Source organism: Engystomops pustulosus, chromosome 11, assembly GCF_040894005.1.
Source record: "Engystomops pustulosus chromosome 11, aEngPut4.maternal, whole genome shotgun sequence".
NCBI classification, from domain to species: domain Eukaryota; kingdom Metazoa; phylum Chordata; class Amphibia; order Anura; family Leptodactylidae; genus Engystomops; species Engystomops pustulosus.
Window position 1 is genome coordinate 6,837,961 of NC_092421.1, and position 72,089 is coordinate 6,910,049.

At 43.9% G+C, this 72,089-nt stretch overlaps 2 protein-coding genes across 6 annotated transcripts in view; both read left to right on the forward strand.

Moving 5' to 3' along the window:
• The first annotated feature begins 15,720 nt into the window (after positions 1–15,720).
• Positions 15,721–33,074, forward strand: PLAU (plasminogen activator, urokinase). 2 transcript variants are annotated; one of them, XM_072129756.1, is made up of 12 exons: positions 15,721–15,788; positions 18,514–18,582; positions 19,110–19,149; positions 20,327–20,431; positions 21,950–22,124; positions 22,210–22,313; positions 23,145–23,340; positions 24,221–24,372; positions 24,459–24,599; positions 27,082–27,230; positions 28,006–28,170; positions 32,875–33,074. In XM_072129756.1, exons 2-12 carry the CDS (start codon positions 18,529–18,531, stop codon positions 32,899–32,901), a joined length of 1,308 nt encoding a protein of 435 aa, XP_071985857.1. In that variant the 5' UTR covers positions 15,721–15,788; positions 18,514–18,528; the 3' UTR covers positions 32,902–33,074. The 2 variants fall into 2 exon arrangements, with proteins under 2 accessions (XP_071985857.1, XP_071985856.1); XM_072129755.1 differs by lacking the exon at positions 32,875–33,074 and having other exon boundaries at positions 28,006–30,917.
• A 15,346-nt stretch (positions 33,075–48,420) lies between these two features.
• ERLIN1 (ER lipid raft associated 1) overlaps positions 48,421–72,089 on the forward strand; it is a 23,971-nt gene continuing 302 nt past the window's right edge. Inside the window, exons 1-12 of one of the 4 annotated variants that reach the window (XM_072131222.1) lie at positions 48,421–48,562; positions 55,648–55,761; positions 55,842–55,923; positions 61,207–61,253; positions 62,534–62,595; positions 64,274–64,399; positions 65,178–65,255; positions 65,331–65,385; positions 66,946–67,037; positions 68,570–68,659; positions 69,766–69,845; positions 71,237–72,089. The exon at positions 71,237–72,089 is cut by the window's right edge and continues 302 nt beyond it. In XM_072131222.1, the coding sequence (XP_071987323.1) occupies positions 55,649–55,761; positions 55,842–55,923; positions 61,207–61,253; positions 62,534–62,595; positions 64,274–64,399; positions 65,178–65,255; positions 65,331–65,385; positions 66,946–67,037; positions 68,570–68,659; positions 69,766–69,845; positions 71,237–71,431 (1,020 nt within the window). In that variant the 5' untranslated portion in view covers positions 48,421–48,562; position 55,648 and the 3' untranslated portion in view covers positions 71,432–72,089. Of the gene's footprint in view, positions 48,648–55,628; positions 55,762–55,841; positions 55,924–61,206; positions 61,254–62,533; positions 62,596–64,273; positions 64,400–65,177; positions 65,256–65,330; positions 65,386–66,945; positions 67,038–68,569; positions 68,660–69,765; positions 69,846–71,236 lie in introns of those variants that run through there. The other 3 variants (XM_072131224.1, XM_072131223.1, XM_072131225.1) reach the window with 3 other exon arrangements.

The window sequence follows — 72,089 nt, forward strand, 5'->3', positions numbered from 1 at the left end:
TTATAAACTGATTGTGGGGTACACCTGATCGTTTAAGGAAGGTACCCCTAGACTGGGGGCTGACATTATTAGATGCAAAGGGGTAAACGTTTGGGTACTATTGCACTTTAATAGAGTAGGTGATCTGTGCCTTTTAAGATGTGTTCTCACTCCTCCCCTGTTGCTTACCTCATGATGTCCTCTCCTCCTACAGGACCTCAGGTTATATATATGACTGATCACTCAAGGATAACTCCCTCTTTTAGGTGACACATAAAGCTGTCCCTCCCTCCCTATGTTATTAAGATGTTATGTGATTTGTTAATGTTTTAGCTTTGTATTTATTTTATAGTTAATTTCAAGTCACAGCAGGCGGCATGGTGGAAGATTTGAGATGGTGGTTGCTCGGTTGGCCGACTTGTCAGCTGGGAGTCAAGCTGGGCATACAGCTTCCAGAACTCAAAATATGTGTGATTCTATTCCAAAAGCCTGATTTTAGATAGTACAGGTTAATATATAAAATAAATAAAGCTGTGACCTAATTTTCCAGCTGTAAGAAGTGTCTGTCATATTTTGGAAGTTACTTGTATAGTTAAAGTTTACTGTTATTTGTGTTATGGGTAATCAATTAAAGTGCCCTTGCAGGTGGTTTACATAAGGTGTTCTGTTTCATGCCCTCCAGTCTGATAAATCCTGCCCTACGTCTACCCCTTTGTTTGTATGTGGATCTTTGCCATTTATGCAAAGAGAATAATATCATTTTTTTTACAAGAACTTCATTACAACATGTCTGTTGTGAGAGTCACTGGAGACTTTCAAAGACGGCAGCTGTGCACAAAGTGATTCATTCAGCGTTTGCTTGATAGTGGGAGAGTGTAAGTAAAAATAACCTTCCATGGAAGTTATTAAATACTTTATAGTGCAGAAGCTCTACAATACATTGTGCATTACCAGGTAAAAATGTTCATGCAATTAAATTTCATTAAAAAAATTTAAGATTTTCCTCAGTCATTAAATAAACATTTACTTACAAAGTCACTGGAGTGCACTAAAAGTGCATTGTTAGTCTATTATGCTGCGTGCGCCCGATATCCTGCATGTGTCGCTCAGGTCCCCAGAGTTCACCTTCTTCTTCCTGGTGCATGTAAGTGCATTGTCCATGTATAATGCGCTGTGCGGGGAGTCACTAAGATTGTGCACCCGATATCCTGCATGTGTCGCTACCCCGCTCAGGTCCCCAGAGTTCACCTTCTTCTTCCTGGTGCATGTAAGTGCATTGTCCATGTATAATGCGCTGTGCGGGGAGTCACTAAGATTGTGCACCCGATATCCTGCATGTGTCGCTACCCCGCTCAGGTCCCCAGAGTTCACCTTCTTCTTCCTGGTGCATGTAAGTGCATTGTCCGTGTATAATGCGCTGTGTGGGGAGTCACTAAGATCCTGTGCCCGATATCCTGCATGTGTCGCTACCCCGCTCAGGTCCCCAGAGTTCACCTTCTTCTTCCTGGTGTATGTAAGTGCATTGTCCATGTATAAGGTGCTGGGCGGGGAGTCACTAAGATCCTGCGCCCGATATCCTGCATGTGTCACTTCCCCGCTCAGGTCCCCGGAGTTCACCTTCTTCTTCCTGGTGCATGTAAGTGCATTGTCCGTGTATAATGTGCTGTGTGGGGAGTCACTAAGATCCTGCGCCCGATATCCTGCATGTGTCGCTACCCCGCTCAGGTCCCCGGAGTTCACCTTCTTCTTCCTGGTGCATGTAAGTGCATTGTCCGTGTATAATGCGCTGTGCGGGGAGTCACTAAGATTGTGCGCCCGATATCCTGCATGTATCACTTCCCCGCTCATGTCCCCGGAGTTCACCTTCTTCTTCTTCCTGGTGCATGTAAGTGCATTGTCCGTGTATAATGCACTGTGCAGGGAGTCACTAAGATCCTGCGCCCGATATCCTGCATGTGTCGCTTCCCCGCTCAGGTCCCCGGAGTTCACCTTCTTCTCTCTGGTGCATGTAAGTGCATTGTCTGTGTATAATGTGCTGTGCGGGGAGTCACTAAGGTTGTGCGCCCGATATCCTGCATGTGTCGCTTCCCCTTTAGGTCCCCGGAGTTCACCTTCTTCTTCCTGGTGCATGTAAGTGCATTGTCCATGTATAATGCGCTGTGCGGGGAGTCACTAAGATCCTGCGCCCGATATCCTGCATGTGTCGCTTCCCCGCTCAGGTCCCCGGAGTTCACCTTCTTCTTCCTGGTGGATGTAAGTGCATTGTCCGTGTATAATGTGCTGTGTGGGAAGTCACTAAGATCCTGCGCCCGATATCCTGCATGTGTCGCTTCCCCGCTCAGGTCCCCGGAGTTCACCTTCTTCTTCCTGGTGCATGTAAGTGCATTGTCTGTGTATAATGCGCTGTGCGGGGAGTCACTAAGATCCTGCGCCCGATATCCTGCATGTGTCACTTCCCAGCTCAGGTCCCCAGAGTTCACCTTCTCCTTCCTGGTGCATGTAAGTGCATTGTCCGTGTATAATGCGCTGTGCGGGGAGTCACTAAGATCGTGCACCCAATATCCTGCATGTGTCGCTTCCCCGCTCAGGTCCCCGGAGTTCACCTTCTTCTTCCTGGTGCATGTAAGTGCATTGTCCGTGTATAAGGTGCTGGGCGGGGAGTCACTAAGATCGTGCGCCCGATATCCTGCATGTGTCACTTCCCCGCTCAGGTCCCCGGAGTTCACCTTCTTCTTCCTGGTGCATGTAAGTGCATTGTCCGTGTATAATGCGCTGTGTGGGGAGTCACTAAGATCCTGCGCCCGATATCCTGCATGTGTCGTTACCCCGCTCAGGTCCCCAGAGTTCACCTTCTTCTTCCTGGTGCATGTAAGTGCATTGTCCATGTATAAGGTGCTGGGCGGGGAGTCACTAAGATCCTGCGCCCGATATCCTGCATGTGTCACTTCCCCGCTCAGGTCCCCGGAGTTCACCTTCTTCTTCCTGGTGCATGTAAGTGCATTGTCCGTGTATAATGCGCTGTGTGGGGAGTCACTAAGATCCTGCGCCCGATATCCTGCATGTGTCGCTACCCCGCTCAGGTCCCCGGAGTTCACCTTCTTCTTCCTGGTGCATGTAAGTGCATTGTCCGTGTATAATGCGCTGTGCGGGGAGTCACTAAGATCGTGCGCCCGATATCCTGCATGTATCACTTCCCCGCTCATGTCCCCGGAGTTCACCTTCTTCTTCCTGGTGCATGTAAGTGCATTGTCCGTGTATAATGCACTGTGCAGGGAGTCACTAAGATCCTGCACCCGATATCCTGCATGTGTCGCTACCCCGCTCAGGTCCCCGGAGTTCACCTTCTTCTTCCTGGTGCATGTAAGTGCATTGTCCGTGTATAATGCGCTGTGCGGGGAGTCACTAAGGTCGTGCACTCGATATCCTGCATGTGTCGCTTCCCCTTTAGGTCCCCGGAGTTCACCTTCTTCTTCCTGGTGCATGTAAGTGCATTGTCCATGTATAATGCGCTGTGCGGGGAGTCACTAAGATCCTGCGCCCGATATCCTGCATGTGTCGCTTCCCCGCTCAGGTCCCCGGAGTTCACCTTCTTCTTCCTGGTGGAAGTAAGTGCATTGTCCGTGTATAATGTGCTGTGTGGGAAGTCACTAAAATCCTGCGCCCGATATCCTGCATGTGTCGCTTCCCCGCTCAGGTCCCCGGAGTTCACCTTCTTCTTCCTGGTGCATGTAAGTGCATTGTCTGTGTATAATGCGCTGTGCGGGGAGTCACTAAGATCCTGCGCCCGATATCCTGCATGTGTCACTTCCCAGCTCAGGTCCCCAGAGTTCACCTTCTCCTTCCTGGTGCATGTAAGTGCATTGTCCGTGTATAATGCACTGTGCGGGGAGTCACTAAGATCGTGCACCCGATATCCTGCATGTGTCACTTCCCCGCTCAGGTCCCCGGAGTTCACCTTCTTCTCCCTGGTGCATGTAAGTGCATTGTCTGTGTATAATGCGCTGTGCAGGGAGTCACTAAGATCGTGCACCCAATATCCTGCATGTGTCGCTTCCCCGCTCAGTTCCCCGGAGTTCACCTTCTTCCTGGTGCATGTAAGTGCATTGTCCGTGTATAATGCGCTGTGCGTGGAGTCACTAAGATCGTGCGCCCGGTATCCTGCATGTGTCGCTTCCCCGCTCAGGTCCCCGGAGTTCAACTTCTTCTTCCTGGTGCATGTAAGTGCATTGTCCGTGTATAATGCGCTGTGCGGGGAGTCACTAAGATCGTGCGCCCGGTATCCTGCATGTGTCGCTTCCCCGCTCAGGTCCCCGGAGTTCACCTTCTTCTTCCTGGTGCATGTAAGTGCATTGTCCGTGTATAATGCGCTGTGTGGGGAGTCACTAAGATCGTGCACCCGATATCCTGCATGTGTCGCTTCCCTGCTCAGGTCCCCGGAGTTCACCTTCTTCTTCCTGGTGCATGTAAGTGCATTGTCCATGTATAATGCGCTGTGCGGGGAGTCACTAAGATCCTGCGCCCGATATCCTGCATGTGTCGCTTCCCCGCTCAGGTCCCCGGAGTTCACCTTCTTCTTCCTGGTGCATGTAAGTGCATTGTCTGTGTATAATGCACTGTGCGGAGAGTCACTAAGATCCTGCGCCCGATATCCTGCATGTGTCACTTCCCTGCTCAGGTCCCCGGAGTTCACCTTCTTCTTCCTGGTGCATGTAAGTGCATTGTCCGTGTATAATGCGCTGTGCGGGGAGTCACTAAGATCCTGCGCCCGATATCCTGCATGTGTCACTTCCCTGCTCAGGTCCCCGGAGTTCACCTTCTTCTTCCTGGTGCATGTAAGTGCATTGTCTTGCGACACAACTTGAAAGTTAAATCCCGCGCTCAGTCCGAAGCAGTCGGACTGTTCGACAGCCGCCCTCCCGATTTGTGTCACATGGAAGCAGCGCAGCTGCAGCACACAAGGGTCCCGTGCGACACAAACTCAGCACGACACTTCTTCAATACCTGTGCAAGACTTTTAAGCCATGTGCGACAAAAGTGCAGCGCGTGACCCTTAGTAAATGAGCCCCAATACTTTTTAGTGAACCAAAACAAAACCTTTTTCTGGTCACACCATGTACATTAGTTTTCTGCTACAGAAATTCATCCTGTTAAAATGTATAATAGATATAACTGGTGACACTTTTAGTGTATTTCAATGAAGAAGTCAGTAACACCAAGATACGGGCATCTCTCCATACTAGGAAACCCAAATGACCTCATTGTCCCCCCAATTTGCCTTTTCTTTTGCTTAGTTTCTGCTGACATAAGGCATTAAATAAAACATGGTATCAAACTCAGGGGTAGATAAACCAATAATAAAACCCATGCAATAGCTGGGGCACCAGAGATCACATAGCTGGGGCACCAGAGATCACATAGCTGGGGCACCAGAGATCATATAGCTGGGGCACCACAGATCATATAGCTGGGGCACCACAGATCATATAGCTGGGGCACCAGAGATCACATAGCCGGGGCACCACAGATCATATAGCCGGGGCACCAGAGATCATATAGCTGGGGCACCAGAGATCATATAGCTGGGGCACCAGAGATCATATAGCTGGGGCACCACAGATCATATAGCTGGGGCACCACAGATCATATAGCTGGGGCACCACAGATCATATAGCTGGGGCACCAGAGATCACATAGCCGGGGCACCAGAGATCACATAGCCGGGGCACCAGAGATCACATAGCTGGGGCACCAGAGATCACATAGCTGGGGCACCAGAGATCACATAGCTGGGGCACCAGAGATCATATAGCTGGGGCACCAGAGATCATATAGCCGGGGCACCAGAGATCATATAGCTGGGGCACCAGAGATCACATAGCCGGGGCACCAGAGATCACATAGCCGGGGCACCAGAGATCACATAGCCGGGGCACCAGAGATCATATAGCCGGGGCACCAGAGATCATATAGCCGGGGCACCAGAGATCATATAGCCGGGGCACCAGAGATCATATAGCCGGGGCACCAGAGATCATATAGCCGGGGCACCAGAGATCATATAGCCGGGCACCAGAGATCATATAGCCGGGGCACCAGAGATCACATAGCTGGGGCACCAGAGATCACATAGCTGGGGCACCAGAGATCACATAGCTGGGGCACCAGAGATCATATAGCTGGGGCACCAGAGATCATATAGCCGGGGCACCAGAGATCATATAGCTGGGGCACCAGAGATCACATAGCCGGGGCACCAGAGATCACATAGCCGGGGCACCAGAGATCACATAGCCGGGGCACCAGAGATCATATAGCCGGGGCACCAGAGATCATATAGCCGGGGCACCAGAGATCATATAGCCGGGGCACCAGAGATCATATAGCCGGGCACCAGAGATCATATAGCTGGGGCACCAGAGATCATATAGCCGGGGCACCAGAGATCATATAGCCGGGGCACCAGAGATCATATAGCCGGGGCACCAGAGATCATATAGCTGGGGCACCAGAGATCACATAGCCGGGGCACCAGAGATCACATAGCCGGGGCACCAGAGATCATATAGCCGGGGCACCAGAGATCATATAGCCGGGCACCAGAGATCACATAGCTGGGGCACCAGAGATCATATAGCCGGGGCACCAGAGATCATATAGCCGGGGCACCAGAGATCACATAGCCGGGGCACCAGAGATCATATAGCCGGGGCACCAGAGATCATATAGCCGGGGCACCAGAGATCATATAGCCGGGGCACCAGAGATCACATAGCCGGGGCACCAGAGATCATATAGCCGGGGCACCAGAGATCATATAGCCGGGGCACCAGAGATCATATAGCCGGGGCACCAGAGATCATATAGCCGGGGCACCAGAGATCATATAGCTGGGGCACCAGAGATCATATGGCTGGGGCACCGGAGATCATATAGCTGGGGCACCGGAGATCATATAGCTGGGGCACCAGAGATCACATAGCTGGGGCACCAGAGATCACATAGCTGGGGCACCAGAGATCAGGTGGCCATCAGAAAATAGTCAGATGGTGGCCGGAAATTTAAAAAAAAACAAGCCAGTTCAAGGAATTGGGGAGAGGTGGAATTCACCAACCTGCTTCAAACTGTATTTCATTGGACACAACACAAATTTATAACTGAATATATATTATACAGGCAGTCCCCTACTTAAGGAAACTTGAGTTACAGACGGACCCCTCTGCCCCCTGTGACCTCTGGTGACCTCTCTGGATGTTACTATAGTCCCAGGTTGCAATGATCAGCTATAAGGTGTCTGTAGTGAAGCTTTATTCATAATCCTTGGTCCAATTACAGCAAAAAATTTTGAAACTCCAATTGTCACTGGGGCAAAAAATGCTCGAAATATTTCACCATTTTAGAGAATATTTGTGGGAATCCTACAGCCCCAGGATGTTCGTAGATAATTTGAGAAATCACTTCGGCCCAAGGTGCTGGTACAGAAAGTATGGGACAAAGAAGCTCTATTGTAAGGGGTTTTCTATGGATAAGGTATCAATTCTGTTCAAAATAATTAAAAAATGTATCCATAAAAAGAAATATAAATTTAAAAGCGCCGTCCCCTGGTGATAACAGAAGGATGGAAATAGCAGCAACAAAGGAATGGTGAAAAAACCCCAAATACATTGGGGCAGATTTACTTACCCGGTCCAGTCGCGATCCCACGTTGCGTTGTCTTGATTCGGGTCTGCCGGGATTCACTAAGGTCGTGCGCCCGATATCCAGTAGGTGTCGCTGCTGCGCCGTGGTCCGCCGGAGTTCACCTTCCTCGTCCCGGTGCATGTAAGTACTTGATCTTGCAACACAAATTCATTTTTAAATTCCGCGTTTTTTCCGAATCCGTTGGTTGTCCGGCGGCCACGCCCCCTGATTTCTGTTGCGTGAAAGCCGACGTGCCACAATCAGATAGCATGCGCCAAAATCCCGGGGCAATTCGACGTCCGACGGACCCTCAGTAAATGAGCCCCATTGAGTTTTTTATTATTAAAATATATTCTTGGAAGTCTAATAGAGTCTTAGTGATGATTGAAACTTTCGTGGTCAGTTCGTGAATGACAGAACGTGCAGTGTCCTGTTTCAGACTGAACCACAGGGAGGGGCTCTGTGCATCATAATGATTTAAGGAGTGATACAAGGAGTCTCTTCTTCCCCACTGAACAGTAATCATGATTTATAGTTTGGTGTTGCTGTTCCACAGGGACACAGGTTCTGTGGTCACGGTAGTTAACAATACAGGTATGTGATCATAAGACAATGTAAAGGAGGATACCCGACTTACAGACGACCCCTAGTTACAGACGGACCCCTCTGCCCACTGTGACCTCTGGTGACCTCTCTGGATGTTACTATAGTCCCAGGCTGCAATGATCAGCTGTAAGGTGTCTGTAATGAAGCTTTATTGATAATCCTTGGTCCCATTACAGCAAAATATTTTGAAAATCCAATTGTCACTGGGGCCAAAATTTTTTTGTCTGGAGCTACAATGATAAAGTATACAATTCTGACTTACATACAAATTCAACTTAAGAACAAACCCAAGGAACCTATTTTGTACGTAACTCAGGGACTGCCTGTATATGATATAAAGGTGGTACACACAGGAACATAGCCTGTCAAGATGGTGGAGGATAGTAAGAGGTAGTGAGTCATCCGAATGCATATGATCTCTCAAGTCCCATTGCTGGGAGAGCGAGGTGACATTATGCATGAGGCGTGAATTAATGGGAGAGGAGGTTTTGGGGGCATCCATAATTAACAGCTTCAACCTCCGATATCCCCGCGCTCTGTGTTGCTAATTATAAATTTGTTTTCTAGGTGTTCCTGGAGTATCAAAACTGGCGCCAGGATCATGAAGGAGAGCAGAGGTGAGTATTTGTATATTTTTAAAAATGTTTTGTGATTGGTTGATTTCCTTAAACCTTACTGGACATTTCATTTCTATTATCCATACAATAATAGGAACATTCTAAACACAAAGCTATAGAAAGATATCTGCATAATTCTAAATATAGCTACATACCTGTGCCAATACAATTACACTTCCGGTTGTAAGCGAGTGACTTATAATGAGCAATGACCGAAATTGGCAGAGCGATGATAAAGGGTGAGAATGAAGGGAAAAGCGTGACTCACTCTCTCACTGTGAATACGTCGCTTGGGGACCTAAACTTTTCCAAGCAACATGAACACAGCTGGGCTGCACTAGATCCCTGGCTGACCAGATCTAGGAAAATATGGATGTTTCGTGGAAGAATTCTCTCATAGCCAAGCGAGAGGTCAAGAACCAGATATACCAAATATGGACTGTTATTAAATGCAGTTCCTGCGGAAATACACAATGATAAGTCTGATATATTTCCTCCATACACAGATATTTAATATTCCAAAATATAAAGATTTTATACGTAAAGATCTGTTACCACTGCCCCTATATATGATACAGCTGTTGCAGATAGGACAGCACCTATGACTAAATCCAGTACAGGCAGTCCACCGGGTTACCCATAGGTTTGTTCTTAAGTTGAGTTTGTCTGTAAGTCGAAACTGTATATTTTATAATTGTCGTTCTAGACAATCGGAGTTTCAAAATTTTTTGCTGTAATGGGACCAAGGATTATCAGTAAGGCTTCATTACAGACACCTTACAGCTGATCATTGCAGACACCTTACAGCTGATCATTACAGACACCTTACAGCTGATCATTACAGTCTGGGACCAAGGTAAAGCATTCAGAGAGTTTCACTAGAGGTCAAAGGGGTCTGTCTGTAACTAGGGGTCGTCTGTAAGTCGGGTGTCCTTAAAGGGGTTATTCTCATCTGGGCATTCACATTCAGTTTCATTAATCTGACATATATAAACATTTCTTCAATTGGATGTTATTAAAAAAAATGTTCCCATGTGAAGATAATTTCTCATAAATGTAGTCATTCTGTCCCTTAGAAACGAGATGGCTTCCTTGGATACAACCACCCCACACTTTAGCAGTGTGGCCAGACATGCGCTATAGAGTCCTGCCTGACCACCAGGATTCAGCGATCATTACCACAGGACGGCTGCGGGACCTGCAGTAACTGCCGGACATATACAAAAACTTTTTGTTTATTTGTGCAATCCCTCCAGCACAGGTGGTCATATCCAAGGGCACAGTCTGGTTTCTAAGGGACCATATGACTACTTTTATGAGAAATTCTGCACACAGGAACATTTTTTTTAATAACATCTAATTGAAGAAATGTTTATATATGGCAGATTAATGGAACAGAATGTGACTGCCCAGACGAGAGGAGAAGACCCCTTTAAGTAGGGGACCGCCTGTATTAGGAAATACAAAAGCGAGATTGCGCTCCTCTAAAGTAGATAAAACACAATCAAATGGTGGAGACCCCTATTTATTCCTAGTAGGTTGGGGGTTTACCTTATAATAGGCTTGGACTAAGACTTTCATTAAATATCCAGGAGGAGCTGCCCAACAGTCAGATACCGTGTGTAGACTGCACTCGGTGGTTAGTACTTGGGGAGACCAGGGAGGGGTGAGTGGAACGGCGCTAGCTGGATGGCAATCAGTCAGGAAAGGTGTCCACACTTCATAAGTATTGGTTTAAATGTTGCTTCATTGATGACGCGTTTCGGAGACGCACTGTCTCCTTCTTCAGGTCAATGCATGTAGAAATTGTTGCTGAGAGGGTTGGACTAAGCCACTTATCAGTGGCGGTCCGACGGCAGTGGCGGTCCAATGGCAGTGGCGGTCCGACGGAACGCCCCCTAGTCAGTTCAACTTAGTCCACCTCTCTCTCAGCAACACTTGCTACATGCATTGATCTGAAGAAGTCACTCCTTGCCCCTGCCTCTGCTTCCTCTTCTCGAAGACCACAGCAAGTGATTCTTGCGCTTGCACGCTTGCTTGGAAACGTTAGGCCACGCCCACTTGCGCCAAAAAAAGACAGAGGAGTCGGGATAGTCGGAAACATCTGTTCTTTCTGGCGCAAACTCATTATAAATGATCCGCAACAATTCTGCCCAAAAAACACATTAAAATCCCGGCATTTTTTTTGGCGCAGATGCGATAATACATGTGCCCCGATATTTTTAAATATTATTTTATTAAAATTTCCATATCCTTTATAATATCGGTAAAATCAACTCACCTTCCAGCTATATTTCTTACAAATAATAGAAGCTATAGTCACTTCCTTTTCATGACCTGAAGTTTATGTTGCAATCCTCTGCTTTTTCTTGAATGACGAAGAAATCCTTCGTGGCCTCACAATGTAAACACTGAAATGTCTAATGTCGCACACAATCTGATTATCTGTAAACAGGGCACTTCCTATACTCCAAAATGCTGAACCACTGCACAATATTTAGAAAATCCTAATCATGAAAATATTCTATATTTACATAAAGTGTAATCAAGGCATCTGCCTGCATTGTAGTAACGGAAAGTAACGGATTACACGCTATGAAAAATTGCTCCTAAAATAATTGTCAAACCGTACATTTTTTTAAAAATATTTTAGCTTTTTAAAGGTTGGGAAATTGGAAAACAATCAACCTATGAAAGATTTAACTTTCCTATACATTCAGTAGCCACATTCTGAAGTCCAGTACTTACAGACCAAGATTTAACCCCTTAAGGACGCAGGGTTTTTCGGCTCATTTCTCGCTCTCCAACTTCAAAAATCCATAACTTTTTCATTTTTACGTGTACAGACCTGTGTGAGGGCTTATTTTGTGCGTAACAAATTTTACTTTCCCGTAATGTTATTTATTTTAACATGCCGTGTGCTGCGAAGCTGAAAAAAAATTCCAAATGTGGAAAAATTGAAAAAAAAAACGCACGTGCGTCACATTCTTGTGGGCTCAGTTTTTACGACTTTCACTCTTCGCTCCAAATAACACGCCTACTTTAATCTTTGGTTCGGTGCGATCGCGGTGATACCAAATTTATACAGGTTTTATTGTGTTTTAATACATTTTCAAAAATTAAACGAATGTGCACAAAAAAGAAAAAAAAATTTTTGCCAACTTCTGACGCTAATAACTTTTTCATACTTTGGCGCACGGAGATGTGCGGAGACATTTGGGCGCCATTTCCCGCCTCGGAGGTCACCGCCGGCCGTAACTGTTTTTATATTTTGATAGATCGGGCATTTTGGGACGCGGCGATACCTAATATGTCTGTGATTTTTACTGTTTGTTATGTTTTATATCCGTTCTAGGGAAAGGGGGGTGATTTGAACTTTTAATATTTTATAAATTTTTTTTATTTTTTAAACTTTTTTTTTTCACTATTTCTTAGACCATCTAGGGTACATTAACCCTAGATGGTCAGATCGCTGCTACCATATACTGCAATACTTCTGTATAATACTTCTGTATTGCAATATATGGCATTTTTGCAGGTCATACATTACAATGAGCCACTGGCTCATTGTAACGAACCTGCATAAGCCATGTAGCCTCGTGCCAAAAGAAGACCCGAGGCTACCATGGTAACCGATCGCCGCCCCCGATGACGTTCGGGGGCGTGGCGATCGTAAAAAAGATGGCGGCGCCTGCGCGCCGCCGTCTTTTAAACGCCGCTGGCGACTTTGTCGGCGGCGTTGAGAGGGTTAATAGCCGCGATCGGTGCAAGCACCGACCGCGGGTATTAGCGGTGGGGGTTTTCTGCAAAATGCAAAAACCCCCACCTTTGTATGAAGAGGACTCAGCCCGTGAGCCCTCTTCATACATCCCTTATACCTCTGCGCCGTAGAGCTACGGCGCAGAGCGTTAAGGGGTTAAAGGGGTTTTCTTGTCTGGGCATTCACATTCTGTTTCATTAATCTGCCATGTAGAAACATTTCTTCAATTAGATGTTATTAAAAAAATTACCTGTGTGAGGATAATTTCTCATAAATGTAGTGATATGGTCCCTTAGAAACAAGACTGTGTCCTTGGATACGACCACCTCTGCTGGAGGGATTACACAAAGACACAAAACGTTTTTGTATATGAAATGTCCGGGAGTTACTGCAGGTCCCACATCCGTCCTGTGGTAATGATCACTGAATCCAGGGGGTCAGGCAGAGCTCAATAGTGCATGTCTGGCCACCGCTGCCAAAATGTGAAGTGGTCGTATCCAAGGAAGCCATCTCGTTTCTAAGGGACAACATGACTACATTTATGAGAAATTATCTTCACACAGGAACATTATTTAATAACATCCAATTGAAGAAATGTTTACATATGGCAAATGAATTAAATTAAATGTGAATGTCCAGATGGGAAAACCCCTTTAATAATGTAAATCATTAGTTTGCTCACTATTCTAAGAAGATGCCATTTAGTCATGGGGTTTGCCCGACACTTAGCGACAGTCCTCCTTATTTTATGTACCTTTTTCGGCTCTGGGCAAAAAAATAGACTTGCCATATCCAGGCACAGACTTAAAGGGGTTTTTCCTGTTTCAGCAAATTAATACTATTGTTTGTTATACAATTTCCCAATATACTTTCTGCATTGATTCTTTGTGTTTTTCATGTATAGAAAGCTTCAATGTTTACTATCAGTGGACAGAAATCTGACCATGATCACATGGGGGTCAGGTATCGCTATAGCCCATGACCCCTTATACCTAACATGCTGTGGGGCTATAGCATTAGTTCATTTTGAATAGTTAATCGTTGCATGATCCAGTGACTGCAAGGTTTGTGTTTAACCCCTTAGAGTTCAGAGCTGAACCGGCATCGGAATTGCAGGGTGTCAGTGGTAATCTACTGCAGCATTTAAATGGGTGCAAAAAAATTCCCTGCTTGATCGCCCGAACCCCCCCCCACCCCTAGCAGCATTTTTGGGGGGTGCTGCTTTTTGCTATGGCAACCCCGGGGTCTGAGCTAAGACCCCAGTGTTGTCTATAGTAAATGCCTGCAAGGTCACACAGGACCATACAGACAGTGTGTCAGCCTATGCATCAGCATAGTAAATAAATCAAAAAGCCCCCAAAGCCCCATTACCCATTACACTTGAATATACAATTAAAAAAAATCCCCATACAAACCCCACATATGTAGTATTGCCATGGTTATAATGACCCGTACAATAAATCATTATTATACCTGCATGTTGAACGCAGTAAAAAAAAAAAAAAAAAAAACACCAAAAATGATAATTATTTCCTATTTTGTCTTACATAAAATGCAATAAAAAGTGATCAAAAAACCATATCAATACAAACATAAAAATAGTACTGTTGTAAAGCACAACATGTCCCGCAAAAAACAAGCTCTCATCCAGCTTTGTGGATAAAAAATTTAAAGAGTTATGCTACCTGGAAAATCTTGATGCGAACATTGTTTTCCCCACATGAGGTTTTATTGTACAAAATTAGTAAAACGTAGGCAAAAATATAGAAATTTTGTATTGCGGCAATCATACTGACCCATTGAATAAATTTAACATATTATTTAGGGTATACGGTGAACACCAAAAAAAAAAAAAAAAAAGCCATAAATCGATGACAGCATTGATGTTTTTTCAACAACTCCCTACAAAAAATGTAATCCATTTTGAGCAATAGGGCAGAGCCACCCTAAATTAGCACCACTGAAAAATGCATCTCATCCTGCAAATAATAAGCCCTCGCATGGCAACATTAACGGAAAAACAAATATTCTATAGCTCAAAAAAAGTGTTCCATGAGCCAACTAAAACCCACAAAATCCTATGGCAGCTGCAGGTCCCTCCTTCCCTCCTGGAGCTCGCTGTGCGCCCCTACAACAAGTAACGTCCACATGTGGGGTGTCTTTGTACTCGGGAGAAATTGCATAACAAATTTTAATTGGGGTTTTCTTTTTTTATCTTTAACGAGCGTGTAATTTTTAGGGCTAAATGACTGTATTACCGTCAAAATCGGACCATTCTAAATTTCACCTCCATTTTGATTTCTTTACTATGAAGATCTCAAAGGGTTAACAATCTTCTTAAAAGCTGTTTTCTGATAGTTTCGGGGGTGCAGAACTGAAAATGGATTGATATGTAGGGTTTTGTAATATTAAATATGGCAAATTTCATTAAAAACAGTAATGATCCCCAAAAAAGTCAATTTTGAAATCTCCTTGAAAATACGGAAAACCGATTTTCGATTTGTAGCCGCGTGGGAAATGTTATTCGCCAACTAATTTAGGTGGTAAAACTATCTGCCAGAAAACAAGATAATTTAGTATTTTGAAATTGCTAATTTTTTTAATATAGTCACCATTCTGAAATTATAAATAAAACATAAAACTTATCAGCCAAAATTTACCACTGAAATGAAGTACAACATGTGGGAAAAAAACAAACTAGGGGTTGTCTGTAAGTCGGGTGTTCCTAAGTAGGGGACCGCCTGTATTTGTCATTGAAATGTTATAAACTTTTAAAAGTAATAATTTCTATACTTCATGTATTAGAATTTTACCGATGGACTCTTCAAAATGTTAAACAAAACTTGCTTTTTTTTTTTTTTTTGCTAGCAATGGGTTAACTAATTAACTTCCTGTGAAACTGCTGTGAATCCCCTAGACTTGACTCACAGATACATTACATGTTTACAAACAGTTAATGTACAGGATGATGAGCCTGCAGCGCATGCAGCCACAATGCCCCGCCCGGGGCACAGTGCCAGCCAATCAGGATGCAGAGCTGAGTGTTATAAGGAGCGGTCCTCCTGCTGCAGGACAGAGAAGAGCAGAACTAGCTCCAAGGATAGAGGAAATCTGCACAGACAGCAACTACAAGGTGAACGCTTCTGCTGGTGAGTGCAAGTCTAAGGACTGAATGGCAAATATGTTACAGACTGTATCATATGTATCACTTGTACAATGACACAAACTGATTAGCACAGTGTTTTATGGATGCTATAGTTTAATGTTCATTTCTTCATTTTTATCTAAGCAGTTATTCATATGCTCCATACATTTGGTGTAAAATAGAAGATTGTAAAAGGATTTCTGAATTGCTAATATAAAGGAAGTGATTTCTCCCTGTTATAATTGGAGAGAGCACGAGATAAACGTTCTTCTCCACTGCAGTGATACTGCAGGGAAATAAGACAGATGCCCAATGATATCCATAGGGATCAGTCCGGGGAAAGCTGATAATACTGATCATATACTAACGTTATCACTGATAATATACTAATGTTACTACTGATAATATACTAATGTTACTACTGATAATATACTAATGTTACTACTGATAATATACTAATGTTACTACTGATCATATACTAATGTTACTACTGATAATATACTAATGTTACTACTGATCATATACTAATGTTACTACTGATCATATACTAATGTTATTACTGATCATATACTAATGTTACTACTGATAATATACTAATGTTATTACTGATAATATACTAATGTTATTACTGATAATATACTAATGTTATTACTGATAATACACTAATGTTACTACTGATAATATACTAATGTTACTACTGATAATATACTAATGTTACTACTGATAATATGTTATTACTGATAATATACTAATGTTACTACTGATCATATACTAATGTTACTACTGATAATATACTAATGTTACTACTGATCATATACTAATGTTACTACTGATCATATACTAACGTTATCACTGATCATATACTAATGTTATTACTGATAATATACTAATGTTACTACTGATAATATAATGTTACTACTGATAATATACTAATGTTACTACTGATCATATACTAACGTTATCACTGATCATATACTAATGTTATTACTGATAATATACTAATGTTACTACTGATAATATGTTATTACTGATAATATACTAATGTTACTACTGATAATATACTAATGTTATTACTGATAATATACTAATGTTACTACTGATAATATGTTATTACTGATAATATACTAATGTTACTACTGATAATATACTAATGTTACTACTGATAATATACTAATGTTATTACTGATCATATACTAATGTTATCACTGATAATATACTAATGTTATTACTGATAATATACTAATGTTATTACTGATAATATACTAATGTTATTACTGATAATATACTAATGTTATTACTGATAATATACTAATGTTATTACTGATAATATACTAATGTTATTACTGATAATATACTAATGTTACTACTGATAATATACTAATGTTACTACTGATAATACACTAATGTTACTACTAATAATATAATGTTATTAATGATAATATACTAATGTTACTACTGATAATATACTAATCTTATTACTGATAATATACTAATGTTATCACTGATAATATACTAATGTTACTACTGATAATATACTAATGTTATTACTGATAATATACTAATGTTATTACTGATAATATACTAATGTTACTACTGATAATATACTAATGTTATTACTGATAATATACTAATGTTATTACTGATAATATACTAATGTTACTACTGATAATATACTAATGTTATTACTGATAATATACTAATGTTATTACTGATAATACACTAATGTTACTACTGATAATATACTAATGTTACTACTGATCATATACTAATGTTACTACTGATAATACACTAATGTTACTACTGATCATATACTAATGTTACTACTGATCATATACTAATGTTATTACTGATAATATACTAATGTTATTACTGATAATATACTAATGTTACTACTGATAATATAATGTTATTACTGATAATATACTAATGTTATTACTGATCATATACTAATGTTATTACTGATAATATACTAATGTTATTACTGATAATATACTAATGTTACTACTGATAATATAATGTTATTACTGATAATATACTAATGTTATTACTGATAATATACTAATGTTACTACTGATAATATACTAATGTTATTACTGATAATATACTAATGTTATCACTAAAAATATACTAATGTTATCACTGATAATATACTAATGTTATCACTGATAATATACTAATGTTACTACTGATAATATACTAATGTTATTACTGATAATATACTAATGTTATCACTGATAATATACTAATGTTATTACTGATAATATACTAATGTTATTACTGATAATATACTAATGTTACTACTAATAATATACTAATGTTACTACTGATAATATACTAATGTTACTACTGATAATATACTAATGTTATCACTGATAATATACTAATGTTATTACTGATAATATACTAATGTTATTACTGATAATATACTAATGTTATTACTGATAATATACTAATGTTATCACTGATAATATACTAATGTTATTACTGATAATATACTAATGTTAATGCTAATTTATCAGAAGACAATTTGCATTGACTCGAGCTGTTCTCGAGCGGCCGAAATACTCGTCCAAGCAACGAGCTGTTTCGAGTATGCTCGCTCATCTCTACTGATAATATAATGTTATTAATGATAATATACAAACGTTAGCTATTGATAAAGAAATGTGTAAATATAATGCAATTAATGTTGTAACTAGTAATACATAATGCATCTGTGGTTATTTCAGTCCTTACAAGAGAAGATGAAGCTCATCCTCTTCTTAGTATTTGCATTGGCGATCACTGGATTGGAATCGGTAAGGATTTGTCATAGCACTTACCAATAAATTATTAAAGGGGTTGTCCACTTTCAGCAAATATTTGATCTGGTTTGTATAAGGAAAGGTTATACAAGTTTCCCATATACTTTCTGTATCAATTCCTCACATTTTTCTAGATCTCTGCTTGCTGTCCTGCTATAGGACGCTCTTTGTTTACTTCCAGTGGATAGAAATCTGTCCATGTGATGTGTTGGACATGAAGGTGCATGAGCCGTTATTATCATTGAGAGTAATAGGAGCTGTGTGATACTAACGGCTCCTGCACCTGTGTGACATCACATCACATGGTCAGATTTCTGTCCACTGGGAGTAAAAATAGAAGCTTTCTATAGAAGGACAGCAAGCAGAGGTCTAGAAAACAGTGAGGAATTGATACAGAAAGTATATTGGGAAATTGTATAACTTTCCATTACACAAACAATATCAAATATTTGCTGAAAGTAGATGACCCCCTTTAAGTGAAACTGTTCCACAATTGATAATTTTACTTTTTTTCCTCTTAGTTTTTTCATAATCACCGCACAAGACCAAAGAACAATGAAGGTGAGTGTAAAGATAATAATGCAGATATGCTCACACATGTCATGTTTTGCATATCAGTTTACATTTATAATGTGAGTCTTTATATGTAAGATCACCTGCAAACTAGAAGTATATACAGGCAATCCCCGGGTTACATACAGGATAGGTTCTGTAGGTTTGTTCTTAAGTTGAATTTGTATGTAAGTCGGAACTGTATATTTTATAATTGTAACCCCAGCCAAAACATTTTTGGTCTCTGTGACAATTGGATTCTAAAAATGTTGGGTTGTCATAAGAACCAGGAGTAACAATAAATCTTCATTACAGACGCCTGTGATAACTGTTACAGCTGATTATTGTAGCCTAAGGCTAAAGTACAGTAAATTACCAACATCCAGAGGTCCGTTTGTAACTAGGGGTCGTCTGTAATTTGGGTGTTCTTAAGCAGGGGACCACCTGTATTGAGGTCTGTGTAAATATTAAAGGGGTTGTCCATTTTTGGCAAATAATTGATATTGTTTGTGTTAGGAAAAGTTCTACAATTTTCCATGATACTTTCTGTATCAATTCCTAATGGTTTTTCTAGATGATAGCGTCTATGTTTCCTGTCACTGAATAGAAATCTGTCTATGGTCATGTGATGTCACACAGGTGCACAACTTATTATTACAACTACATTTTACTATAGCAGGACAGCAAGCAGAGATATAGAAAACTGGGAGGAATTGATCCAGAAAGTATACTGATAAATTGTATAACTTTTGCTTACACAAAATATCTAAATTATTTGTTGAAAGTGGACGACCCCTTTAAGGCCCCTTCCACACTTGCGAGTGTGATGCGATGAACTCGCATCACACTCGCAACGCATGCTGCCGGGAATGCACGGCCCGAACGCTGCACACCGGGAGTGACCTGACATGCTGAGTTTACTCCCGCGGTGCAACGTTCGGGCCGTGCGTTTCCTGCAGCATGCGTTGCGAGTTCATCGCATCACACTCACAAGTGTGGAACGGGCCTAAGTGCATGTATTTGCTGATGGATGTAGACTGATAGTTCATTGGGTTTCCAGCTTATGGATAGTTTTTCATCTCCTACAGAAATGAAGATAATGCTTGTGCACCCCCATTACTGCAGCTTTAACAATGTAGATAGAATTGTTGTCTGATTTTTCTTGAATTGATTTCTTTCTGCACAGAATGTTCATGTTTACACGGAGGAACTTGTCTAAACTATGGCACATACAGAAAATTGTATAGATGTCTCTGTCCTGTGGGATACAGTGGGAAACACTGTGAACTAGGTATTTACATTTTGTTAAACATTATTTGTACTTGCATTATTTCTATTATTTTTTTGCCTTTGTCTGTTTTTCATACATCCCAAATCTTGTCAAACAATTAAGATAACTGTTAGCTGAATTTTCAATAGGGGGATGGCTAACGACCCCCATATACTGCACATCAGCTCAAACAAGTGTGTATTTGTTCTGAATGAGAGAGCGTATTCAGCTCCTACCGGACAAATTGGACCTGTCATGTTATGGGTAAATTTATGTACCGTATTTTTCGGACTATAAGGTGCACAAAAAATCCTTTGATTTTCTCAGAAATCAAAGGTGCGCCTTATAGTTCGGTGCGTCTCATATATGAACTATACTTACAGACAACAGCTGCCTTGTACTGTGCACAGGTCTGCCACCTGCTGGTCATTCATCCTTATCATCAGGTGCGCCTTATAATCCGGTGCGCCTTATATATGAACCGTACTTACAGACAACAGCTGCCTTGTACTGTGCACAGGTCTGCCACCTGCTGGTCATTCATCCTTATAATCAGGTGCGCCTTATAATCTGGTGCGCCTTATATATGAACCGTACTTACAGACAACAGCTGCCTTGTACTGTGCACAGGTCTGCCACCTGCTGGTCATTCATCCTTATAATCAGGTGCGCCTTATAGTCCAGTGCGCCTTATATATGAACCGTACTTACAGACAACAGCTGCCTTGTACTGTGCACAGGTCTGCCACCTGCTGGTCACTCATCCTTATAATCCGGTGCGCCTTATATATGATCCGTACTTACAGACAACTGCTGCCTTGCACTGTGCCCAGGTCTGCCACCTGCTGGTCATTCATCCTTATAATCAGGTGCGCCTTATAATCCGGTGCACCTTATATATGAACCTAGATGTTTTAGCAGGCATTTATTGATGGTGCGTCTTATAATCCAGTGCTCCTTATAGTCCGAAAAATACGGTATATGGCTTTTGATTTTGGCCAAAGTCAAGAATCAGATCAAGAATCAGACGAAACCAGAAACACCTTTACTGACCTTGCTTATACGTCCTTCTATACTTTATATATACACACGTCATAATCATTCATTCACCCCTGTCCCATTTAAGGCTCACAATCTAATTTCCTTATCTCTCACACAGACTACACAATATTACACACAGCTAATTCCAACAGGGACTATGGGTAGTTCTCTTTGAGCTTCAGAGGAAACCAGGATGTTGGATGATGTTGCCCTTGAATAGATAGAGTGATCCCCAGAAGAACAAGGCACTTGTCGAAAACCAATGAACCGCTGTCCTTCGCAGCACATGTTTTACTGTACCCCATAAAACTATACCTGGCTATAATCCACATTGTTCTTGTTACAATAAAAACACAGCATAGTGGTGACCTTTACAGTTTAACACTAGTAACATATTGAGATAGGAAACATTAATATCTCCAGTGAAATATGTATCAAAATAAACAGGTCTAAGGAATGATATTCATTGGTTTCATGGGTTAATCATTTTTCTTCCAGATTTGATATCTAAGTGTTGTGAAGGAAATGGTTATAATTACAGAGGCGCTGCATCAGAAACCAGCGCTGGCTCCGAGTGTCTGAACTGGGATTCCCCGTTATTAAAATATCACCAGGTGAATGCTCACATGAGGGATGCATTAAAGCTTGGCATCGGGAAACACAATTACTGCAGGTAATTTAGCAATGATACACTTAGCTATTACATCATAAGAAAGCCGGACAACCTAGAATTAACTTCATTCCATTCATTTCCAAAGAAACCCACACAATGGTGTAAAACCTTGGTGCTATTTCAAAGGGCCGAAAGGCGTTGCCAGTATGTTCTGCAAGATTTCCAAATGTGAAGAGAAGGAGAATACAGGTAACTTATAAAATACCAAGACTGCACAATATTTCTCTTCAGAAGCTCCTAAATGTATAGCAAAAATAAAGGGGAAGATTTTCTAAATGTCTGCATTTGCATAATTTTTGTCCCAAATTTGGACAGGCTCCATTTCAGTGAAGCCACCCCCCCCCCCCCTTTAAAGAAGATCCTTCATTTTACAAATTGTAACAGTATCTACAAAATGACTAAAATTTTCAATGAATTAGAACTGCTTGATAATTATGCCCCATGTGTATATCTCTTCATTTTTACATAACAATAACTTTGAGATGAACGCAGTGAATTGAAATAAACTGTAGGTATATTCTTTACATTGTTGTGAACCCTTTGCCCAGTGGTGTAACTAGAAGCTGATGGGCCCCAGTGCAAAGTCTGTGCTGGGCCCCCGACTATAATGTATGGTATATAGTACTAGTCTTCTCATATGGGAAAGTGACACCATAAGGGCCCCCTAAACCTCCTGGGCCCAGGTGCGACCGCAACCTCTGCACCCCCTCAAGTTACGCCCCTGCCTTTGCCTCACCTGGTTTATACATCAACTGTAAAGCGAATATGTGAAAGTAAATATCCAATACTCAGCATTGCTACTACTGAGCAGATTATGTGCTGGTAGAAAGATCAATATAAAGAGACTCCACACTTCTGGTCAGTGGAGGTGCAGAGAGTTAATCCCCTTCAAATTTTATACTGAAACCTATTCCGAAGGTAGACGACTAATGTAGTGATGCTGGGAATCTCCTGCAGTAATCTATGTACAAGGTTGTTTTTTCTTGTGATCTTATTTGTCGTGTTATGATTATTACACAGATCTAACCTGTGGCCGTCGTCAGCACAAACTCTATAAAGTGGTGGGTGGATTGAGCAGCCCTATTGAATCCCAGCCCTGGATAGCCACACTTAACCAGATCAGTAGGAGGAACAGGAAAGAACAATTCTTCCAATGTGGTGCCAGTCTAATTCACCCGTGTTGGGTTCTTACAGCAGCCCACTGTTTCCCGGATAGGTAAGTGCTAACGTGAGCTAGGTGGATATGTGCTTCTAGGAGAAAATGCAACTGCATCCATCTTCCATGTGGTCCTGTGTAAGTAAGGCTTTAACATAGTGCAAGTGCTTTCGAAGATTGCAATGCTGCACATTTACATAGCACATAATGAAAGTGAAATAGCACGGTAAGTTGTGCTGCAACCAGCAAGGTGACCACTGACCTTACAGTCACTTATCCAACCCTATTGTATTGCTGCACAACTGCATTCACTATTATTGGTTTCAACATGCAATTTGCAATTTTAATGTCCCCTGGTCAAATGTTGCTTAGTTCTAGCCTAGATTACCACATGTATATTTATTTCATGATATTTATTGGCTTCTAATTTTTGTTGGAGGCAATAGTTGTCTCTTAAAGAGGACCTGTCACCCATAATTTCGGCAGTAGGAGATGTTACTAAAGTAAGCAGCTCCCAGTGCTTAAACAAAAGCCGCAATGTTAGAAGGATAGCGATACCGGAAACCTCCGATAATGCTGTCTAACACTGCGGCGGAGTACAATGTAAACGTTGGACCACTCGTAAAGGGGTCCAATATATTCATGAGGGGGCGGGGTTGGGGGCGTGGTTAGGGGGCGGTGACTGCCGCATGACGCGCGGCAGTCACCGCCAGCCTATGGAGTGAGCGGGGCGGTCCGGGGAAGAGGCATTGATTACATTGTACTCCGCCGCAGCGTTACATAGCGTTACAAGAGGTTTCCGGTAATGCTATCCTTCTAACACCGCGGCATTTGTTCAAGCACTTAATTTAGTAAGCAGCTCCTAGTGACGAAAATATGGGTGACAGGTCCTCTTTAAATTACAACCTGCTTAACCTATTTTCTCCTTTTTTTTATCTAGTGAGTTTCCTGAGCCAAAGGACTATGCGGTTACTCTAGGAAAATCTCAACTTGATGAAGACAATGAATTCAGGGAGCAGAAATTTCTAGTGGAGAAAATTATCCTTCATCGGGACTACAGTGATGAGACCGGTGCACTGAACAATGATATTGGTAAGAAAATCACAAGTGAAATAATCTTACTGAAGGTTTTGGTAATGCATTCAATTCCAGCACTGACCTTAGAAATCTTCTTTCAGCATTAGTGAAGATCCGATCAGAAACAGGAGAATGCGCTTCCATGACTGACTACGTGCAAACTGTCTGCCTGCCATCATCTGAGCTGCAATTCAAAGATAGAACACAATGTGAGATTGCAGGATTCGGAAAAGAGTCTTATGGTAAGTGAATTTAAGATATTAAAGGTAAAAGATGGCAAAACCAGCCGAAATACACCCCAGATTCTAAAGGTACGAGCTCTAGAGCTATTCCGGGTGTCTACCGGTCAGAAAATGCATGGTTTGTAAAATAGTAGCTTTGGCAATGTATTTTTATAAATTGATACAATACCATTCATAGTTAATAGGCAATATGGTGTCAAAATATAAAAATATAGCCGTGGAGTACAGTAGATATAATGGAAAAATAAAATAATAAAAATTGTCACTGTCCCCATATCTCATACATTGTATCGAGTAACTTAATGTCTATTCTATTGTGGCAGACAAGCAGCTCTGTACATACTTGTCTCTTTTCCTTAGATATAAACTTGCAAGTGTTTGCTGGATAAACATTGCACAGTTCACAACTCCATTCAGCAGTGCTATATGTTGTACTTTACCAGAGGATGTTCTGTGTGGATCAGGGAGATTGTTTCACTTGGTAACAGGCTTTTGTCGGGCGCTCAGCTGAGTGTTCCGGGTCGGGGCGCTCGGCTGAGTGTTCCGGGTCGGGGCGCTCGGCTGAGTGTTCCGGGTCGGGCGCTCGGCTCAGTGTTCCGGGTCGGGCGCTCGGCTCAGTGTTCGGGGTCGGGCCCTCGGCTCAGTGTTCGGGGTCGGGCCCTCGGCTCAGTGTTCGGGGTCGGGCCCTCGGCTCAGTGTTCGGGGTCGGGCCCTCGGCTCAGTGTTCGGGGTCGGGCCCTCGGCTCAGTGTTCGGGGTCGGGCCCTCGGCTCAGTGTTCGGGGTCGGGCCCTCGGCTCAGTGTTCGGGGTCGGGCCCTCGGCTCAGTGTTCGGGGTCGGGCCCTCGGCTCAGTGTTCGGGGTCGGGCCCTCGGCTCAGTGTTCGGGGTCGGGCCCTCGGCTCAGTGTTCGGGGTCGGGCCCTCGGCTCAGTGTTCGGGGTCGGGCCCTCGGCTCAGTGTTCGGGGTCGGGCCCTCGGCTCAGTGTTCGGGGTCGGGCCCTCGGCTCAGTGTTCGGGGTCGGGCCCTCGGCTCAGTGTTCGGGGTCGGGCCCTCGGCTCAGTGTTCGGGGTCGGGCCCTCGGCTCAGTGTTCGGGGTCGGGCCCTCGGCTCAGTGTTCGGGGTCGAGCCCTCGGCTCAGTGTTCGGGGTCGGGCCCTCGGCTCAGTGTTCGGGGTCGGGCCCTCGGCTCAGTGTTCCGGGTCGGGCGCTCGGCTCAGTGTTCCGGGTCGGGCGCTCGGCTCAGTGTTCCGGGTCGGGAGCTCGGCTCAGTGTTCCGGGTCGGGCCGGTCAGCTCAATCATGAAACTGTTGCTTTCCCGCAGTGGCCCGACAGAGTTTACCATCTTTTTTGTGGTGCACCTTTAACATAGGGCGTGTGCAAGTTAAATACGTCACTCGCTCCGAATCAGTTGGACCAACCAACGGAACATCCCCCCTACTTTGTGTTTGGGCAGAGGGATGGGGACACGGCACACAGTAGAGCACGGGTGTACCTGCGATCCACGACATGGATCGTGGGAGCACCCGTGACACACAAGAGTGTTGCCAAGTGAAACAATCTCCCTGATCCGTGCAGTACATTCTCTGGTAAAGTACAACATATACCATTGCGGTCAACAGAATGGAAGTAAGAACTGTGGGTTGTTTATCCAGCAAACATTAGCTGTATGTACCTAAGGAAAAGGGAGACAACTATATACAGAGCTGCTTGTCACCACAATAGACTAGACGTTACCTGGTGGATACAAAGTATGACTAGACACTGAGATAAAATACATATAAGTGACATTTTCAGCTGAATGTAGTCATTTATTGTATAGTGATTATAAATGGTATTTTAACCATTTATAAAAATCAATTCTGAAGATACAGTACCAGAACAAACTGGTTTACAAACAATTTAAGATGTATTCTTCTAGTTAATAGCATCAATATATGATAAAAGCAACAGCGATTGTGAAAAAAGCCGCTATCTCTAGCAGAAACATACAGGATAAGCTTATGATTACAAGGTTGATACATTTCCAGCAAATTTTGGAAACATCAGTGCTAATGAATGCGAACAAGTGAATATAGGAAACTTTGTAATATATGTTATCACAGAAAATGGTTCTGTCTCCCCTTATCTGGCTCTTTTACTCCTCCTTTCTTCCTAAACTGGAATTCTCTTTGAGTTCTCATCTAATCTCCAACCACAACCAACGCTTAAGGAAAACTGAGAGTTAGAAAGAGCTCACAGAGAGGAAAGCTGCTAAAAAAAAGTAAAATACAATAATAATCAATGGTATTCTTCATTATATGAGCCTGTTGATTCAGGCAGTTTGTTGAAACGTTAGATAAGCTCAAAATTATTTGGATTATAAACTGATTTCAATTCAAAGAATATGTGTAGAGTAACCATCTACCTGTAAATACAAACAATTTACAGAGATACATCCGGTGAATATCTGCAACAAGTTTATTGTCAAACTTTTTTTCCTGCAGATAGCCACAAATACTCTCAGACTCTGAAATCTTCATCAGTCCAGCTGATATCACAGGACATTTGCAAGTCACCAGATTACTACGGGAAGCTGATCACTAACAATATGTTCTGTGCTGGAGATCCTGAGTGGAAGGTTGATGCTTGCAAGGTAAGATAAAACACACATATGCCTAATCAATGATGTTTTTCCAAGATTCACAGTTATGTTAGATAGTTAAAGGGAACCTACCACCCTGAATCTACCTATAAAGGTAGATCCGGTGGTAGGTGAATGGATGGGACGTGAGGATAGACCTTTTTTGGGCTAATCTTCACGTCCCGGGTGTCTTTTAGAAAACTTTATTTCAGGTATTTGCTCATTTTTTTATGCGGCTACTGGGGCGTGGAGTAGCCGGACATGAGGCTACTAGTCGCGGCTACTCCACGCCCCAGTAGCCGCGTTACTCCGCCTACCAGGTAATCTTCGGAACCAGGAGCTGCGTGCCGAAGATTACCTGGTAGGCGGAGTAACGTGGCTACTGGGGCGTGGAGTAGCCGCGACTAGTAGCCTCATGTCCGGCTACTCCACGCCCCAGTAACCACATAAAAAAATTAGCATATACATGTAATAAAGTTTTCTAAAAGACACCCGGGACGTGAGGATTAGCCCAAAAAAGGTCTATCCTCACGTCCCATCCATCCACCTACCACCCGTTCTACCTTTATAGGTAGATTCGGGGTGGTAGGTTCCCTTTAACGTCAGTTTAGTGGCATCTCTCAGCCCCCTGTGATGAGCTATTTGCAAACTCTCCATGAGTCTATGCCACAATGCCTTAATATGAAAATTTCAATCTAAATGCTCATCTCCCCCACCATCCCTCCTCCCTTCATCTGATGTGGGGAATTATAATTTACATTTCTCATATTTTCCTTCTTTGTTGTAGGGAGACTCTGGTGGTCCTCTGATCTGTCAGCACAATGAACAAATGGTGCTGTATGGTGTAATAAGCTGGGGGGACAATTGTGCCAAGAAGAACAAGCCCGGCGTGTACACCCGAGTTACAAACTACATGAAGTGGATACAGGACACCATGGCTGGAGATAACAATGTGAGAAGTAATGATGTTACTGTTTCACCAGATCTATTGTCTTGGAAGTTAGAAAAGCAAGCGAAAAAAGGAAGAGTCTGGTAGATGTGCAGATACCAGCTGGAAAGTAGCATTCATGTGTCATGGAGGCTTCAGTGCAACAGAGTGTTAAACATAGTATAACGGCTTGTTCTGGAGTTTTCTGGCATCGGAATTGTTATGCACAGAGTTTAGACCAAAGTTTGGCATTTTTCTTTTATTTTGTACCCAAGGGCATCTGACAAATTATGGAGGAAACTTTACGCACAAACAGTTGCCCGACTGACGAAAGATTAATGATTATTACATCTTTCAGATCAGAATCAGATTATACAAAGATCCAATGTACAGAATGTGGACACTCTAATATAAGCCTAGTTTTTCAGCACATTAAAAAATGTGCTGAAAACCCAAACTCGGCTTATACTCGAGTAAAAAAATATAAGTTTTGCCAGGTTTTTGTGGTAAAATTAGGGGCCTCGGCTTATACTCGAGTATATACGACACATTTTTCCACTAACCCAATGTCCTCGTGGGAAAATAAAAACACATTCCAGGTGGTTCGTTTTTTTGTCTGTGGATGAGATTTATCACCACATTGTAGTTTCCTGTGTTACTTTGAGACTTTTTTTTTGTCTCAGTTGAGAACAAAAGTCTCAAAAAGCAGTAAAGTAAAAGTGGTGATAAATCTCCCCCATGTGCTCTTTGGGATTTCCTTAGACTGATCTCTGAACATACAACGACCTGCTCCCTAAACCTTTCATCCAAATCCCTGTGTTTATATCCTCTATGGTGCCTGTGTATACCAGATCTAAAATACTAACACTGTTTTACATGACAGCCCCGAGGTCCATTGGATAACAAGGTTCGGCAATGGCTGCTTTAGATCGTTTATAACCTATATTAGGTGTACATGTACCTACCTGACCATTATGTTTCTGAAATGAGCATTTATATTGAATCTCTTTGCACTGTGCTCTTATTTATTTGATTTCAATGAAATATTTTTGCATGATTTTTGCAAAATTCACAGCTTGACTACTAAACGACCGTATTTTTTGGACTATAAGGCGCGCAAAAAAATCCTTTGATTTTCTCAGAAATCAAAGGTGCCCCTTATAGTCCAGTGCGCCTTATATATGAACCGTACTTACAGACAACAGCTGCCTTGTACTGTGCACAGGTCTGCCCCCTGCTGGTCATTCATCCTTATAATCCGGTGCGCCTTATATATGAGCCTAGATGTTTTAGCAGGCATTTATTGATGGTGCGCCTTATACTCCGGTGCGCCTTATAGTCCGAAAAATACGGTACTATGAGGTTCCAGATCAAGGATTGAGGTGACCAGATATAGTTGGCCAAAAACATTTCATTAACTGCTTATCGAGAACAGTCTAGATGAGTGAAGGGATTGTATAGAATAAATGTATACAGCACCACAGCTGCCTGGGAGCTCAGCTCCACTGAAGTAAATATAATCGAGCAGTTTTACCGCACAGAGGCTTGAGAACGGAGCCGCAGAAACACAGGGTATTCACAGTATCTAATTCATTGTATCATAGTTTATATGGTTGAAAAAAGACACCTGTCTATCAAGTTCAACCAAGGAAGGGAAGGGATTGGATGAGGAAGGGATTTAGGGGAAACCATTCTGTATAACATAATCATCAAAGTTATTTAGGTGTAAAAAGGCATCTAGACCCTTCTTGAAGCTCTCTGCTGCCCCTGCTGTGACCAGCGCCTGAGCTCTCTGCTGTCCCTGCTGTGACCAGCGCCTGAGCTCTCTGCTGCCCCTGCTGTGACCAGCGCCTGAGCTCTCTGCTGCCCCTGCTGTGACCAGCGCCTGAGCTCTCTGCTGTCCCTGCTGTGACCAGCACCTGAGCTCTCTGCTGTCCCTGCTGTGACCAGCTCCTGAGCTCTCTGCTGTCCCTGCTGTGACCAGCGCCTGAGCTCTCTGCTGTCCCTGCTGTGACCAGCGCCTGAGCTCTCTGCTGTCCTGCTGTGACCAGCGCCTGAGCTCTCTGCTGTCCCTGCTGTAACCAGCGCCTGAGCTCTCTGCTGTCCCTGCTGTAACCAGCGCCTGAGCTCAGCTATTCCACAGATTGACAGTTCTCATAGTAAAGAAACCCCGTTGCCTCTGCCGATTTAACCTTGTTTTCTCCAGACAGAGACAGTGTCCCCTCGTCTTTTGATTTGATAATTGACAGGGTTGTAAAATTAGCGTGCAAGCATAGCGTGCATACATAACCGGTGAATTTTATGTATGTCAGTTAACTTATAATTTATGTAACTTATGCGATTTTCTATTTATTTTTGTTGAAGGAAAACTACTGTTTACATGATTTTTGTGTTTGTAGATTAAATCAGCGACAATGAGCGTGTTTACATCGAAATGTAATAATATCAGTGCACAGCACTTTATGGCTCGGTGCACACTTAGGCTTCACTCATGTCCGCGTTGGAATGTATGTTAGGAGCCTCTGTTGCAAATACGCTCTGTTATTTTGTTTGGTAAAATACTGAATGCCACAAACCAGACCTGATATAGGCAATAGGTGCCATTGGTATTTGTTATGTGAACGATCAGGCACTTCTTCTGTTTTCCTTGTTCTACTTCTACGGAGCTGCATATATAACTGAGCCATAAGCTTTTCCAATAGAAGTGTATTTGAACAAATAGAAAAACAATTGGCTTGAATAAAAAAATACCAAAGTGCACTTAAAAAAAACATTATTTACATAGAATGAATGCGCACTTCAACTTGAAATAATGGAAATCTGTCAAGAAGTTTTCACATTGGCAGCGGAAGTGTCTGCATAGTCTAAAATCTAGTCTTAGGCGACCTCTTGTGGGTAACCACCGTCAGTTCTCCTTATGGAGAGTTTGCCTTATAGGCATGTGGAGACTTAAAGGGCATCTACCACCAGGCATGTAGGACTGTATGCAAATGAGCCTTAGGGGCTCCAGGCTCCATAGGTGTAAATGGAGCCTGGAGCCCCTGTAACTCGTTTGCATATAGTCCTTCATCCTGGTGGTAGATGCCCTTTAAAGCCATAGATGCTCCACAATTCTGGGAAACATGGCTGTATACCGTTGGGAGTCTGTTCCTTCTGGAGTAAATAGACTGGTTTGGCTTAATCCCAGATCATGTTATTAGACTTCTTGTAGGTCATACTTGGTGGTGAGGACGCTGCCTTTCAAGGTACCAAAGGGAGGCATTGTTTCCCATTTCCCACCTTGGGAAACATATTTGCATACTTCCCACATATTTAGTGCACAGCATTTGTATTGTTGCTTTTCAGAATATTTTATTTATTTTGGTGAAGCAACACCATGTTAAGACCCCAAGAAGTTGTTTCAAATGTCAGTACCTTCTTCAGTGACGCCGATGTTTTAATGGGCCGGACCCTCAAGCATTTTAATGTTATTGTTTCTAACTTATTTATTTGTATTATTTTATATTATTGTAATTATTATTTGTATTATTTAATATAACTGTAATAAACTTCTACTGTGTGTGAACAAGTTTCTTGTACTTCGTGGTCATTGATGGTTTTCCATAGACTTTAAGGAAACCTACCATGTGATTTGATGCAGTATAAAGCAAACTTACCTTGAGAATGCTGTAGCTACACTGATGCAGGATCATATCTTTTTTAATCCCTGAGCTGAGTGGTTATGCTGAAAAAACAATTATAAATTTTAGGACCTTGGGACAGCTAGATCCACATTACACACGGAGCTTTCTGAACAGCCAAGAAAGGACTAATTAACCTGAGCTGGATCACTCATACACAGCAGCTCGGGAATGGTGCTGCAATTGATTATTCTGCCTGGCAGGAAGAACACCGTGATCATCCTCTGAGCAGTGCATAACTAATGTAAAAGGAAAAGGCCGAACGTAGCCACATAAGCAAGATAGTTTAGTTATCATAATTTTATAATTGTTTTATCAGCAAAACCACTCAGCTCATGGATTAACCAAGGTATGATCCTGCATCAGTGTAGCTACAGCATTCTCCAGGTATGTTTGCTTCATACTGCATCAAATCAAATGGTAGGTTTCCTTTCAAGGTGTTTTCTCAAGACAGCAACTTATTACTTATATATCTGATAGATCTTAAGTGCCTAATCAGTTGGGTTTTGATAACTGGGACCACCATATGGAAATGAGATTCTGTATACCAAATGTAATGCATTTATTAATGGGCACCATTAGGACTTTCAAAAGTTACTAATGGAGGGAATAGCCAAGAGCTGCACTGTCCTGCCAAGGCTATAGGCTTTGAATAGAGAGGTAACATACAAGTTCAAAATACAGAGTCCTTGATCAGTCTGTATAATCTGGCCAGCGAATGTCCGATAATTCACAGACAGGCCATGGCCATGCGCTCAAGCTACTATATTGGTGATAAGTTGCTCACTTTGGAAGAAACCTCTTTCGTTGCGCCCTTCCAAAACTGACTCTATAAGTCAATGTACACCAAATCCATTGCCAGATATTTTAAGCCAAAATATTAAAAGATAACTGGATAAAAAAAGCTTTAGTCAATTGGTGCTAATGTGATAAAATTGTTATAAAATAGGATGATGAAATACAAATAAGATTGACAAAAATGATCACCTATAAAAGGTGATTTTATTTTGCTCATTCTCATTCAATCGTCCATGTCCCATTTGTATAGATTCACAAAGTAGAACCAATTTCATGAGAAGCCAATTGACCTACAGTACCAGTATGTTTGGACTGGGGAGAGAAAGAAAGACGGCCGTCAGGAACATCCTGCATACGAGGCCAGAACTGACAATCTCCATATAGATGTCGCGGTTGGAAGTAATCCCATACTGCAGTATGTAAGTGTAACATTTTAATAAAGTGCAGAGACATAAACCGGCATTGTGGTCCTTTAGGGTAACTAAAAACTACAAGGGGGCATAAAGGGTTATTCACTAGGATTTGCTAGAGCATATGACTTTTTATACTCTATGACAGGGGTTTGGAACCTACCAGATGTGAATCTTTTTATGGCTGAATCTGGCTCACGAGCCATAGGTTCTTTAATAAATACCGATTGGCACTGTACACTTCTAAGATGTCTTTGTGACACTGTCCCCGGCGTTGCTGCTTAGGCGACAGGTGTCCAGTCCTCTCTATGACTTAGGTGCCGTTCCTAAGCAATGACGGTAATAGCGGCGCCTGGGTCAAAGAGAAAAGTGCAGGATCGCAGAGGAGTCGGCTGCAGGGAGCACAGGTAGGTGAGTGTTATTTTTTTGTTGTTGTTGCTGTGACTACCTATCTGCTGGGGGCATGTGTCAGGTTCGCTAGGGAGAATGCTGGGACTTCTGGTGGTGGCAGCAGCGTTCTCCGAACCCCGGCGCGTGTCCGCGCAAACTCCACCTCTCGTCCTGGGCAGCGGCTGCTAAGATCTCGCGCTGTCTAGGAGTGGCTGGGACTTTGAACCTCTGCTTGGTGCCTGTTGTTCTGCACCGTTAGGGGTTAATTCCCAGATGCTGTCCAGCTCCTATCAGGTTCTGGAGGTGGAGTTCTGGCTGCATAAATTGCAGCTTCACTAGTCACCTGTGCCAGTGTTTGAAATCTCTTTCTCCACTTGCTTGCTGCACTAGGTTGTATTGCTCTGTATCTGTATTGTTGTTACCTCGGCTAGTTTTTGACATTGACTATTTGCTTACTGACTTTGCTATTGACGTACCCTCCCGTTGTGACTCCGGCTAGTTTACGATTCTTTTGCGTTTTATGTTGTCAGTCTGTTTGTATTTCCCTTCCCGCACTTAAACCAGAGTATTCCGAGTCTTCAAGTAGTCGCCCCACGGTTTAGCGTGGGGGGGCTATAGGAAGGGACAGAGGCTGGGGCAAGCTCAGGGCACACTATCCCCTGTCTTTTGTGTACCCAATCCTAACAGAAACACTGGCCACTCACAGGTCTGCATCCTGTATCCGACCTGCTACATTCTCTCCTTCCATGGAGCCTTTGTCAGCTGTGGTCGCTCAGGTCCAGACCCTAACTCAGCTTGTTCAGGATCTAGCTTCCCGTCTCCAAATTCAGGAATCTATGCAGGTTCCACAACAGACATCACCGCAGGATCCACTGCCACCCATGCCTGAACCTAAGGTTCCTCTCCCTGACGTGTTTTTTGGTGACCGTAAGAAATTTTTTTCATTTCGGGAGGGCTGTAAACTTTACTTTTCTTTACGCCCTCGTTCATCGGGCACAGAGATTCAAAGGGTGGGCGTGGTAATTTCCCTGTTGCGTGGGGATCCGCAAAATTGGGCTTTTTCTCTCCCACCTGACTCTCCATCCCGTTCTTCTCTTGACGCTTTTTTTTCTGCTTTAGGCCAGATTTATGACGAACCTGACCGCCGAGCACTTGCAGTTTCCCACCTTAGATCTCTGTGTCAGGGAGAACGGACAGCAGAAGATTATTGTGCCCAGTTCAGACAGTATGTGACTGACTCGCAATGGAATGACTGCGCCCTAAAGGACCAATTTATGTCCGGACTGTCAGACCGAGTACAGGACTTAGTCTTAGCTTATGCCGAGCCTCAGACATTAGATGATGCTATGACTCTGGTCATCCAAGTTGATCGTCGCCTAAGATCCAGGCGATCACCTCGGGTGTCCTCTGACTGTCAGCCAGCGACCAATCTGTCTCCGGGTAGTCCAGAATTGGAATCCATGGAGCTGGATAGCATCTCTCCTGCACAGCGGAAGCAACATCGAATGAGACATCATCTTTGTTTCTACTGTGGAAGTCCTGATCATCAGGTCAACACCTGTTCCAAGAGGCAGCAGCAGGAAAACTTCCGCTCCTAAGCAGTAGTCGGGGGGACTGCTTAGGAGCTCAGGTACTCCCAATTGTGTCTAGAATGTATTTACCTTGTACTATTAAGTTTCAGTCTGTTTCCTGCACTGGTCGCGCCTTTTTGGATTCAGGTGCTGCGTCTAATTTAATTGATTATAGTTTTGTCTCTCAGTTTCGCATGTCATTGATTCCATTGTCCACTCCTATCCAGATGTCGGGTGCGGATTTGACCCCTCTACAGGCAGGGTTGATTAAATTCCGAAGCCCGCAGATAAAACTTATGGTAGGAGCTATGCATGTAGAATGGTGTTCTTTCCTAGTTATGGAAAACCTGTCTGAAAATGTCATTCTTGGTCTACCCTGGCTCCGGATCCATAATCCGGTAATTAATTGGGAAACTCTGGAGCTGGTTCATTGGGGTCCTCACTGTAAGGATCACCTGTCCAGAGTTTCATTATGTACAGTAGTGGCGGAAGATCAGAGTCTTCCAGGTTTTCTCTCTGATTACTCAGATGTGTTTTCAAAACCCTTATCCCAAGTACTTCCTCCTCACAGGGAGTTTGATTGTAAAATTGACCTTCTTCCTGATGCTAGATTGCCAAAGGGTCGTATATATAACCTGTCGGTACCTGAACGGGAGGCACTGAAGAGTTATATTGATGAGAGTTTGGCAATCGGACATATCCGTCCTTCTGAGTCGCCCACTGGGGCTGGGTTCTTTTTTGTTGAGAAAAAAGACGGTGGTTTACGGCCGTGTATTGATTATCGAGAATTAAACAAGATAACGGTAAAAAACTCAGGTCCTCTCCCCTTGATCCCGGATCTCTTAAATCAGGTTTCTGGGGCCCAAGTTTTCTCTAAATTAGATCTCAGAGGGGCTTATAACCTGATTCGGATCCGGGAAGGGGATGAGTGGAAAACCGCATTTAATACACCTTTGGGACACTTTGAATACCTGGTTATGCCCTTTGGTTTGAGTAATGCCCCAGCGGTTTTTCAAGGGTTTATGAACTCCATCTTTCATGATTACATCGGTGTGTTTATGGTGGTTTATCTAGACGATATTTTGATTTTCTCTCCTGATATGGTTTCTCACCAGCAACACCTCCGCCAAGTACTTACCAGGTTGCGCAAAAACCACCTCTTCGCTAAGCTGGAAAAGTGTGTTTTTTGCGTCCAGAAGGTTTCCTTCTTAGGTTATGTTGTGACTCCCTCTGATGTACAGATGGATCCGAGTAAGGTTCAGGCGCTCACGGACTGGGTTCGGCCTACCAATCTTAAGGCCCTACAACGTTTTTTAGGTTTCGCTAACTATTATCGGAACTTTATAAAGAACTTTTCCGTGATCGCCAAACCCCTCACGGATCTAACCCGTAAGGGTGCTGATCCGAACAATTGGTCCCCTGCCGCTTGCTCAGCGTTTGAAACTTTAAAAGCGGCATTCTCGTCAGCCCCAGTCTTGGTTCAACCTGACCTCTCTCTACCGTTTGTTGTGGAGGTTGATGCCTCTGAGGTAGGAGTAGGTGCAGTGTTGTCTCAGGGGTCCTCCACTCTCACCAGACTTAGGCCCTGTGCATATTTCTCTAGAAAGTTTTCCTCTTGTGAGAGGAATTATGATATTGGTAATCGAGAGCTCCTTGCCATTAAGTGGGCATTTGAAGTCTGGCGACACTTTTTGGAGGGAGCTCTTCATCCAATCACTGTGCTCACGGATCATAAGAACTTAGTATATTTGGATACTGCTAAACGTTTGAACTCACGTCAGGCTAGGTGGGCCTTGTTTTTCTCTCGCTTCAATTTTGTGGTCACCTACCGACCTGGGTCAAAAAATGTGAAGGCTGATGCCTTATCCCGTAGCTTCGGGACTCCTGAGCTTCCAGAGGCTACTGACAGTAATATTTTGTCTCCAGGGGTTGTGCTGGCAGCTGTCTCCTCCCACCTCTCCTCTCAAATTTTAGCAGGACAAAGATCTGCACCTAAAGACCTTCCGGAAGGCAAATTATTTGTTCCTCTTTCTTGTCGTTTGAGAGTGTTGGAGGAGACGCATTGCTCGGTGTTGGCAGGTCATCCGGGAATGCGGAGTACCTTGGATCTCTTGAAGAGAAGTTACTGGTGGCCTCACATGACTAAGGATGTGCACGCATTTGTCCAAGCCTGTCAGGTCTGTGCGCGAGGAAAGACTCCCAGGAGACGTCCTGAGGGGCCTCTTCTTCCGCTTCCAGTTCCCACCAGGCCGTGGTCTAAAGTGTCTATGGACTTTGTCACTGATCTGCCAGCGTCTCAAGGCTGTACAGTGGTTTGGGTAGTAGTGGACCGTTTCTCTAAAATGGGACACTTTGTTCCGTTAAAAAAGTTACCTTCAGCTGAAGAATTAGCTGAATTGTTTATACAGAATATTGTACGCCTCCATGGTATACCAGATGATATTGTGTCAGATGGGGGCGTACAATTTGTTTCCAAATTTTGGCGAGCATTTTGTTCTAGACTGGAAGTTAATTTATCGTTCTCGTCGGCGTTTCACCCTGAGTCTAATGGTCAGTCCGAGAGAATGAATCAGGAGATGATTCAATATCTGCGACTCTTTGTCTCGGACAGTCAGGACCAGTGGGTGAAATTCCTTCCGTTGGCAGAATTTGCTATTAATAACCACAGTAGTTCGTCCACACAGGTATCTCCGTTTTTCTGCAATTATGGTTTTCATCCTCGTTTCTCTTTTTCATCTGTGCCTGTCTCTAATATTCCTCGAGCGGAAGCTATTACATCCAAGTTGCGCTCACTCTGATCACAGGTTCGGGGGAATATTCAGAGGGCACAAAATTCTATGGTCCAACAAACTGAAAGAAGGCGCACTAACTCCGATACGTTTGTGGTGGGGGATAAAGTGTGGTTATCCACGAAAAACCTTAAATTGAAGGTCCCCTCTTTGAAGTTTGCGCCCAGGTTTGTGGGTCCGTTTGTTGTTACGCATATTGTTAACCCGGTTTCCTTCAAGATTACACTTCCAGCAGGGTGGCGGGTCCATAACACCTTCCATAAGAGTCTTCTGAAGCGCTATGTTGAGCCTGTTTTGCCTCTTTCTGACCCTCCTTCTCCATCTATTGTGGAGGGGAATCTGGAATTTGAGGTAGAAAAAATTGTGAATTCCAGATGGGTAGGTAACTCCCTGCAGTACCTGGTCCATTGGAAAGGTTTTGGTCCTGAGGATAGGTCTTGGGTTCCGGCTAGAGATGTTCATGCTCCACGGTTACTCAGGTTGTTTCATCAGACCTACCCTCAGAAGCCATCTTTAAGATCTAGGGGTCCGAAGGCCCCCCGTCAGGGGGGGGTACTGTCAGGTTCGCTAGGGAGAATGCTGGGACTTCTGGTGGTGGCAGCAGCGTTCTCCGAACCCCGGCGCGTGTCCGCGCAAACTCCACCTCTCGTCCTGGGCAGCGGCTGCTAAGATCTCGCGCTGTCTAGGAGTGGCTGGGACTTTGAACCTCTGCTTGGTGCCTGTTGTTCTGCACCGTTAGGGGTTAATTCCCAGATGCTGTCCAGCTCCTATCAGGTTCTGGAGGTGGAGTTCTGGCTGCATAAATTGCAGCTTCACTAGTCACCTGTGCCAGTGTTTGAAATCTCTTTCTCCACTTGCTTGCTGCACTAGGTTGTATTGCTCTGTATCTGTATTGTTGTTACCTCGGCTAGTTTTTGACATTGACTATTTGCTTACTGACTTTGCTATTGACGTACCCTCCCGTTGTGACTCCGGCTAGTTTACGATTCTTTTGTGTTTTATGTTCGTCAGTCTGTTTGTATTTCCCTTCCCGCACTTAAACCAGAGTATTCCGAGTCTTCAAGTAGTCGCCCCACGGTTTAGCGTGGGGGGGCTATAGGAAGGGACAGAGGCTGGGGCAAGCTCAGGGCACACTATCCCCTGTCTTTTGTGTACCCAATCCTAACAGCATGTGCCATGGCTATCTATCTACTGGGGGGCATGTGCTGGGACTACCTATCTACTGGGGTCATGTGCTATGGCTATCTATCTAATAGGGGGATATGTCCCGGGGCTACCTATCTAATAGGGGGGGCATGTGTTGGGGCTTCCATCTACTGGTGCTTATTGTACCCCCGCATTACAATTTAAAATATGTGGCATTCATGGCTCAGCCAAAAAGGTTCCCAACCCCTGTTCTACGATCTCAGAAAAAAGGGAATTAGGTTTCTGAAGGATTAAAAATAATAAAGAGCACATTATCCCCATCTTCCATACAGCTTTGGTGCCATCCGCCACTGCCGGGTCTTAGTTTGAATACAGAGGCTGGCAGTTCCATCCCAAGCACAACCACACGCTTTCTACCATCAAAGTTGAACAGGAGCAAGGAGATAGGTAAGTATATGCACATGATTTTTAAAGCCCCAGCTGATAAACGGACACAGGCAGCAATGTTATTGTCGCTTGCACCCTTTGTACAACCCAGGAGCCTGTCAGGCACCAGGGGTAGTGGATCCTCTGAACCACCGCTGACGATGACGTAAGCCAACACCTTGGACCGGAGTCAAAATGGTACCCGTTTTCACCAAAGCCCGAAACAAAGCGGGTTGGACTTGCTGGTACCACCAGGTCGTTTCACAGGTGAGACTTTGTCCGCAGTGACGGCCAAGGCGAAGTACAGAATTGTAAGGCAAACTTGTGGTCGGGGACAGGCAGGAGGTCGAGACAGGCAGCAAACGATCAGAGTCAGTTACATAGCGGTAGGTCAAGACAGGCAGCATGGGATCGGAGTCTGGAACGGAATTGAGGTCACAACAGGAAATCAGGATAATCGCAAAGGCCATGAAACAAAGCTTTCTCTCAGGCATAGAAGCACAAAGATCCAGCAGGGGACACAGGAAGCGGCTGGGAATTTATCAGGGCAGGCGCCCGGCCAGCACCAATCTTAGTGAGCCGGCGTACACGTACCCTAGGGGACAGGGAGCTGCGGAGACTGCTGCTGGAGCCAGTGAAGGTAAGTTACGTTAGCGGCTGGCTCGGGAGGCAATGGGAGGAACACGGAGCACCTGACCCAGGATATGGGTTGCAGAAGCACCCGTGCTCGTGACAGCGCCATTGATGCAGTCACTTAAGCAACGAGAATGGACACAATGGTGCCGGGGTTGCACAAAGGATGCAAGCAGCAATAACATCCCTTGGGTTATAGAGTGGAATGGCACCAGCATCCATACAGCAGGGGGGTATGTGCTGTGGCTACCTGTATACTGGGGGGCATGCACTGCGGCTACCTAACTAATTAGAGGCATGTGCTGTGGCTACCTATCTACTGGGGGCATGCGCTGTGCTACCTATATACTGGGGGGCATAATACGTATATTGTATGGCTCTTATGGAATTACATTTTAAAATATGTGGTGTGCATGGCTCTCTCAGCCAAAAAGATTTCCAACTTTTGCTTTAAGCATTTTAACCTGTACAAAGCACTGGTGATGCATTGTAGAGGTTCAATAAAGTGGAAGATGTCCCTTAACACTTCTACTAAGCTGCCTAAACCATTGGCACAATACTGTAGTTCTCCCATGAAAGTATCCTGTGAGCCAATCAAATACACGTATATAACCCAATTGCTTAGTTCATGCCAGATACCATGTTTAGTGTTATTTGTATGGATGCATTACACACATCAATGGGCTGAACTACTTAAAGATAAAGGGATGTTGAATGAGGCAGAATGTTGGAGGGAGTAGCATGGAGCATGCTACGTGGAGGAAGTGCTGTTGATGCCGTTGCCCGAGTGGAGGGAAAAGTTGATTTCCTCCCTTCTGCTAGCTGGCTGTGGACTCACGGTGGACGAGTTGCAGGAGTCTGTCTGGACGTGGTGGTCAGCTTGGAGGATCGTGGAGGCGCCGAATGACTGTTGCGGAGGTCCAATGCGGACTGAAGATGCTGAAGTGGTGTGCATAGTCCTCCTTGTGTGTGGAAAGGAGTAAGCACCCTAAGTAAATCTCTCACTAAGGAAGCTCGGTAATGACGGCTGCCGATGCTGTCTCCTCGGGGAGTTTATGCCTGCGACACTATACTCCTGTATACCCAGGAGCAGGAAAGTGAACTAATGAAGATGGGACTGTATTATCTAAGTGCTAAAAGAACTATAAATGGTACATTGTAGTGGCTGTAGTAAATTCTATGTTGGAACAGCATTTTGGTAACTATGGCTTAACCCCTTAAGGACCAGGCCCTTTTTCGTTTTTATTTTTCACTTCCCAACTTCAAAAATCTATAACTTTTTTATTTTTCTATGTAAAGAGCTGTGTATGGGCTTAGTTTCTGCGTAACACATTGCACTTCATAGTGGTAGTATTCAATATTCCATGCCTTGTACTGGGAAGCAGGAAAAAAAATCTAAATGCAGTGAAAATGGTGAAAAAACACATTTGCGCCGTTTTCTTGTGGGCTTGGATTTTATGGCTTTCACTGTGCGCCACAATGACAGGTCTACTTTATTCTTTGGGTCGGTGCGATTACATGGATGACAAATTTCTATAGGTTTTATTATGTTTTCATACATTTACAAATATTAAAACCTCCTGTACAAAAAAAATATTCTTAATTTTGCCATCTTCTGGCGCTCATAACTTTTTCATACTTTGGTGCACGGAGCTGTGGGTCATTTTTTGCAACTTTTGATGACGTTTTCAATGCCATTTTCAAAATGGAAAATTTGCGACTTTGGGCGCAATTTTCCATTACAAGGTTAAACGCAGTGAAAAACCGTTATTATATATTGATGGATCGGGCATTTTCGGACGCGTCGATACCTGATGTGTTTATGATTTTTACTGTTTATTTATATAAGTTCTAGGGAAGGGGGGGGGGGGATTTGAATTTTTATGTTTTTTTAATATAATTTATGTTTTTTGTTTACTATTTTTCAGGCCCCCTATAGTACTTTAAAGAGAACCCGTCATGCAAAAAAAAAACCCTAAACTAAATATATTTTCATAAACTGCCATTAGAGAGCATTGCCTCTATCCCTTCATTGTCCCTCTACATGCCTGTACACCTAAGCAATGAGGTCCTAAAGCTGTATGCAAATGACCTGTGAAATGTCCAATGAATCATTAGCATATTCAAGCTGTCCAGCTTATTCATGAGTGGGAGGCACAGCCACACCCCCAGTGCATGACTGACAGCTGCTCCATGTAATGGATGCTCCATGTGCTTGCTGGTGGTCACGCCCCCTGCAGCCTCTGTGTGCATGTGTATGTGAAAGATACAACAGCTCCAGGCTGCAGCCATGTTACAGCAGAACATGTCAGGTACTTGTGTAGCTGATGTCTGTGTCTCTGTGTATTAGGAGGATCAGCATGTCAGCAGATGCAGCACAGACACCAGCAATGCTTTACTATACATCACACACAGACATGAGCAGGGGGAGGAGAGGGGAGGGGTAACAGGGGTGACATCACTGCCTCTGACCATGTGACTAGCCTCATTTACATAATAAAGAATAGATGATTTTACAATGATTAATGTATGAATTGACTAGATAAAGGCTGGGATGGAATCTAGTGAGCTGCTCCAACAGGTAGTGGTGACAGGACTAGTGACACAGACCTGATGACAGGTGTCCTTTAACCCTAGGTAGTCTGATTGATCCTACCATATACTCCCATAGTACAGTATGGCAGTATATGGGGATTTTGCACACCATCTATTACAATGTGCAAATCCCACATTGTAATAGATAGCCTAAAACATGACAGCCTCGGGTCTTTGTGTGACCCGAGTCTGTCTTTGCAACAGATCGCCGCTCCCCGATGAAGTCACGGGGAGCGACGATCGGAGCAAAGATGGCGGAGCCCACGCGCCGCTGGCTCTTTAATGCTGCCGGCAGCTTTGCCAGCGGCAATCAAAGGGTTAACACTCTCGATTCGGAGGAATTATGGGTATTTTTAAAAGAATAATCCCATTATTTATATAGCGCACACAGATTACGCAGCGCTAAACAGAATTTCTATATTTTATTGTATCAGCATTAATGAGAAGAAACAAAGAACTTGCTGTTAATATTTATTGCTGTGTTTCTACTATAGATGAGATCTATTGCATATTGTATTGTATGTTAATTATTGTGTGCTGTCTAATTGGAAAAATAAAAGATTATTAAAAAAAAAAAAAAGGAAAGAAGGTGGCAGAATGTTCTGCGGTGTCTCCAGACTCGCATCTGTGAACTGAACAGGGTGCAAATGTCGAATTTGCCAATCTTGGCCAACTAATAGGAGGTGCAAAGTACAAATCACAGATGAACCATTCAGCATCAGACATAGAGGCGCAGCAGTGAACCGTCTTGTCCTACTCTGCACTGGTCTATAAAGATCCGGTCTCCCCTACCCCTGCACTTACTGCAGCTGCTTGATTACACAGGCATAGGGAGGAGAGAGGGAGCAGGGGGAGGGGGAGACATGTCCTGCTCATTGTAACGGCCTGTGAAAAGACATCACTGAGGGCGCATTTTATGATGCGTTTATGATGCATTCCAAAAGCTTCAACCTTGATAACATGTTGAACTTACATTGCGCTTCCATTGCATTTGCTAAAACATAATGTTGCTTCAACATGTGATCAAGGCAGAAGCCTTTAGAATGGGTCAAAAACGCATCAAAAAACGTGACGCATTGTTTGAAAGCTCCCTGAGGGGCTCTGAAACACCCTCCATTTGTATTATTTTAAAAGTTTATTTTAGAAGGAAGGAGGCCATGGATAACAGATATAAGAAGATTATCAGTCACACGGCCTGGGTCTATGAGTAAGTGCCTCATGCTTGATTTTGATGGTAGATTTCCTTAAAAAATCCGGACGTCACAATTTTTTGAGGCAAATAATCTTCAGTCCAGAACAGGCTAAGGAAAGGAATTTCTTAAACATTTGAGCTTTTTGTGTGACTTATCAGACAAAAGTCTCAATCAAGCAAGGCCATAAAAAAAAAATAGACACAAGTTTCCAGACTTAGGCCGGTGACATTTGTGACGTTTTTGTTGCAATTTCAAACGCAATGAAAACGCATTGCTTGATGTGCGGTAATTGTATGCAGCATACTGAGGGTCTGCGGATCGCATTTCCGGACTGTTTATAGTTTTTCATGATTTACGCAGTTGGGACAGGGAATTAGAAGGGCATTGTGTCGCATGGTGATTTTGGCGCAGTGGCGCCGGCTTTCCTTTCATGCGGCAGAAATGGGGGGCAGGCCGATGGTGCATGTAAGTGCAAATTGTGTTTCAAGGCAATGCACTTACATGCACCACGAAGAAGAAGGTGAACTCCGGAGACCTGAGCGGGGAAGCGACACATGCAGGATATCGGGCGCAGGATCTTAGTGACCCCCGCACAGCGCATTATACACGGACAATGCACTTTGGGTGAGTAAATGTGCCCCAGTGATATTCTTCTCCATGCAAATAATTGCATGCGTGTCAGAACACGAATGCATTTTCAAAAACGCAACCAAAAAAAAACACAGAGAAAACACCAAGTTATGACACTTCAACCTAAAATCCATTGAAAAAGCCATTATGCAAATATGATGCCTAATTCAAGGATGCAAAAACGCAACATGTGTCACCGGCCTTAAGATAAACGTTCCCCTATCACTTTAGACACAATGCACATGATGGGGCTTCCCCGCCCAGGTCCCCGGAGTTCACCTTCTTCTTCCTGGTGCATGTAAGTGCATTGTCCGTGTATAATGCGCTATGCGTGGAGTCACTAAGATCGTGCAACCGATATCCTGCATGTGTCACTTCCCCGCTCAGGTCCCTGGAGTTCACCTTCTTCTTCCTGGTGCATGTAAGTGCATTGTCTGTGTATAATGCGCTGTGCGGGGAGTCACTAAGATCCTGCGCGCGATATCCTGCATGTATCGCTTCCCCGCTCAGGTCCCTGGAGTTCACCTTCTTCTTCCTGGTGCATGTAAGTGCATTGTCCGTGTATAATGCGCTATGCGTGGAGTCACTAAGATCGTGCAACCGATATCCTGCATGTGTCACTTCCCCGCCCAGGTCCCTGGAGTTCACCTTCTTCCTCCTGGTGCATGTAAGTGCATTGTCCGTGTATAATGCGCTGTGCGGGGAGTCACTAAGATCCTGCACCGGATATCCTGCATGTGTCGCTTCCCCACTCAGGTCCCTGGAGTTCACCTTCTTCTTCCTGGTGCATGTGAGTGCATTGTCCGTGTATAATGCGCTGTGCGGGGAGTCACTAAGATCCTGCGCCCGATATCCTGCATGTATCGCTTCCCCGCTCAGGTCCCTGGAGTTCACCTTCTTCTTCCTGGTGCATGTAAGTGCATTGTCCGTGTATAATGCGCTGTGCAGGGAGTCACTAAGATCGTGCGCCCGGTATCCTGAATGTGTCGCTTCCCTGCTCAGGTCCCCGGAGTTCACCTTCTTCTTCCTGGTGCATGTAAGTCCATTGTCTTGCGACACAATTTGAAAGTTAAATCACGCGCTTAGTCCGAATCAGTCGGATCGTCCAACGGTCCTACTTAGAGGTCAAAAATGTCTGGTTTCTGCTGCACTGTATATACATATACAGGTGGTCCCCGGGTTACGTACTAGATAGGTTCCATCGGTTTCCAACATGGGGAGAGAAAAAGAACTGGACCGCACATCCACACATCACACAATGATCTACTGCCGCTGATTTACATTATATTATGAACTTGAGGTTCTTAGTTACATTTTGATCAAATTGTATAAGCCCACTACCCACTTCACGGTGACCTCGTTGTAGTGGGTCCCTTCACTATTGTGTGCGGCATCACATGGCATCCACCGCAGCACAGTAACGGCAGGGAGCAAGACCCGGTTGCCCCCCTGCACCTGTACTGGCAGACATAGCCCCCATGGCTCCGGGCCCCGCGTCCCCACCAACACCGCAACACAGAAGCAGCGGATGCCATGCAATATTGCACCATGTGAACAGGAAAAAAGACTCACCGTCTCAGACACTGCATAGAGGAAGTAGGTGGCCCCTATATGCAGTCTCCTGCTAATTTAAAAACACCTGGGTCGAATGGAGCAGAGCGCTGGTACCAGTAAAAAACTAAATAAATGAAGGAATAGAATGTACTAAACCAACATGGGGAGAGGAAAAGAACTGGACCGCACATCCACACATCACACAATGATCTACTACCACTCGGCTACATTATATAATGAACTTGAGGTTCTTAGTAACATTTTGATCAAATAGTATAAGCCCACTAACCACTTCACGGTGACCTCGTTGTAGTGGGTCCCTGGTTCTGGTGGGGACCCAGGGCCTGAAGCCATGGCGGCTATGCCTGCCAGTATGGGTGCTGGGGGGGCAATCGGGTCTTGACGGTGCTGTGCTGCGGCGGATGCCATGTAATGCCGCAATAGTCTAGGGACCCACTACAACGAGGTCAGCGTGAAGTGGTTAGTGGCTTACACAATTTGATCAAAATGTAACTAAGAACCTCGAGTTCTCCACTCCAGTGCATTGTCTAACGATCACGCACTCTGCCACGATTCAATAAGATCGTGCACCCGATCCCTGCATGTGTCGCTTCTCCGCTCAGGTCCCCGGAGTTCACCTTCTTCTTCCTGGTGTATATAAGTGCTTGATTTTGAAACAAAATTTGAAAGTTAAATCCAGGCTCAGTCCAAATCCATCAGGTTGTCCGATGGCCCCCGATTTCTGTTGCGCAAAACCTGAAAACGTTGGAAAGTCCGACGAAAGTGTATACGTGGACCCTTAGTAAATAAGCCCCAATGTGTCTGTTTAGGGTGAAGACACACGTGGCGGTTTTAGGCCGTTTTTAGTTTTAAAAAAAACGCATGTGTTTTTGTCCGGTTTTCCGAATTTGCACAATTAAAATCTGAAAACGCACTAACTAAAAACGGCACGTGTGTCTTCACCCTTAGAGAGTCCCTGTCCACACTCTGGGGTTTAACACGAACCATCACTGAGATATAGGAGCTAAAACCGGCAATAAAACTGTGTCAAATTGTTAAGTAATTGATTAAAATGATCTTCATTGTGTAAACATCACTAGGGGATTGAAATTTGAGAATTTTCTTTCGTGAGAAAACCCCTTTAAGAAAGCAGGAATGAAAAGTGGTGTAGGTTGGCAAATGTTTAAATTTTTGCTCAAATTGGCAGTTGAGACAATTTTGAGACAGTTTTACGTGAGAGGAAGCTATAATGATAATTTCTTCCTAGCACGCCTGTTCAGTCTACAAAATCCACTAAGCAAATGCAGCCAGTTTCAAGGACTGAAAGCGCTCATGGGCAACAGTATTTCCGTTGTGTCCCCCATGACGGCCCCACATGGAGTACGACCTCTGTACAGGAAACAGAGAGGTTAAATGCCCCTCCAGCAGCCACACTCCAGTGTCTACCAGGCAAGATGCAGAGAGGTGCTCCCTGCTGTTCTCCTCCTGGGGGGAAGTGTTATGTTAGGGGCGGGTCCCTTAGACTGGTGCCACACGTAACGCTTTATCTGCGGCCCGTTTCTATGGAAACGCCTGCAATCGGGAACGAGCCGCCGGTGTTTTGCGTTAATTTAATGCAAAACACCGGCAGCTCCTTCCCAATCGCAGGTGTTTCCATAGAAACGCCTATGTGATCGGCCGCCCCGGTGGGCAAGCGTCACGTGTGGCGCCAGCCTTAGGCCGGCGCCACATAGGGCGCTTTGTCTGCGCTTGCAAACGCAAACAAAGCGCCCTGTGTGGCGCCGGCCTTAGGGGAACGTTTCGCTACTTAGCCTGCGGCTCTACACAGACACCTGCGCTCCTCTATCTCTGCCACTAAGTGCCACAATGCACGCCGCCATATTGGTTCTGGTGCCAGACGTGTGCTTCCAGTTCGCACAAATTCATGGGAGTGACGTCATAGAGGAGCGTATCCCAAAGCAGGATCGTGGAGTGGTAAGCTTAAAAGAAACTGTGCGGGTATGTCATGTTGTCACTGAGGTCTACAAGTAAGGGCGGTTTCCCATGTGGAGTTTTTGTCACGTTTTTAAACGCATCAAAAACGCAAGTGGAGGGGGTTTGGCCACAATGTTTATGTTTCCAATGAGACACATACGTATTGGATGCGTTTAAAAAAGCGACAATGACACCACATGGTAAACCGCCCTAAGGCTTCAGGTACACATATCCCCGCCCGGCATACGGCTGCTCATCCTTCCTATCTGCATAGAAAATATACAATACCATAAAGTCCATATCCCTATATTAATACTGTATTATTACTATATTATTACTAGAATATTAATACTTCAGACTACATGACTACGGAGGCCCATAGGGTGTAATGGTCATAATGCCGGCAGACCCTCACACACATCACGGTAGTTTGTCCCTTGTGCCCCATCACCCGGAAATGATTACATTACCTCACGTCACACTCACAGACATTTATACCCGGAAGTGGCGTTTTGCGGCGGGAACTCGTTGCTATGGCTACGGACGAGGCCCTCTAGGGCTTCCGTAGCTGGAGGTGCGCCGGAACGCGGAGTATGAGAGAGAGAGCGAGACCCGGCGAGTTTGTGAGTGAGTAACGCGGGGAGTAGTGTAGAGCGCCGCGCTCCGGCGGAGCCTGGTAATAACAGCGCTGCTGGCTGCTCTACCGGCCCAGGTAAAAGCCGCTGCGTGTGACCCGGGCGTCGGGTGCTGGTACGGGCGCAGGGCAGGGAGTGCTGGGTGCTGGTCCGGGCGCAGGGCAGGGGGCGCTGGGTGCTGGTCCGGGCGCAGGGCAGGGAGTGCAGGGTGCTGGTCCGGGCGCAGGGCAGGGAGTGCAGGGTGCTGGTCGGGCGCAGGGCAGGGTGCTGGGTGTACTTGCAGTAAGGCCGCCACCTGCTGTGTAGCGTCTGTAGCTCTGTCATAGGTGAGGCAGATGGCACAACACAAAGCCTAAAGGGGCAAAACTATGGGCAACATCCTGGTAATTGTGCTGGATGATGTCTGTGTGACCATAGTATGACCACTGCATGTCCGCTGTGTGACCACTGTTCAGGGGCGTAACTTGAGGGGGTGCAGAGGTTGCGGTCGCACCAGGGCCCAAGAGGTTTAGGGGGCCCTTATGGTGTCACTTTCCCATATGAGAAGACTATTACTATGCACCATACATTATAGTCGGGGCCCGGCACAGACTTTGCACTGGGGCCCATCAGCTTCTAGTTAACCCACTGGCACTGCGGGACCACTGTATGTCTTTGGTGCTGTCACCTGAGGACAGCGGGTTATGAGCCCCAATAGAGAAGCAGCGAGGTCCTTCATAGCTCCAGCACCACGAGTGTTCCTGAGCCGCAGTCCCTCCAGAGATGAGTCATTTTTCAGTTATCTCATATAGTGGTGAGCGGCCACTTTAAGAGCGAAACGGACATTTTTTTTTCTTTTACATATCTGTTTAGTAACTAATTGTATACGATGGGAAATAACGATTCTAGAACATCGGGTGTAATAATTGTTCTGTCCCTTTTACAACTCCTCTGAGAAGTGTCAGAGCATGTAAGAGGGTGACTCGCCCTCCATGAGGCACGGCCTCTTCATTATCTGTCGGACTGACCTCACCAGATGAGCTTTGTACTTGGTTACAGATTGTACTTCCTAGTGTCAGTATTTTATATTCCATGGTCGGTACTGGGAAGCAGGAAAAAAAATGACATATTCACTGCAGGCTTTTACTCTTACATAGCGCTCCACATGACGCATCACAGCGATACCAAAGTTATATATGTTGTTCTATAGATCCGGTCTTTTGATAACTTTTTTTTTTTTCTTCTAAATTTATTTATTTTTTTTAAAAACGCATGTGTCAAAAAACGTATTCGTTTTTTAAAAATACATGCGTTTTTTGAACACCCCTCCGTTTTTGACAGGTATGACAAATTATCTTAATTAAAACTTGTCAAAAACTGATGCATTTTCAAAAAACGGGCCAAAAATGGGATCAAAACGCCATGTGTGGCATCACCCTAAGGAGCAAGGAGGTTATCATTGGAGCTCCTTCAATTCTCTTTAGAGTCACCGATAATAATACACATTTCTCTGCCTTTCTACTGTGGTGGTGTCTGCAGGACAGGGGGAAATAAGTTACTGCTTAAATTGCCATGATGCCACTTTTCAATAAATAGGTGGTTTTTAGTTGTAGCTTAGGCTCTCTGTCTCTCAAAGGTTCGCTATCTGTGCCCAAGGGGGTCTGATCGATCCCAATATATACTGTGATACTACAGTATTGCTATATATGGGGATTTTCATACTGATCTATAATATTGTCACATGACTCCCAGCTGTCACAGCAACGAACCACCACCCAGCACCCCCCCATGATGACATCACAGGTGATAATCTGACTGGCGATATTTCAATGGTTAAACCCATGATTGGCACCAGCACCGATTGGGGGTGTTTTCCCTGCAAACACCCTGTGTGTATGAAGATGACTCGGCCTGTGACCCAACCTTACATGTCACCAGTGCGTACATGTACTATGTTTGGTCCTTAAGAGGTTAATTTACCTTTGTGTTGGATGGGTGCTGTCTACTGGGTGTTTTGCCCACTCTAAGCTTTGAAACCTGCTGATACGTTATTATGCTTCAGGACTACAGCAGCATATTGTACCCCTTCGTGATGGAAGCGCTTCTAGTATCATTAATGACTCCGGGTGTATTTAGTCCAGAAATGGTCTGACAAATGCTCCTGTTGTGTAGGCCATAGTCCATCTCCATGGAGCTCTGTACTGTCATTCACATCTTGGATTTATATTTTACTACAGTATTTCCAGTCTATACTCAGTAGTAATTCTCTTTTGCTTCTAAATGACACAGATTTTGGCAGATTTTCAGGAGGTGTTAGGTTAGGCAGTGCTTTGCATACACGAGGAGGGGCTGCAGCAGCTGCTGGCTGGGACAGCTGAAATACTCATGTTGCAATATGTTCTTTTTCCCGACCTGTAAAACTGGTAGGACACAATGTAGCTGCACAGAAAGTAATATCAATGTACAATGATTAAAGGAAACCTACCACTTGAAGTGGCAGGTTTCAGATGGAAATACCGAGCACCAGGTCAGGGTGAGATCAGGGTGAGCTGGTGCCGGAGCTTATTTTTGTTAGTGTTATAAACCGCTGGGAGGTACGCGCTCGGTGCTTACCGTGCGCGCGGCTCTCCTTCACTTCCTATGTAGCCGCGCGCATGGTAAGCGCCAAGCACGTACCTCCCTGCGCCGGCTATAAAGTTTAAAAAGTGTTTTAAACCGCGATACAGTGGTTTAAAACACTAACGAAAATAAGCTCCGGCACCAGCTCACCCTGATCTCGCCCTGAGCTGGTGCTCGGTATTTCCATTAGAAACCTGCCACTACAAGTGGTAGGTTTCCTTTAAGTTTTACAGCTACAGATTCCCTGCTGACACAATGAACGTTTGCAATGTTAGTGATAATGAAGGATTGTATGGCATGTTTTGTGCTCTGTAGCTTGTAATATGTTATAGAATTTTGTGGCATATTTTACAGTTTGCTTTGCAGAGTGAAAATCTGTGCCTAATATTGTATTCACTATACAGTATTATGGGAGTGCTTTGCATTGGTCTTTGTAAGCCAAAACTTTGTTTTCCATTACGTCCGCCCATGCCGGCCCAACTGGAGATTGTTCCATAGATTTTGTAGGGACAAAAAGTAGCACGAAAGGTATAAAGGCCCCTCCCAGGGAGCCCATCGCCAGTGTCCCTACCTAGGTCAGGATGGCGAGAATCTTCCTCCTGGTGGGGGTTACAACTGGGGGTTCTCTTTAAACAATCTTCCCTCCAGGAGCTGTATATTCTCCCCCTATGTCCCTCCTGACCGGGTCCGCCCCCTCATGAATACACCGGACAGCTTTGAGAGCGGTCTGGCATTTACATTGTTCTCTGCCGCAGTGTTAGATAGCGTTAGCGGAGGTTTCCTATTACGCTATCATACTAACACTGCAGCGTTGTTCATAAAATATATCTGAAAATGTGGAGAAAATTCCTCTCCTGGTACGGGGACTCTCCCCTAGAACAGGATCATCCAAACACTGCTCAGATTGCTGGATTTTCTTCCAGATTGGTTCTATACAGGCTTAAGACTAAGTACTCTTAAAGTGCAGATATCAGTCTTTAGTGCTTACTTCAATTTCACTCTGGCAGATCACGGGTGGATAAGAAGATTTGTCAAAGCATACATGAGACTTTGTCTATTGTCGGGATCGGATATCCCTAAATGGGATCTCTCTCTAGTTCTCAATTCTCACCAAAGAACCATTTGAACCTGTATCGGACTCTGTTATCAAAAATCTAAGTTTCTAAACAACCCTCTTAGTAGCCATAAGCTCGGCTTCAAGCCCTATCTTACACAGAGCCATATCTGCCCATCGCTGCAGACAGAATTACCTTGAGGCCAGATCCTGCCTCACTTCCAGAAGTTGTCTCTTGACTTCCATCGGATTAAGGAAATTGTACTCCCCTCTTTCTGCAATTATCTTAGAAAATGGTAAAGAATTTTGGTTTTCCAGACTTTAGGTGAGGGCTAAAAGCCTCCAAATCCTCCATTTCTAGATGGATAAGGTCTAGACGTGACACTGCCATATGATTATGTATACAAACTCCTCCTGCTCTGTACTTTGCAGTCTGAACCAGACCGCAAAGTACAGACCGAGGGTGTGTTAAAAAAATCATAAAGCAGAGCCAAGAGGTGCTCTGGTAATGTAGACCGGGGGGGGGGGGGGATGTGGCTTACCTAGATATTTTTATAAAGACTTTTTTACAGTACTCTGGAAGCTATCAAAGATGTTAACGGATAAGTATGTAAGTTTGGACATCCCCCACCGGGGCCTAGCCTTTTCTCGGTGGTTGCTAGCCTTTTCTCGGTGGTTGTGGGGCAGTGGCTACAGCTGCAATTACTAAGTTCTCCATTACTTCGATCCGTCTCCTGAGATGGATAGGGCGCTATTCGCAACAACCACCTTGCCTCGGCGTTGGCCGGGGTGTTGCACATCCATGAACATGATGGTAGATGTCCTTTTATAAAGGAATGCACATTTTATAGATTTAACTTTCGCCTTTATTATATATGTTTAACCCCTAATGACCGCCGTATCGTGTTTTCACTGCGGTCAGTAAGGGTACTTCTTCTGATGCACCTTCTCTCTACGGCAGTGGTTCTCAACCTTTCTAATGCTGTGACCCCGCAATACAGTTCCTCATGCTGTGGTGACCCCAAACCATGCAACTCGCAGTAAAAACACAGTAAAATTTCGTCTCCGATGGCTTTAGGCGACCCCCGGTTTTGGTCGTTCGACCCCCGCTGGGGTCCCGACCCACAGGTTGAGAACCACTGCTCTACGGCTTCTCTTCAGAAGAAGATCGGGGTCCTGTAGGTATCGGGGCAGTGCTTTGTTATCACAGTACAGACCCGGCACTAAAACAAATGTGATTTTTCTCTAATATTGGTTTTGCTCAGTAAAATGTGAAAATAAGAAAAACTATCTAATTTGGGTATCACCGTAATCATGGTGAACCAGAGAATAACAAAATATTTTTGTGCTTAAAATTCAACCATCCCCGGCTGTGTACCCATACAGTAGCTTACCCCAAAATATGAGGTATTGTTATACTCGGAAGAAATTGGTTATCAAACTTTGAAGAGCGTTCCATCAATTAATTTGCATTGCGAATGTGACATATTTGAAATAAGTCTCTTAATCACACTTCCATTTTGTTTTAACCCTTGTGAAACATTTTAAAGGGTTGACAGACTTTACATATGATGAGGGGTGTAGTCTATGTAGTCAGGTAATTGCTGTGTATACTTGTGTGTGTATATAAGCCAAGGCACCAAAGACCTATTGACTCGAGTATAAGCTGAGGGCGGGAAATGCATTGGTGCCAGCCAGCCCCCAGTAGTACATAGCCGGCCCCCAGTAGTACATAGCCGGCCCCCAGTAGTACATAGCCGGCCCCCAGTAGTACATAGCCGGCCCCCAGTAGTACATAGCCGGCCCCCAGTAGTACATAGCCGGCCCCCAGTAGTACATAGCCGGCCCCCAGTAGTACATAGCCGGCCCCCAGTAGTACATAGCCGGCCCCCAGTAGTATGCAGCCATATATATAAAAAAAAAAATCTCAGCCTCAGCAATGTGTGTAGTAATCTGACGTACAGTCATTATCAGAATCTGGCTTTGTATGTGGAGGAATGTATGAATGTAAACCTGTAGGGAGCATTGCTTAGAATAACCCAGACTGGGATGTGTAAGTGGTGTCACGTTCTGTAGAAGTCTCTTATCTGGAAAGGCAGAAGCAAACTGTTTTCACACTGTATACACTATATAAGGTCACGTGCTATAGGTGAATGATGTCACGACGGAGGAATAACGGAGCTCAACAGGCAGGTATAGAACTCGGCAACATTCCCAATTGCTGGTGGGTGCAACCCCTTTATAAGCCGGGTGTAACGTCTTCACTATTAGCATGGTTGCTTATCATAAATTTGAACAATGGCTTATGATTTGGCTATTAAAATAACACCTCTGGCCAATTTTCAATCCAACTTCTAATTGGCTACTGCAATAGTGTAATGCATTTGATAGGTTACTGATCAGCTCCGAATGCAAACTTCACATAATGTATATTTGCTATTTTGTTATTGCTGACCGGTGCACAACTGATCTAATCCTAACACATGGCTACTGGCTAGGGACGTTTCAGCCCCTGCGCCATTTTGTTGTTTTGTCGCCGGCAAAAGAAGAAAGAAGACATCCGCAGCCGAGGATCAGAAGCCGGCGCCGTGGATCGGGGGTGAGTATCGCCGGAAGGTGAGAACTAAGTTTATTTAATGTGCTGAACTTCGGGAGCCGCTGCCGGTGGATCCTGGCACCGGAGGGTGAGTACTAAAATTTATTTTTTTTATAGTAGACATTTTTTGTGCTGAAAAACTCGGCTTATACATGAGTATATACGGTAATTCGATAAAATAGTTGACTGCAGTATGCGCTGAATATTTTTTATTTTTTTTTTTCCATAAGAATTTGGGGAAAATGATGAAATGGCCTATAAATGTCTGTTCTATTCCTGATCTAAGGCTTTAGGTTGAGATGAATGTGGATGCACTTTTTGCGCAGTAGTGAAGCTCCTCCTATATATATATTTATATATATTTCTCTCTGTATGCTGTATTACATCTTATTGTGCTTGTTTTCTGGGCAGATATGTGTATGATTTAGTTGAGATGAATTTGACTGCATATTTTCTACACGCTCAGTAGTGATGCTCCTTGCCTACAGATCAGAGTGGGAGGAATGCCTGCACTTAGAACTGCTAGAGTGACCAGGAAAACCGGATCAGGCAGTGTATGTTCTCTCTGTGTAGTGTGTGTGGGGGGACTGTTTTTATTTGGTTATAGTTCTGAGGTTGGATTCCTATAAAGTAGCTAATGCAAACTTTGTTTGGTCTAGTCAGCTGTTCTGGAGTCAAACACCTCAAGCACCTTCCCTGACATGAGACGGCACCCTGTAGCTATTGACTAAATAATTGCATGTCTTCCATCTGTCTTGTGGTACAGCGTGTAGCTTACAGCGAGCCCCATACACAACTACATGTAACGTGGCGTCTGTTTGGTATTCAGAATGACCATGGCACAGATGGGGGCGGTGGTCGGAGTGGTGACTGTCCTAGTGGCTCTGATCTTACATTCATCCATACATAAAGTGGAAGAAGGTCACCTGGCTGTGTATTACAGGTAAGTCATATACAATAAACTGATGAAATTACTGAGCTTCACCATTCTTACTTGCTGATTATCTCCATTTTCTGTTCTAGAGGAGGAGCCCTGCTAAGTAGTCCCAGTGGACCAGGTTATCACATCATGCTCCCCTTTATTACATCTTTTAGATCAGTGCAGGTAAGTGATCCTGTTATGGTGTGACATTGATGCAGATAAGGTTTTTGATATTTTATATTTATTTATCTTTTACTTCTGTTATTACTTCTGTTATTACTTCTGTTATTACTTCTGTTATTACCGTATTTTCCGGACTATAAGGCGCACTTAAAAGCCTTGGATTTCCTTGGAAATCCAAAGTGCGCCTTATAGTCCGGTGCGCCCTATGTATGGCACAGGGCAGCGGACCATACTTACATAGGTCCCCGCTACCGGAGACAGCAGATCTCCAGCGGGAACTGCAGACCACGCGGCACAAATAATTTCTGCCGCGTGGTCTGCAGTTCCCGCTGGAGATCTGCTGTCTCCGGTAGCGGGGACCTATGTAAGTATGGTCCGCTGCCCTCCTTCACCTTCCCCGCTCACCTTCCCCGCTCACCTTCCCCGCTCACCTTCCCCGCTCACCTTCCCCGCTCACCTTCCCCGCTCACCTTCCCCGCTCACCTTCCCCGCTCACCTTCCCCGCTCACCTTCCCCGCTCACCTTCCCCGCTCACCTTCCCCGCTCACCTTCCCCGCTCACCTTCCCCGCGTCTCTTCTCGTCGGGTCTCCGCTCCGCCCTCGGACCCTGCGCCTTATAGTCCGATGCGCCTTATATATGGAATTATTACATATATAAGGCGCATCGGACTAATGCGCCTAATGGCCCGGAAAATACGGTACTTCTGTTATTTTTGCAACCGATATGCAAATAAGCGGCTTGATATGCAAATACATGACTAAATGTTAATGGCCTTGGACAACTAGTGTCTGGGTGGCTTCATCCGTAAGATTACATAATGTCTTGAAGCTTTCACCTTTTCTTGCTCGTTGCATTGCTTCGTCGGCTTTGATGCAGACGTGACCCGATGACAGTGTAATGGCTGCGTTATAAGACATGTTGTAACTCGGGATAAGTAATGATAAACATTAGATAAGCTTAAGCAAAAACAAGGTGTGCTACAAAGTGCCTAAAGTATAATGCAACAAATTACATAAATTCATGTAAAATGAGCTGTGCACGCCCAATTTTGTTTGTGATCAGCAATGATAAACCTTCATAATGCCACTACATTTGTATGTAGATTGACTTGTTGCATAACCTTATTTTGGGCCCCATTCACACAACTGTGTTCTGTTTGTGGGCTGTAAACAGACGCGTGTTGTTGTTTGCGGCCCATAGGATATCACTGTGTGAATGCCCATTAAATATGTCCATGCAGGAATGTGACCTGCTCTATACAGGCAGTCCCTGGGTTACATACATGATGGGGTCTGTAGGTTTGTTCTTAAGTTGAATCTGTATGTAAGTCGGAACTGTATATTTTATAATTGTAACCCCAGACAAAATTTATATTTGGTCTCTGTGACAATTGGATTTTAAAAATGTTGGGTTGTACCAGGAGTAACAATAAATCTTCATTACAGACGCCTGTGATTACCCTTAGGCTACAATGATCAGCTGTAACAGTTAAGTACAGGAAATTACCAAAATCCAGAGGTCCGTGTGTGTAACTAGGGGTCGGGTGTTCTAAAGTAGGGAACCGCCTGTAATTTTTGGTGGGGCTCCCCGGTGCGGTCAGCTTGTATATAATTTCCCTCACCACATTGTGACCATTCACGTCGACACCACTGCTGACATGAGCCGCAATTTGTTAATAAATAATCTATTCCAACACGACCAGGCCCACGGATGTTTTTACAATTTTTGTTTTTCACTCCCTGCCTTCAAAATCCTAACTTTTTTATTTTTCCCATGTACGGAGCTGTGTGAGGGCTTGTAACATATTGCACTTCATACTGATGGTATTGAATATTCCATGCCGTGTACTGGGAAGCGGGAAAACATTCCAAATGATGGAAAAGCGTATTTGTGCCGTTTTCTTGTGGGCTTGGATCTTACGGCTTTCACTGCGTGCCCCAAATGACAGGTCTACTTTATTCTTTGGGTCGGTGCGATCATGGGGATGTTTAACCCCACACTTGCCATTTTTTAAAAAAATTTTAAATTCTATAAAAAGTGATCAAAAGGTCACACAGTCATAAAAATGATAACATTGGAAACGTCATCAAAATCTGCAAACTACGACCTCCCAAAACTCCGTACACTAAAGTATAAAAAAAAAGTTATTAGCGCCAGAGGATGGCAAAATCCCCCCAAAAATTTGGATTATAAGGATGAATGACCAGCAGGGGGCAGACCTGTGCACAGTACAAGGCAGCTGTTGTCTGTAAGTACGGTTCATATATAAGGCGCATCGGATTATAAGGCGCACCTGATTATAAGGATGAATGACCAGCAGGTGGCAGACCTGTGCACAGTACAAGGCAGCTGTTGTCTGTAAGTACGGATCATATATAAGGCGCCCCGGATTATAAGGTGCACCTGATTATAAGGATGAATGACCAGCAGGGGGCAGACCTGTGCACAGTACAAGGCAGCTGTTGTCTGTAAGTACGGATCATATATAAGGTGCACTGGACTATAAGGCGCACCTGATTATAAGGATGAATGACCAGCAGGGGGCAGACCTGTGCACAGTACAAGGCAGCTGTTGTCTGTAAGTACGGTTCATATATAAGGTGCACCTTTTGATTTCTGAGAAAATCAAAGGATTTTTTGTGCGCCTTATAGTCTGAGAAATACGGTGAGCAGAAGCTCTGTAGTAAACATGAGAACTTTCACAATAGATAATCAAGAAAATTCAGAGTTCAAGAGTGAAGATGTTTTTCAACACATTTATTGCTCCCGATTTTAACTGTAAATGGGAAGAATTTCTCATATGCGGGTGCTAATCCTCTGGCATGGGATACATGGGTGCTAGGCCAGGCCCTGAGCTTGTTCGCTTGTGTATGGGCGAAGACTATAGCAGGCGTGGAGGTGACCTTAAAGTAATATAGCAATTCCTGGTGGTTTATAAGGAATTGCCATTCTTTCAGGACTGTGATGCCAGAAAAGTGTAGAACAAGCCAATGTGTACACGGAGTATTGAGTATTTTTTTTTGGACTCCAGTACATTGATAGAAATAAAGGATGGGATAGTTTATTACACTGTGATGCTGCATCCTGCTGCCTAATGGAAATATAGGTATCAATATATGGCCTATACTGGAAACATATCTCCCAGTATGCCTATTGTTGTAGCCCACCAAAGTATTAGGTGTGCTGTCCTCCCAATGCCTTCATACAATGATGGGATAAAAAGAGCTATGAATGAACCTGTATAGAGGCAGCCCCCGGGTTACGTACAATATTGGGTCCGGAGGTTTCTTTTTAAGTTGAATTTGTATGTAAGTCGAAACTGTATATTTTAATATATATTTTTTTTTTTTAATTGAAGTTCTAGAGAATTTTTTTTTTTTTTTTTTTGCCCCAGTGACAATTGGAGTTTCAAAATTTTTTGCAGTAATGGGACCAAGGATTATGGATAAATCTTCATTACAGACGCCTTACAGCTGATCATTGCAGCCTGGGACTATTGTAACATCCAGAGAGGTCACCAGAGGTCACAGGGGGCAGAGGGGTCCGTCTGTAACTAGGGGTAGTCTGTAAGTCGGGTGTCCTTAAGTAGGGGACCGCCTGTACTATGAGCTTACATTGGGGAGATATTATGGGAAGAAACTCAGTCGATCAGTGGTCGGCTTCCAGGATTCCTACATTTATGCCTCAACAATGATAGAAACCTGACTACTGCATACAACACTCCACATTTCCACCAACAATGGACTCCACCTATATTATAATCATTACTCTTCTTTCTCTATGTAGTAAATGAAGCCCTGCCCTGGAATGACCTAAACCGTATCTTAACAATACACCTTTAATGTCCTGTATTTACAGAAATGGACGTCTGTTTGTGAGTTGCATGATGGTAGTCAGTAAGTGCGTGGTAATAGAGCGACTGATGGGGGGTAGAGTTCTTCTTCAGGTTGTCTGGAGCTTAGGTTGTGTCATTGGGCTGCAGCGGAGGAGGGGCCGCTGAATGCTCGATAATGGCCTTACACGTGCAAATACCTGCTTGTATTCTGTGTAACCTTTGCCCTTTGAACATCAGGAAGTTGGCTTCACAATATATCTTTGTTGACTTGGGTGATCAGAGCCGTGGGATATGACTACTTATTGAGTGGGCGGCCGCCAGTTGCCAGACTAATACAGGCAGTCCCAGGGTTACGTACAGGATGGGTTCCATAGGTTTGTTCTTAAGTTGAATTTGTATTTAAGTCGGAACTGTATATTTTGTAGTTCCAGAAAAAATTTTTCTTTGCCCCAGTGACAATTGGAGTTTCACATATTTTTTTTTTTTTGCTGTAATGGGACCAAGGATTATGAATAAATCTTCATTACAGACACATTACAGCTGATCATTGCAGCCTGGGACTATAGTAACACCCAGAGAGGTCACCAGAGGTCACAGGGGGCAGAGGGGTCTGTCTGTAACAAGGGGTCGTCTGTAAGTCGGGTGTCCTTAAGTAGGGGACCGCCTGTAAATACCGTTATACACAAAAAAAAAATATATGAAGGATACAACAGAATTTTTAAGCCTATTCTTTCTTTCTACTTATTATAAAAGATTTGTTTTATAAAAATTATATTTATGATGGGAGAAATCACGGCTTTAGTGTATATTTAACTGGTTAACCGTATTATAAGCATATAATCCATAAACAACAAACCCAACTGCATGAATGTGATACCGTGTGGTGGGGCCTTGAGCCTTCACTGGTCCAAGTCTGTGGTCTATGGGCCCGGTGTAAGAGCTGCGGCCGACCCGTGGGCCCCGGTGTAAGAGCTGCGGCCGACCCGTGGGCCCCGGTGTAAGAGCTGCGGCCGACCCGTGGGCCCCGGTGTAAGAGCTGCGGCCGACCCGTGGGCCCCGGTGTAAGAGCTGCGGCCGACCCGTGGGCCCCGGTGTAAGAGCTGCGGCCGACCCGTGGGCCCCGGTGTAAGAGCTGCGGCCGACCCGTGGGCCCCGGTGTAAGAGCTGCGGCCGACCCGTGGGCCCCGGTGTAAGAGCTGCGGCCGACCCGTGGGCCCCGGTGTGTGTGTGTGTCACGGCTGCTGTTGTGACATTTCTAGTTATACATTTGCTGTAAATAATTGTGTATGTATCCGGCGATGTCCGGAAATAGATTACAGAAACACTTGTGGTATATTTGGGTGTTTTGGTTTTACTCTTTTCTTGGGAACGTTTAGAAGTGGCCACTTTTTCTTTCTATACGCAGTATATACATTTATAGTAACAATTTTTTTTTTCCCCCTTCTAGACTACATTACAAACTGATGAGGTGAAAAATGTACCTTGTGGTACCAGGTATGTATATGTACCGTACAAAACTAAACCCGCACCTTGCAGACATCGATCACTACCTTCATGTCCAATCCAGTTAATTCTTTGCTTTAGGCTGGATGCCTAATATTGTGCGTTACTACAACACTTAGGGTCTGGTTTGGCTTTGACTCGGTCCTTATTCTTTTTTGCGTTTCTGTTTTGGCCTCCCATTTGACTCATTTCCAATCGCTAACTTTTTTTTCACATTTTTCTATTAACAGATGTGTATGGGGATTTTATCTGTGGGCCAAATTGTAATACATCGTGGTGTGCAAAAGGGTTAATCGCGTATCATGTCAAAGTAAAAGTCCTTGATGTAAAGGGTAACCTATAGAGGGGAGGCATTCCTTACTTTACAAGGTAGCTAAAAGAGGCAATGTGTTTTTTGTTTTTATCCCATTCTACGAAACCTTGATGAGGCAGAATTTTTACATCTCTTATTGACGCTAAAGTGAGATCTTGATGTTCTTGGAACAAGTCAAACACATTTTCGTCTGCTACAACATTACTGAACAATTATTGTAGTGTGGCAGCAGAAAGTCCACTGCTAGCAAAACATTGGTCATGGCCTCACATTGTCTTCATCATTTCCCCTCTTCACATTTCCCCTCTCGGGGAGGCCGTGCCGGCCAGGGGGGGGGGTCTCTGGGAGGCCGTGCCGGCCAGGGGGGGGGGTCTCTGGGCGGCCGTGCCGGCCAGGGGGGGGGGGTCTCTGGGAGGCCGTGCCGGCCAGGGGGGGGCGGGGTCTCTGGGAGGCCGTGCCGGCCAGGGGGGGGGGGGGGGGGTCTCTGGGAGGCCGTGCCGGCCAGGGGGGGGGGGGGGGGGTCTCTGGGAGGCCGTGCCGGCCAGGGGGGGGGGGGGGTCTCTGGGAGGCCGTGCCGGCCAGGGGGGGGGGGGGTCTCTGGGAGGCCGTGCCGGCCAGGGGGGGGGGGGGTCTCTGGGAGGCCGTGCCGGCCAGGGGGGGGGGGGTCTCGGGGAGGCCGTGCCGGCCAGGGGGGGGGGGTCTCGGGGAGGCCGTGCCGGCCAGGGGGGGGGGGTCTCGGGGAGGCCTTTTTTTTGTAAATAGTTTGCTAGTAACTATCACATTATACTACTGTATTGTACACCTCACCTGTCAATAGTATTAGTGCTATCGCTGATCCGTGTATATGACTTTTTATGTCTGTGTGTATTAAATATAAAATATGTAGTTACATATACGATGTGAAATCTTTCCTCCACACCTCAAAAAGCTGTACGTATATTTTGTTTTTTTGTCATAGTGGGGGTGTCATGATTTACTTTGATCGGATTGAAGTGGTTAATATGCTGACTCCATCTGCAGGTTAGTACTCTTGTGGTTAGTACTATTTTTTTCACACCTGCTGGGTTATCTACCATCAGAAATATATCCTTAACTATCTATTAAGGTAGATCTGATGGTAAGTTCCCACTTGCATTGTAACCTTAATTGAACTTTAGCTAATTCTAGAATAATATGTACAATAAAACTACAGTTTATGTATGGGCTACTGGGGTGTGAAGTAGCCTCTCTAGGCAGCAGGAGCAAAGGCTACTTGTCAGGATCACAGTCTCCCTTCCCAAATCCATCTGGTAACGCTGACAGCTCTCAACTGTCCAGAACCAGAGTGAATTTAATAATAAAAATAAATCCTTTATTTATATAGCGCACACAGATATCGCAGCGCTGCACAGAGCTGCCAAATCGATCACTGTCCCCAATGGGGCTCACAATCTAATCAACCTAACATTATGTTTGGGAGGAAACTGGAGGACCCGGAGGAAACCCACACAAACACGGAGAGAACATACAAACTCTTAGTAGATGTTGACCTGGATGGGACTTGAGCCCAGGACCCCAGCGCTGCAAGGCTGTAATGCTAACCACTGAGCCCCCAGGAATTTAGCAGCCACCACTCATCATTTATAAGACCTTGCATAAATTATGCCCAAATTAGGCTAGTTAAATCATTCAATTCAGGTAATGTCTCTCTTCTAAATTCTGGAATCGTTACAACACGAGAAGCCTTTTATTAAATTAAAGTTTTACTATCAAAAAAGACAGAGCTTACAAACAAAAGGGTTTATCTAACAAAAGGAGTAGCAAGTAACGGGTAACAGACAAGTGCATAGAATGCAAAAATAACAGTTTGATAAATGAAAAGTGATTAAAGCAGAACCTAATACATTGTGACGATGTGAAGCAGAAACACAAGATCAATCAAGGGATCCACAAACATGGAGCCTTTCTTCTCTACCCCAAGTATAAATCTAACACCCCCCAACCCTGCGATGACAGAGGAGGCCTTTTATGTTTCGGATCCCTGTGTGCCTCAGATACTGACACCTTGCCATGCGGCCTCCTATAAACTTCTCTCACACCTGAGGATTTCACTACTAATATTTTGGGAGGTATTTAATTGGTCCCTGTTGCTGGGGGGCTTTTGCCTTTGATAGACTAACAGCGTAGAGTTGGATGGAATAAATAGGGAAAGGTATGTGGCCCGAAATGACTAATGCCACACATATTATTCTTCATTCTAAGATCTAGAGGCTGCGACTTCTTGCTGTTCTCGTTAATGGATCTTTAATGCCATTAATTTTCGGGACAGATTTGGTTTATTTCCGAAGACCAGAGTTCCAGAGATATTTCGGAGGGGAGGCGTGCTTGCCACTACTGATTTTGAGATGTTCCTGTAGTGTAGAGTATATACCCCAGTAGCCTTTGCTGTCCCTGCCTTCCTGCCCGTCCCCGGGCGCTCCCTCCATGACTCCGTGTCCTTCAGCTATGGACGTGCTCTTTGCATAGACTCCGATCTATCCATATCTGTATTGATGGGAGTCTTCCCTAAAGGAGCCCGTTCCCGTCTTTAGTCCTGTACATTGAGTCTTATACATTTGTCTTTTACAGTCCCTGCTTGTGGTAATGGAGCTGTAATAAGTTTTATTTTAAGGATGAACTTGTGTCTCTCCTGTATCCAAACTTACGGTTTTCTTTACAGTTTATGACGTTGTAAGGAACTACACGGCAGATTACGACAAGACCTTAATCTTCAACAAAATCCACCATGAACTAAATCAGTTTTGCAGCTCGCACACGTTGCAAGAAGTGTACATCGAGCTTTTTGGTAAGTCTTGCAAGCTTGGACTATTGAAACAATTGGTGATGTTGGGGGCAGATTTAGCAAGCTGTCAGAATATTTCTAGTTTTTCCATGGCAACCAATCACAGCTCAGCTTTAAACTATTCATGAGCACTGGTAAAATGAAAGCTGAGCTGTGATTGGTTGCAATGGGACAACTAGGAATATTCTGATTTCAGACAGCTTGATAAATCCGCCCCATTGAGTAGAAGACCGGGTGAAGCTTCCCCCACAAGCTGGAACCTTTTCTATCTTATACAGCATTAACCATTTCCGCACTATTGTGCCTTCCGTATGCATTGTGGAGGGGGTTCATCGTGCACCGACGTATGATAAAGACCACGTCCCCTCCTATCTCAGCGGATGTATCAAGAGGCAGTGAGCAAATGTTTACAGGCTTTTAGAAAGTGCAAAGGGAACCTGTCAGGGGCTGCGCCTTCCATGCATCTCCATGGAGACGGCTTAAATGCTACATAATTGCAATTTCTTGCAGTGCACAATAGATTCTGATTATTTCGGGGGAAGTGCGGATGAATGCCCCACCCCGGGTGACCAGGAACATCTTTCTCTTTTAATTGTTTTTTTATTACTGTAAATGTTTTTAGCTTTATATAACAGATAAAAAATCTTTTGTCTCTGTGTTTCTCCATATCACAATAACCAAGATATGAACTAGTCGTAGAGTGCAAAACAAAAAGTACCAAAAAAAAAAAGTGTTAAAACTTTATACATTAAAGGTTTTTTTTTTTTTAATGTCTGCACAGATCAAATAGATGAGAATCTGAAACTGTCACTTCAAAAAGAGCTGAATTTCATGGCCCCGGGACTTACAATACAGGCAAGTTGTAATTGTTATTAGAGGTTTCATTAATCTGCGCTCCCTGATCAGTGACCATGTAACATTTCTTTTCAGGCAGTGCGTGTCACCAAGCCAAAAATTCCAGAAGCCATACGAAGAAACTTTGAATTAATGTGAGTTTCAAGTCTGGAGTTTGGCTGTTCTGTAGCGCTTGTGCACATGTTATTGTAAAATATGGAGATGAGTCCGGCGAGATTTATGGATTTTGTTTGTTCCGTTGTAGTTTTTGTCATAGTTTTAAGGTCTAAACTGGAACCAATTTTATTGGAAGACTTTATTGTAGTTGCAGTGACATGGACGTTGAAAATGTCAATAGGCTACAGGCCCTAAGGTTTTAACCAAGCGGTTATGTCCAATGGCTCTAAATGAAGAGGACAGGTGGTAGCAGGGGAGATGCTTACAATGTATCGCACAGCATGAACTAGAAGCTGCCCCCGCGACACATGTCTCAGAACGCCCGTGCCTCTCTCTGTGGTTTCCTCCCCCCGGCCCCAGCACCAAACTCTCCTCTCCACGCTCCTGCTAGTCTGGCCTGATCCGCGCATATTGGCACTCTAGGATTTAAGGGCCAGCGCACCTCTGATTGGCGCTGGCACTCCCAGGGTTTCCTTAAAGGCCGGCTGCTCCCAGGATTCCCTGCCGGATCTTTGAGCTCACAGCCTAAGGCAGTGGCGGCGAAGCTATGGCACTGGTGCCAGAGATGGCACTCGGAGGCCTCTCTGTGGGCACACGGCTGTCTCCCAGGCACAGAGTTTGCCAGACATGGAATCTTCCTGCAGTCTCAGGCAATCCAAGTAGTGCCCTGCTATTTTAAAGTGACCCATCCTGTGCTGCTTGGTCCTGTCTGAAGAGGGAAAAGGTGTGTACAGGGTCAGATTGAGGCTCAAAGATTCTGGTAGCAATAAGTTTGTTACTACCTTAATTGCCTGTTGGCACTTTGGGAAAAGCTTGTGGTTTTTGGGTCTCCTTTTGGGCACTCAATCTCTAAAGGGTTCGCCATCACTGGCCTAAGGGAAAGCTTCCTTTTTGTTGATTCCTGCGTTCCTGTACCTGCCTGCCCTGATCTCCCGTTCCCGGACCTGATCTCTGCCTCCTGCCCTGACTTTGTGCCTGTTCCTGACGTCGAGCCTGGATTCTGTTCCACAACATCGAGCTAGTCGCACCTGTGGAACGACCTGGTGGCACCCCGCCGCAGCAAGACCATCCTGCTTTGCGTCGGGCTCTGGTGATGACTGGGTGCCACTTAGACTCCAGGTGTCGGCTACTACCATATCCTGCGGTGGTCCAGAGGGTCCACTGACCCAGAACCCTGACAATGACCTTCTTTCTAAATGAAATGGCTCTGCGTACACTGAATCATTCTACATAGTAAAGATCAATGAAAACCCCGTTTAGAATGTGGAATTTGGATGATCCGTTGAAGCCGCATTTTCTGTATGTTAGTAGATCACATCATTCGGCATTAGATGTCTGCTAAAAATCTTTCCTTCTATACCTGTCACATTATTGTTTATGTTGGAACCATTTTTACATCTGTTGTATAGACATCCGCATGAAATATATACCTAAACCATCTGCTTTGTATGGCAGAGTGTGCTGTATTATGTGTATAGGATGTATGTAGTAGGTATAAAAAAAAAAAAACACTTCTACAAGTTTTTATATTTTTCTAGGGAGGGTGAGAAGACCAAGCTCTTGATTGCTGCACAGAGGCAGAAGGTTGTGGAAAAAGAAGCCGAAACTGAGAGGAAAAAAGCCGTAATAGGTAACTTTTTTTTAGGGCCTTAGGACCTTGCTCTGTGTCATTATAGGAGGTTATAACTTTGTGATGCTTTAACACATTCAGGGCATTATGAGTTTTCTCGTCACACATTGTAAAATAAACATTTTGATATCTTTTATGTTTAGTTATTAACCGGTTCGCGACCGCCCACCCTGTATTCACGGCGGCGGTCGCGTTCCGCGAGCCCTCTCCATAGCCGGTAAGTCTTTGCTGCATATTGCAGCAAAGGCTTACCGGTAACACCCGCGATCGGTGCCGGCACCGATCGCGGGTGTTTTCTTGCACCGCCATCTTTCCGAGGATCGCCGCTCCCCGTGACGTCATCGGGGAGCGGCGATCCGTCGCCATGGTAGCTTCGGGTCTCACGAAGACCCGAAGCTACTTCGGGTTAACCCATTGATTACAATGTGCTATCAGCACATTGTAATGTATGAGGAGTAAAATCCCCATATACTGCCATACTGTAGTAGGGCAGTATATGATAGGATCATACAGACACCCTAGGGTTAAAGTACCCTAGGGAGTCTGAAAAATAGTAAAAAAAAAAAAAGTTATAATTAAAAAACCTAAAAACTCAAATCACTCCCCTTTCCCCTAGAACTGATATAAATATAAATAAACAGTAAAAATCATAAACACATTCGGTATCGCCGCATCCAAAAATGCCCGATCTATCAAAATATGATAACGGTTTTTCACTGCGTTTAATCCCGTAACGGAAAATAGCGCCCAAAGTCAAAACTGGCATTTTGCCATTTAAAAAAAATATATAAAAGTGATCAGAAGGTCGAACAGTCCTAAAAATAATATAATTGAAAACCTCATCAAAAGTCGCAAAAGATGACACCACCCACAACTCCATACAACGAAGTATAAAAAAGTTATTAGCGCAAGAAGACGGCAAAATAGAAAAAAAAAATTTGTACATGAGGTTTAATTTTTGTAAATGTATGAAAACATTATAAAACCAATACAAATTTGGTATCCCTGTAATCATATTGACCCAAAGAATAAAAGTAGACCTGTCATTTGGGGCGTGAAGTGACAGCTGTAAAATCTAAGCCCACAAGAATACGGCGCAAATGCGTTTTTTCACCATTTTCACTGCATTTGGAATTTTTTTCCCGCTTCCCAGTACATGGCAGGGAATATTCAACGCGATCTCTATGAAGTGCAATTTGTTATGCAAAAAACAAGCCGTCGCATAGCTTTTTACGTGTAAAAATAAAAACGTTTTTTGAAGGTGGGGAGCGCAAAATGGAAATGAAAAAATGGGAAAGTGCCCGGTCCTTAACCGGTTAAAGATAAAAAGGAAATTTGGATAGTTCTAAATTTTCTGCTTTTCAGGCAGTTAGTCATAGCACCCAAGTAACTTTATAACTTACATTTTTCTGCTTTACATCAGCATGTGTTTTATGCACCAATGCAAAATTGCTTGCTACTCACTTTAATAAGCAATCCCTACTTGTTGCTGCTTTTGAATAAAAAAAAAAAAAAATCACATTTATTGACAGAGGCAGAAAAAGTTGCACAAGTGGCCAAAATCCATTTCCAACAGAAAGTAATGGAGAAAGAAACCGAGAAGAGAATTTCTGAGATTGAAGGTGGGTCGGTCAGTGTTTAATGAAATCCTATGTTGTCTTGGATTTTACATTAGAATTGTATGTTATTATGCACCTGGTGTCGTACAATAGATTCTCTTCAACAGCTGAACTCTTCCAATATTGGGCTGGTTGCTTGGAAATAAGAAATTGGTCCCTTTTTCATATTTTAAGAGAACAACACACTGGAGCACGTTTACCCTTTTATATTTCTGCAGTTCCGCAATTTGAGGTTACAGACAGAAAACATTGTCACAGTAATGTATCCGGGGCATAGAAGTACTGATAGCCCTACAGGTCCGGGAAAGTCTGCTCAGGAGCTCGGACTGAATTATTATTATTATTATTATTATTATTATTATTATTATTATTATTATTATTATTATTATTATTATTATTATTATTATTATTATTATTATTATTATTATTATTATTATTATTATTATTATTATTATTATTATTATTATTATTATTATTATTATTATTATTATTATTATTATTATTATTATTATTATTATTATTATTATTATTATTATTATTATTATTATTATTATTATTATTATTATTATTATTATTATTATTATTATTATTATTATTATTATTATTATTATTATTATTATTATTATTATTATTATTATTATTATTATTATTATTATTATTATTATTATTATTATTATTATTATTATTATTATTATTATTATTATTATTCCTTTTTACCACCATCCATGACATCCGCACAGTTCGGAATAATTGGGGCTAGAGATGAGATACTAAGTCTTCGTTCACACCTATCATTTGAATCGTGTTTTGAAATTCAATTCAAAGTCCGTCGAAAAGAGGCTCAGCCCGATCGCAGGTGTTTTTAATAAAAAGCTGCACATATTTTTGCATTGTTTACATCCAAAACGGGATCCAAAAAGGTGATTGTTCCAAATAAGGAGCTTTTCAGTGACCTTTAGGTTTGGGGTCACACGTGGAATTTGTATCGCATTTACAAACGCAACGTTTCCATTGATGCGATTGGTAACCAGCATCTGGTGTTTTGCTTTGTTTAAAGGCAAAGTTGGAAGGAATGAACTTTTTTTTACATATTTTTTTTTTTATCTCAGATTCGGCTTTTCTTGCCAGAGAAAAAGCAAGAGCGGATGCTGAATATTACACGGCTTACAAACTTGCAGAGTCTAATAAGGTAAGGTAGTGCAATATGGAAAGCTACTATCGTGATGTCTTTATACATTTTACAATGTTTCTATATGTAGAAAATGCGACTTTGTATTGTAAAGGGGGAGAAGTGGTTACAATAAGAGACCATATAAGGTTAGTCCCCCAGGTTGTGGATCTAGCAGCAGCATAATGATCTCTGATGCTGCTACTTGGAGTCATTAGACTTCTGGTCAGGACACTATTTGCTTTGTGTAATATGTTATGTATACCAATGATACATTCAAGGAGGCTAAATTTTGAAACTCAATACAACAGCCAGAAAAATTCAGCAAAATGTGGTAACTAATAGCTGGTCTAAAGTCTGACTGTGGAGTCCGACTCTGCAGTGTATTCACTGACCGTTTTAAAATCCCCATTGGGGCACATTTACTTACCTGGTCCCTGCGCGATCCACGATCCGGAATGCCCGATGAGGATGAAGTCTGCCTCGATTCTTGAAGATCGTGCGCCTGATTTCCTGCATGTGTCGCTTCCCCTCTCACACCCGTGTAAGCGCATTGGATGCAACACAAATTTAAATGTTGAATCCCGCACTTAGTCCAAATCCGTCGATTTTCCTAATTACCATACCCCAAAAGGTATAGATTGAATACTTGGAACCTGTCATGTTAAAAATAGTCTGATCTTTGGGCAGCTTGTTAAAGGACATCATCCATCGGATTCCATGATGGTGGATGATCACTACTTTTCAGTACAGGCGGTCGCCTACTTAAGGACGCCCAACTTAGACGGACCCCTGTGCCCACTGTGACCTCTGGTGACCTCTCTGGATGCTTTACCATTGTCCCAGACTGCAATGATCAGCTGTAAAGTGTCTGTAATGAAGTTTTATGGATAATCCTTGGTTCAATTACAGCAAAAAAATTAAACTCCAATTATCACGGGCCAAATTTTTTTTTTTTGGAGTCTGGATTTACAATTCTAAAATATTCAGTTCCGACTTGCATACAAATTCAACTTAGGTTCCATAGGTATGTTCTTATCTTGTAGGTAACCCGGGGACTGCCTGTACATCTTAGAATGGTTACATTTAGTAGGAAAATAGGTTTTTAAAATATTCAAATGAGCCCAAGGTGGTCTGCAGAGCACAGTAATTTATTCACACCCCCCGACTGGTGTCGCCTACAGGGTGTACAGATCCTCGCGGAGCAGTGCGGGGAATGTTCTGATCGCACAGAGCACCGGCTCTTCAGATACTCTGAAGGTGGTGCCATTTGGGCCTGAGGCGTGAATACATTACTTCTCCCCAGAACTATTCCTATTCCTCCTCTACCCTCTGATCCCCTGATTTCTGCTTGAGAGTAGTTGTCGTGTTTTCTATGTTTGGTAACTTCTCATCTTGTGCCATTCCCACAGTTGAAGCTGACGCCCGAGTATCTGGAGCTCATGAAATTTCAAGCTATATCCGCCAACAACAAAATCTATTTTGGAAATGATATCCCCAGCATGTTCTTGGACTCCTCATCTACTGAAGTGCCAGTGGTGAAGCAGTACGCAGGCCTCACCGATGATCAAAGCAAATCCCACAAGAGTAAAGGCAAGAAAGTATGAAAATCTGATCCAATACCAGTCGATACCTCCTTGTGGACCTAAATCCTGAGCTATGGGGATGTATCCGTGACAAGCACAAGCGACCTTGGGAGAGCAACCATAAAGCATCGACTGCCGCTCAGCGCGCCCGCTCCTCTCTCTCTCCTTTTTGAAGATGTTTCTTTTAGCCAATTTGATCTGAGCTTCCAGTTTTTTTTTGTTTTTTCGTTTAGAGACCTGAACTTTGGCTTATCTGATTGTGGAAGAGGCGGCTTGTTGAAACCTGTTGACGTGTTCAGCAGCTGCACTTTGAGCAAACACTGGTTCATGATCGTACACACATGACCTCTATGGGGAAGCCACAGATGGATTGAGATGATTACAAGCCCCACATGGGGGGGAAAAGTCTGCACTATTTATATGAGATCTAAGAAAAAAAAAGACACCTTTTTATATTTGATGGAGATAAACTAGTTGCACTACAATGACGTTCACCTCTTCTAAGGTCATAAGACTTAAAGGTGTTGTCTGACTATGAGAACAATGTAGCATTGGGCTGGGGAGGGATTTTTACATAAAGCTTTACTCCCCTTCTCCAGTGTCCTGCCCCAGATACAGCGCTGGACGGGAGGGTGTGCCAGGCACCCAGAAATTGTGGGAGCTGAGCTGCCGTGGCCCT

Bases quoted from the DNA above. Each gene is read 5' to 3' on its own strand.
- PLAU (XM_072129755.1), top strand. From the start codon at position 18,529: ATGAAGCTCATCCTCTTCTTAGTATTTGCATTGGCGATCACTGGATTG. The intron at 18,583-19,109 runs GTAAGGATTTGT...TTTTCCTCTTAG, and splicing joins CGATCACTGGATTGGAATCG to TTTTTTCATAATCACCGCAC. The intron at 24,373-24,458 runs GTAAGAAAATCA...ATCTTCTTTCAG, and splicing joins TGCACTGAACAATGATATTG to CATTAGTGAAGATCCGATCA.